The 60,948-nt window shown below is 40.7% G+C and overlaps 3 protein-coding genes across 3 annotated transcripts in view; 2 read left to right on the top strand and 1 right to left on the bottom strand.

Annotated features, from left to right (window-relative positions):
* Positions 1 to 5,874: 5,874 nt before the first annotated feature.
* Positions 5,875 to 19,309, bottom strand: RNF112 (ring finger protein 112). The gene is made up of 12 exons (XM_063301054.1): positions 19,007 to 19,309; positions 16,827 to 17,042; positions 16,089 to 16,226; positions 14,568 to 14,672; positions 14,420 to 14,470; positions 12,817 to 12,873; positions 11,120 to 11,206; positions 10,834 to 10,960; positions 9,773 to 9,903; positions 7,883 to 7,936; positions 7,152 to 7,226; positions 5,875 to 6,472 (listed from the first exon to the last, which is right to left on the bottom strand). Exons 1-12 carry the CDS (start codon positions 19,280 to 19,282, stop codon positions 5,939 to 5,941), a joined length of 1,851 nt encoding a protein of 616 aa, XP_063157124.1. The 5' UTR covers positions 19,283 to 19,309; the 3' UTR covers positions 5,875 to 5,938.
* A 19,753-nt stretch (positions 19,310 to 39,062) lies between these two features.
* Positions 39,063 to 48,285, top strand: LOC134495546 (serine protease 27-like). The gene is made up of 4 exons (XM_063301056.1): positions 39,063 to 39,118; positions 39,713 to 39,984; positions 41,943 to 42,109; positions 47,991 to 48,285. The coding sequence occupies exons 2-4, from the start codon at positions 39,858 to 39,860 to the stop codon at positions 48,228 to 48,230; spliced, it is 534 nt and encodes a 177-aa protein (XP_063157126.1). The 5' UTR covers positions 39,063 to 39,118; positions 39,713 to 39,857; the 3' UTR covers positions 48,231 to 48,285.
* Positions 48,286 to 54,976: 6,691 nt separating this feature from the next.
* LOC134496746 (vomeronasal type-2 receptor 26-like) overlaps positions 54,977 to 60,948 on the top strand; it is a 7,673-nt gene continuing 1,701 nt past the window's right edge. Inside the window, exons 1-4 of the mRNA XM_063302456.1 lie at positions 54,977 to 55,076; positions 56,751 to 57,379; positions 58,204 to 58,428; positions 58,966 to 59,092. Of these exons, the coding sequence (XP_063158526.1) occupies positions 54,977 to 55,076; positions 56,751 to 57,379; positions 58,204 to 58,428; positions 58,966 to 59,092 (1,081 nt within the window). The remainder of the gene's footprint in view (positions 55,077 to 56,750; positions 57,380 to 58,203; positions 58,429 to 58,965; positions 59,093 to 60,948) is intronic.

Raw genomic sequence — 60,948 nt, 5'->3', positions numbered from 1 at the left:
AGATCCAGTCACTCCCCAAGAGATCAAGATGCTGCAACAGAGAGACAAGAGAAACTCCATCCCCATTGCTTTCCTCCCACTGCATGCCCACTGGATGCATGGGAGCCACAAACCTACTCTCTGCATGGTAGCTTCCAATGCCATGTGTCAGCTGAGGGATCTGACATAACCCTCCCAAACCCTCCCAAAAATGACCTAGAAACAAAATTGTACATATGGCAGAGAAGGTAAAGGGCTGATTTTCCCAATGAAAACAGCTCCTAGGGAAGATCCAGTCACTCCCCAAGAGATCAAGATGCTGCAACAGAGAGACAAGAGAAACTCCATCCCCATTGCTTTCCTCCCACTGCATGCCCACTGGATGCATGGGAGCCACAAACCTACTCTCTGCATGGTAGCTTCCAATGCCATGTGTCAGCTGAGGGATCTGACATAACCCTCCCAAACCTATCTGCAACTCTACAACCTTCAGTTGTCATGGGAAGTACACCTGGCTTGTCTGTTGGTGGTGGTAAAACAGGTAGACTGATGATTGATGCATACCTGTGAAGAACTAGTATCCTTCCCAGGCAAGGAAATCCCCATTCTGCCATTCAGTCCCCCTGTGAAGCTTTTAAGCAGGATCAGCCCTAACACTGGGGAGATCCTAGGGAAAATAGAATTATAGAATCATAGGGTTGTGTGGGACCTTGGAGGTCTTCATCCATGCCCCCACTCAGGGCAGGAATCCTCACACCTTTCCAAACAGATACCTGCCCTACCTTTCTTTGAAAGCCTCTAGTGACAGATCATCCATGGCTCCACAATGCGCTCATTCTTCATCAGAGTTCCTCTTCCTCTGATTGGCAGAGGGGGAACAATTGTTAATGATTCTTTCTACTTCCTTCTACTTCTGCTAAAGTATCCAGTGATCACACTGCATTTGGATGGTGATACTGGATTGACATCAGAGGCAGTGGGACCAAATGTCTTGGTGCTTCTCATTTGGTGTGGATGAATATGAGATGCTTTTAATACACCAGCTGAACACAGGTACAGGGAAAAAATGTCATCCTGAACAGAGATTCTTGTTCTTATAAGAAAGGAGCTAGGGGTCACCTTCTTGGATGACCAGGAGCATGAAGGTACCTCAATTAAACTGTGCTGAAACAAACTTTCTCATAGGTTAGTTTGCTTCTGGCATCCAAGTCAGCTGAGGGGAACTTTCTTTAAAGCAACAGTACACAGTAAAGGGAGGAAGGGGCAGAAATTGGATTGCCTCTCCTCTGTGGGAAAAATAAAGTCCCTCTACTCCACACCCACATAATCCTGTTTTATGGATATTCTGGGTAATATATGGATTCCTGTTCCATTACATTTGGGGCCTCTCTTCTTTATTAAAAGTGTATTATTTAAGGATGGTAGTCCTTTCCTAGGGATTAAAATAGATGCCATTGTAGACAGAAATAACATATTCACAAGCGGCAGTGAGTAAATTCAGTGGTATTCCCATCCATGAAATGAAAGAAGAGAAATGCAAGTACCAGGAGGAGAAGAACAGGCAGAGAAATGGAAGAGGCATTTGCTACGAGCAGGAATTCAAGAACAAAGGGCCTCTTTGACCAAGTGGCAAGAAGGGGAATGGGAAGATTGGGAGGAAGCCAAAGAGCAAAATGCAGCTGCAGGGAGAAGAAAGGGAAACTTTGGTGCTGCATACCTGATCACCATCAAAACTGAAGGCACAGCCCACAACCTGCACTACATATCCAAATATCTGTGGGACCTGTGAGATTAACCTTGGGGAATTAGGAGACTTGGGTTCACTGGGCTCTTTGTCAATCTACTCAGGGTTCCTTCTGAGAAAGCTGTTTGATTTCAGAAAGGAGTCAATACCCTTCTCTTCAGCCACATTGAGTTGTATTAATGGGGATTTTTTTCGTTACTGTTTTCATTTTGTTATGCTATTGGCTTCCTTCAGTGCCTGATAGTTAGAAGGGCAAGGTAGAAATGGTATTATTACTATTACTATTTTGATTTTTGTAGGTTCTGTTAAGTATCAACAAGTACAAATAGGATCTTAGGATTTTCGTTCTTTTTTCTTCTTCATTTTGAAAGTGTCCTAAGGTATTTTGGAGGATTTGGAGAACAGATCACCAAATTCACACAGGTGGACTGCAACATCTGATGGCTTTCAGCTGAACATCAGAACTTAAGTCTTGTGAAAAGATTATCCTTTTAAAATTCTATTAACATGTTTGTCTGTCTGTTTTATAATCCACCACAATCCCAATGGATTCTGGGCAGTGAATAACAACAACAACAACAATAATAATGGGAAACCATAGAGAAAAATAACCTGCTAATAAAATCCAATACTTTCTGCAGAGATGATAGAGTTAATGAATTAAATGACTATATTATAAAGTTTAAATTTGGAGTTCTGAGGGAGAGGGCAGCTTGCCGCAAACTGCAAGCCCCTTCTTGATTATGAAGAAAATTGGGAAGAGAGGATTCTATTCCCAGCAGTAAAACTTCTTGGACCATTTTTTCACCCTTATTTTAACAATGTCCCTGAATAAATAGTGAGGTAAATGATTGGACAGCCAAGAAAACAAACAAACTGATCATCAAACAAATCAACCCAGAGTTCTTACTCAAGACACAGATGACCAGGCTTAAATTATCCTACTTCAGACACATTATGCGAAGACATGGATTTCTGGAGAAGACTCTAATGCTGGGAAAAGTGGAAGGAATGAGAAAAAGAGGAAGACCAGTGGCAGGGTAGATGGATTTTATTACAGTGGTGAAAGGTGCATCATTAGAAGATCTGAAGGATGTGGTTAGGGACAGTTCATAATGGATAAAATCTATGTGGTCACTAAAAATCAACACCAATTGGTTTATAACCAATCAAAATCAATCAAATTATTGGAATCTAAACCCATGGTTCAATTCAAGATGTATCTATCCAAAAGCAAGCCCTTCTATGTTGAATAGAACTTGCTCCTAGATAAGCCCTGTGTGCTAGAGTAAGTTGAAAACAACCCAGATGAGATAACTCATATAAAGAGGGAGACAGTAGCAGGCTTGAAGGAAGTCCAATCTGTGAAAAAAATGCAAAATAATTTTAGCATACCATTACAATCAATCAATCAAATCAGGGGAAACACCCCAATGGCAACTGAGCATGCTCAACAGAACCAGAATGTTGTCAGTGAGATGGAGTGATTGAATTGGGAGTTCTCTGCACAAAATACAGCATATAAGGTCTTGCTTCTGAACCATTCCCTTTTTTTCCTTTATTCTTAGCATAACAAGCACAGAAAGACATCTGTTTTCCTGAAAGGTCAAGTTATCCAGTCAGAAACCAAGCAAATAGAATTCAGATGATGCAGAAAAACCAAGCTACAATTCTCCTTTCCAGTGTCTATCTTCAAAGCAGATTAGAATGTAGCAAATTATTTTATGACCTACCTGTTTGAGATTAACTCTCTCTCTGCTGGCAATAATACTGCTTCTGCTAAAATGACAGTGTGCCTAACTTACAATGTAGTTGCCACTAAATTCCTTGAAGAATTCATCAAGGGGCCATCATTAAAATTTAGCTGGCAGCTAGCAAACTCTGGATCAGCTTTCCTTTGTCTTTGGATCCTCTTGTCTCTCTGGATATTTTCTCAGAGTGGACAGCTCCCATACTGTATTGTCCTCCATGCATATTGACCCTTCTGCTGATTCCTCTTTAGTAATCTTCAATCTCCTTGATATCTGCATCTCTTCAGCAGCCTGAAAACTAATTCCCATTTTGCTGTCTTCTTTCTTCCCCTCTCCATTTTCTCCAACATTTTCCTGCCATCTTCTTAGCTTGTTTCAATTTTCCCCACCTCCATAAGAGTGTGTGTGAAAACCTTAACTGGTCCATTATTTTTTCCAGACTCTGGCTATCACCCACCAGTACAAGCTTGTATACCTGGGAGGTTACATGACAGAGTAGCAGGCAGTGTTTACTCTGAAAAGGTGAAATTCTAGTCTGCAACATTTTGTTGCAAGCTGCAGTTTGGGGGATAGATTTGCAACATCAATAAATTAAAATCAGACCTCTTGGAAATCAACAGGCATAGAGTACGTATGACAACCTTTCAGGAAGCCCAGGTTCAAATTCAGTCATTCACAAAGATCAGCAACTATGCTATGTTATGCCTCGTTATTCAGAGGCAAATCCTGTTTTGAGGAACTTACTTGTGAAGGTTGTGTTGGGTTTGGCAGGAGATTAAAAAAAGTTGCAGTTAAATATATCTGGGCAGCACCAAGCTGAGAAAGACTGATTGGATATGGATACTGCCATTTTCTTTTCTTTTTTCATAAAACTTTATTAAATTTCAACAAGAGATAAAATATAAAAATGGGAAAAAAGAATAGAAAAGATAGAAAGAGAGCAAAATTATTAAGAAAATAATTAAGAATAGCTTCCAACTTTCTTTGGTACAGATACAAATTTGATACATTAACCTTTATTCTAAAATTAACAGCACACAGTATTTCTGTAATCATAAACATCGATACTGTCATTTTCTGAGGGGGTATCAGCCACCTTCTTGGCCTAGCCTACCTTGTCAGGTTGTTTTTGAGGATAAAATAGATGGGAGAAACTCTTACTGCCTTGACTTCCTTCAAAAGTCAGATTTAGTTATTTCAACAATTGTTTTAGTTATCATTTTGCAATAGGTTTTCCTTTGGATATCATTATTATTATGTTTTAGTTCATCAGGGAATAACATAATACAAAGAACAAACAAAAAGAATCCAGTATTTGACTGGTGTTCTTTGGAAATTCAAGTTCCAGCCAGGAACCTAGGAATTATCCTTGTAATGTCATAAGCTGCGCTATCTCATATGCTCAGCAAGGTGCTTTTTTGTAAATCTGCAGCTGATATAGCCAAAGTATTTAGGTTCTTGTAAAAAAAAGCTTAATCTCTTTGTTATCCATCAATATCAACATCAGCAGCAGCAGCGAGAGAGATTTCTGGTTCTTCTCCAATCAGTGGTACAATCTGTTACAGTAGTACAACTTAAATACATGGAACCACAAAGAACAGCATAAAGTTCCCACAGCCCATCATTTTCTCTCTCCCCCAAATATCCTCCAGAAATGCCTCTAAAGCTCTCTGAAAATTGGGAAGGAGCAGTCCTTATATCATAGGGGAGATATTTGCAAAAAAGGTTGCCAAGAAGGCTCAGGAATGGGTTGCATGAAGATGGTATTCTCTCAGAACAGGGACCCTTAACATGGCTTCTGTCCCTGATCTCACTGGACCAGCAGAGTTGACTTGGTCTCAGCCGTGTATTGCTTTAAAGGTGACCAGAACCTTGAATTGCACCTTTAAGCTTAACAGCTAATGCGGCTCCATAGGAAAGATGTCAGACGGGCAGGTGTCACAATCTTTCTGCAAAGGGTGAAGGAATTACCTCTTATGATATATCTGAGATGAAAACAAAGCCCACTATATATTGCTTATATTTGCACCCAAAGCAGCCTATTGCAGAATGGGTATCAGCAAGTAGCTCCATGTCTACAGCTAATGCTAAGGATAGATTCCCATTCTCCTTCATGCTGTATCTCAGGATAGATGCTAAAGGAGAAACATATACTGTAAAAGGACTGGGGCCAAAAAAAAAAAAAAGGGAGAGGGAGACACACAGAGGAAATAATTATTCTTTTAATTACTACTAGACAAAGCATGTTGCCTTTGTCTTTTATTGTCACTAGCAAGTCCAAATCTTTGTGTTGGAACTATGTTATTTTATTGCTATCCCAGAACGGTCACATAATGAATGACCAATTCTTCGTAGCTCTTGGGACAAAGGGGTGCACATAAGACTCCTGAGATTTATGTCTTTATGGCAGGTGCACGTTCTTTGCAGAAGGAGGTGTGGGGTACAACTCTTAAGATGCACCTCATCAGCTAATAAGATGCCTCTCATCTGAGAGATTCTCCTCCTCTTCTTCTTCAGTCTCCTTATCATCTTCAGCCACATTCTTGGCTTCTTTGATCTTAGCATTCCCTATGTGGTTCCCCACACCAGCTCCCAGTCCTCCCCCAACAAGTGCAAATGTGCCTGCCCCAGCCATGGTCCCAATCGCAAAAGTAGCAGCAGTACCAGTGCTCAGTATGATGGCTTCTGCTGCCAGCAAGGCAGCTGCCACCCCAGCTCCAATAACCCCACCAGCGAACCCCACAGCACCCACCCCGATGGCTGCCCCAGCTTTGAGAGCATGGAATTTGTAACGGCGGGTGTAAAGCTCCAGGAAATCTTTGGTTTCATGTTGGAGGTGCTTCTCCAGACATGAGACAGAATGGGTCCGACATGGCTTATCACCCTGAAGGAAGTCATTGCACTCTTGGAGTAGCTCCTGTTGCTTCTTCTGAAAGCGCTTGGTCATTGAGGCTGGTGTCACTTGTAGGCCTGCCAACAGTGGGCGTGAAAGTCGATCCTAAGGTTGAAGAAGAGTGGTAGGTTACTGAAACAGGTGGGGAAAAGGGAGATGTCAATCAACTCACTATTCAGAATAACGCCACTTCTTACTATTACAGTATTAATCATATATTTAATTTGCCCTTCTGGGACAACAGACTCCAACCACCCCCATTTTACATTCACAATAGCCTTTTGAGGACAGTTAAGGTGAAAGAAAGAAAGAAACCCGTATCTGTGTGATAAGCTTTGGAGCTGCCTAGAGATTTTAACCTGTCTCCTGGGTCTTAACAGTTTATCTACTAAATTTCACAAAACCCAAGGAGCTTTATTCTTGATCTAACCAACATTTTTCAATTGTGCAGCACATTTCACCCAGCCTTAAGTCGATCCTCAGACAATAGCAATCGAAAATCACTTGATTTGCTTTTTCTGTATTTAAAAACCCACCACCACCACTACTTGGACTTTACAAGCTCAGCCCTCTGATTTCTATTACACCTTGATCCTAGCCTACCATTCTCTGAACTAAATGCCAACCCTGTCCCCTTCCCTACATGTGAGCTTACAGTAGGCAAACCATAGAAATCTGTTCCACCTCTATCACATTCTAAGTATTTGCTTCTTCAAAATCCTCATTTTTTGCCTTTTTCAAAATTAAAACTGGAATAAAACGTGGGCTCCTCCTCTTGTACTACCTGCTCTTTGATGAACTCTGTAAATTTCTTCTGTAATACTTCCTGGGTGTTCAGGTTGTGGAAGGTGATAGCCATCTGAGGAGAAGGAAAAGGGTAGTAGATGTGGCTACAGAATATATGAATCTTTCCTTGAGTTCCCTCAAATCCCAGAAGAGACAGGGAAAGTAATAAAGAGAGATGTGGATGAGTTGGATGTGTGCACCAGGTCTACGCATGTCAGCCATTTGGCTTCATATCTGCACCCCTTTGGTGGAAATGGTTACAACAGCAGAATCCACCATGATCAGAAACTGGATTTCCTGCCATGGACTTCCCAAGCCATATCTAACAGGTTATTTATGACAGTCTCATTTCATCTTCCACCCCTACAAAGTTCAACACATAGATATTCTTCATCCAAACATTAACTAGGCCCAGTCCAATTAATTTCAGCAAGACTCCTTTGCTGTTCTTCTTCGTGCCCCATTATGTTTGTCAGGTCCCATTAATTCCTTTCTGAGAACCCACCAGGAAATATTAGAATTAGATCGACTAAGATTAAAACAAAAACATACAGAAAAGGGTAAGAGCAAACCATTTCTACATAGCTGCCCAGAAAACAACGTGGATGTGTCCATGGAGTCAGCATATCTGGAGCTTAATTTGAAGGGCATTTTCTTTTTTAAAAAATGCAAACTAGCTGTAAGTGTCTTTCAGGGAAGGGTACAAAAGGAAAATGGAGAAATTGGTACCTGTGTGGGTGAGGAAAAACCAAACTGGTATTTCTTCATGAGATCTGACAAATCCTGAAATAATTTTTTAAAAAAGGAGGGTTTAGTACATGAAAATAGGATTAACAAAAGGCTGCCACAGATGTCTATTCAGTATATTCAAATATACTTCCAAATTTGTAGACAATCAACCTATAACCCACCTGCACAGAGACCTACACTAACTGAACAGAACACAAACACAGACATGCACACTGTATTCCCCAGTATGTATCATATTCCTTTCACATAGAACTTTGGTCTAAATAATGCCTTTTCCAAGATGGCTAGAACTTCAAAGTTAATGATTAACACAACAACTGCAATAAAATATCAAAAGCATAATGGCATTGAAAAGCAATAAACAGATCAAAGTCTCAGACTAAGAAACAGGATTGGAACATCGCAGAACACTGTATAAACACAGGTAGAATGTTGTCTGTACAGTAACTGCTGTAAAGAAGATCGGAAGCTGCTTCTTTATGTTTTTCTGTACTGTTCTTTGCACTTTTTCTAAATTTTCCTTTATACATTTTCATGTTCATCTTTCGCTTATGTAAAAATCTTTAATAAAAGTTATATAAGTTTTATTGTGATGAAAGGTCCCCTGTGCAAGCACTGAGTCATGTCTGACCCTTAGGAGGGACGCTGCTTTTGTGACATTTTCTTGGCAGACTATAGAAAATGGAACACACATGGTAGCTGCTGAAAGATCCACAGATATGCCCAGGTCAGACATGGAGGCAGGGTGTCACCATGCACTAGGCCTCATTAGGCTTGTGTTAGTTTTGGGCATGCTATGAGGGATCTGAGGCACCTATCAGTTGCAACAGGGTACCAAGTCAAGACTAAGAGTATCATATGATTCCTCCCAACCTTGTTCCCTTTTTCTGGGTGTGGCAGCAACAGGGCTGAAACCAGTCAGCACTACAATTGAATGTGGGACTAACACTCCCATTAGATTCATATCTACCAGCTGGGTTCTGTAGCCTTAGCCAGGGAAAGCAAGCTTAATGGGCTCAAGGGGTATCTCAACAGCCATTTGTCTGGATGCTTAAACTGGATTCCTGCACTGAGCAGGGAGTTCAAACTCAATGGCATTTCAACTCTGGGTTTCTGTGAAATGATTTTTTGAACAGAAAGTGCTGGACTTCTCCTGTTCTGAAGTTCCCGTCCATCTACACATATAATTTTAGTACAAACTGCAGATTCCAGTTTGTACTAAACTTTTCCATATAACCATTCTTCACCTATACAGATTAGGGCATCCCACAAAAGACTGTGCTTGCAGAAGCCCATGGAAGAGCAGGCTGTGTGAGAGAATTGCAGGCCCCTGTGCTCCTTCCTGTTTTAGCTTTTCCCCAGCATCATCATGGCAGAGTTGCCAATAAAACAGCAACCTTGATACAGGTGTGGGAGGGAGAAGAGAGGATGTGTGTTTTTGCAGCTCTGCAGCCATCAGCAGCAAAAAGATAGAAGGCATTTTAACTTCAGAGGGAGTGGATGGTCCAGAGAAAAACGTACAGGAGCACAACAATGAAAAGCACAACTTGGAAAGGTGCAAGAGCCCCACCTCCTGGCTGCTAAAAGTCACAACAGAGAAGAAAACGGAGAAATCCCTGAGATAATAGACTCTGTAAGAAGAAAACATCAATGTACAGTAGATAGCAATAGGGAACTATGTTGTAGAACATGCTGGCTAGGAAATTCTGGGAGTTGAAGTCCACACTTCTTAAAGTTCCTGAGGTTGAGAAACACTGTTTTAAAACTGAGGAGATTGAACTCTCTTTTGGATATAGCAGAAACTTCTGTATGCCAGGTACAAATTCAAAAGTGTAGGTTGCCCACATCACTTGATTCCATAATTCTCACCTTTATCTTGACAGCAAGTTGTGTCCCGGTGAGAGGCATGCTGTCCCGATTTCCCTTCATACGCATTCCAGCTGAATTGGCAATATCACTCACATAATCCTTCAAGCATTCCCTAAAATCCTCATCCATGTCTGGAAGAAATAATTCAGACTGTTCTGGCCAAGGCAAGGCACTTTTTACCTTTTCTGGAGACAACAGTTGAAAATATCTGCGTGCAACCCAATTTATCCCACTGCAACAGTATGTTGGATTAGGCCTTAAAAGGGGACTATCCTATCTGATAAACCTTTGCTGCACTTTATATGTGCGTCTGTGAGTTGTGTGGCGTGGGAGAAATGAAGTTCTGTTATTTTAGAATGTTATTTAACATCTCCAAGACTCAAGCTTTCTGTGCTTTTAGTAATCTTGTAGGTTTTGGGGGAAATGAATGCAGTAGGGGATTACTAGCAGTAGTGACTAGTGCTAAGGAAGGATGAGGAGCTTTTTACGAAAAAGGCATGCTTTGCTCTCAACCATAAGGATAAAATAGGACAATGAGAAGGTTTTGGTGAATTTTGGTCACCAAAATTATTCATAGAGTTAGAATTTATTTCATAAACAAAACTCTGGGAGGGTGGATAGTCTGGTTGGCTTCCCTGCAGAGTCATTCTACATTGACCTCTTGGATTCAGAGCAACTATTGAGCCATGAGAAGAAAAAACCCTTCCCTTCCACCATTTACCCCCCTCCCCACCCCCAACTCAGCAATCCCAAATGGCTGCAAAAAGAGTGTAACAGCAACAGGCTGTGGTTTCATAATCAGTGGAAGGGACTTTTTAATCTTCCATGGGTTGTTCCCCCCACCTCAGCTCCAATTAAGGAAACAAAGATTCCCAGGCAATAGAATTAATTGGTCTAATCATTTTTACACTCCATCTCTGATCAGAGAGGATTTGTAGTACTCATGCTCCTCCTTGTGATAGAATGAAGTAATTGTGTCTATTCTTTCTTAAAGTTCAGGCAGAGTATAGACTTGTGGGAAGAACATGAAGAAGGTATGATGGAAAGAGAGAGGTTCTTGCCTGCTATGGTGCCTTCAGTTCCCATCACCAACTCCTTGCCAGGGAATGGCATCAGGTAACAACGACTGTTGGTGCTTTTGAGTGTCTGCAGGGCTCGTGGATGCCGGTTGGGTTGGCCCTCCAGCTTCTGAGGTTAAACGGACAAACAGAGAGGACAAGATGGAACCATTGTAAAAGCACCCATGCACCCACTCTGTCTCTCTGCTTGAGTGGGAAGATGGACTCCTACACAATCTCTTCATTCTCAACTCAGGATATCTTTTCATGATTTCTACAAGAGGTTTACCTGGATGATGTCATGGAGGTAATTCTGTCCCCCCTGGAATCCATAGGTAGGGGGGAAGAGCCAGTCACGCACCAAGAGATCAAGATGCTGCAACAAAGAAGCAAGATAAGCTCCAGGGCTCTGCCTTTGCCTTTTGTCCTCCCCATTCTGATCCCACTCCAAGCCCACTGGATGCATGGAAGCAACATGCCTGCTCTCTGCATGGTCACTTCCAGTGCCATGTGTCAGTCAAGGGAGTTGAGCCACCTTCCCCAAGCCCTCCCAAAGATGAGCTAGAAACTAAATTGTACATATGGCAGCAAAAGTACGGGGCCAATTCTCCCATTACAAAGAGCCACAGGAAGTGTCTGCAACTTCACCACCTTCCCCTGCCAAGGGATACACCTTGTGTCCATCAATGCTGCTAAAACAGGGAGACAGATGAATAATTCATACCAATGCAGAACTAGTATCCTTCCCTGTTATAAGGAATAATAAGGAATCATTATTCAGGCTTACAAGCCCTGGCCACAATATTTCTTAAAGGCTTTCTTCTTTATCAGATCCCTTTTTTCTCTGTAAGGCCCCTCAGCTTACTTGCCCTTCCTTTTGTCCCCAGTCTGTGCAACTGAGCGGGAGCAAAACTATTTCATCTCTTCACTTGTAGGCCCAAGGAGGGCAGGAGAATGATAAGAAGAAGGAAGAGAATCATCAGTGAGCCTTCCCAGAGGTATAGCCCTGACAGTACCTCTCTCTGAGGCCAGTCCTACTTTTAAAGATTGGGTTTTTTTAATCATTTACCAAAGCATATCATAGTTACAGTGAAAATAAGACAATCCCTCCCCTGAAACTAACATTGCTCATTAGGTTCCTGTTTCTTTCTAGCTCCCCGCCATCCTCTTACCCACAGTGGGTATGGCTGATGATAATGTGTTGCCACCGAAGGGAATTGTACCAACATTTTGGGTGCTTTTTTCTTCTTCTCATTTTGGGTAGATATGACTTTGGGGCTTTTAACGGTTTATATTAAAAAAATTATCATCCTGAAAAGAGTTTCTTATTGCTGTAAAATGGAGCATGAAGCCACTTGGACCTTGGCAGGTTGTCTTCCCTGCATTTGATGGAAAAGAATGTGAAGGTACCCCACTTAACCTCACTTTGCTGTAGGAACTTTCTCACAGCCTGAGTTGCTTCCGGCATCCAAACCAGGCAGAAATAAACTTTCTTAAACCAACATCACAAAGGAAGGGAAGGAAGGGGAAAGACCTGGATTGCCTTGTCTGCTTGGGAAAAATAAAAGTCACCCTACTCAACCAGCCCTTATAATATGAATAAGGTGGGAGAGACATGTATTCCTGCGCCATCCAATTTTGGACTTTTTAAAAAAAAATAAAATAAAAGCATTATTTGGAGATTGTTGCCCTTTCCTGGAGATGAAAAATGGATGCATTATAGGGACAAATAATGCATTTACAAATAGCAGTGGGTGAAAAAGTCCATTGGTATTCACAATGAAAGAAAAGGGAAGAGAGATGCGAGTACCAGGCAGAAGAAAACAGAGATGGAAGAGGCGTTTGCTGTGAACAGGAATTCAGGAACAAAGGGCCTCTTTGACCAAGTGGCAGGGCAACAGTCCTGAGGGAATGGTGACAGTGGAAGAGAAAAAAGCACACAACATGAACGTGGAAAGAAAGAAGGGAAAGGATGATGCTCCTTACCTGAACAGGCTTCAACTTATACTGATGGCCCACCGTCTCCGCAACGTACAAAAACATCTGTGGGACAAAAGAAGCAGGTGACTTTGTGAAACTAGGAGATTTAGTTTCACTGAGCTTATTGTCTGTTCATACAGTGGCAGAGATAAGCTAAAACTTGATTTAGGAAGGAAGCAAAGACATAGTTTAGAGAGTTATTGGTTTAGAGAGTTATTGTTATTTTTACTATTGGCTGCCTTGAGTATCTGATGACTCGAAAGATAAAGATAAAAATAAAAATGATATTTTAGAAATGATATTATTATTGTAAAACAAAAATAAAACCTACTTAAATTTACAAACTAGTCTTAAGATTGTGTCACATTTGTATCCTGCCTTCTTCCAGAGAATTCAGGACAGTGGACTTAAATACACTACTGTATTTAAGCTTGGTGTGTGTGTGTGTCTCCCCCTCCTCTCTTTAAACTACTTAGCTTGTTACTTTTAATACAAAGACCATGCAAACTTGTGGCACTGGATCCATATTTAATTTTTGCACTGCAAGAACAGGAGGGATATTAGTTTTCTACCTAATGTTTTTAACGTTGTTGAGAGACAGTCAATCGACTTATTCAGATCAGTTAAAGAATCAGCACTTGCATTTGTGCAGCATGCCAAATTTAATTACTTGTAATCTTGGAGTGTTTCTTATGGCATAGTGAATTGCATGAATCAAGCACCAGAGGTCAGTTTATAATCTAATGGATGTGCAAATTCAGACAATGGGTAATTTGGTATCTAAGCTCAACATGTTGTGGGGATCCAGCCTTTGATCAAAGGTTGGATTCATGGCTGAGTCAACCATGTAAATTTAAACTCAAATCTGGAATATCCAGTCCAAAACTCTCCTTACTGGTTTTCACTGAACCATCTATTTTGATGTCTTCATTGTGGACTGTAGGGAATGGAAGAGACACGAGGTCACATATACACACAGTGTGGCAGCAGTGACAGGGAGCTAATAAGAAGTACTAGATACCCAAGACAACAATTAATCAAGCTGTCTTGAGTTCAGCTAGCCTCGGCAGGTGAATGTGCCTAATAGTCCAACTGAAATAGCTTTTCTTGCAATCTGACTTGCTCACTTGACACTCCTGTTAATGTTTACTCCACAACAGAGCTGTGCAGTAATTTGGAAACAATTTGGAAAAGGTGCTTTGGAGTATAATCGTAACGCCTATTAGAACTCTTAAAACAGCCACATCTTTTCTCAGGACAACTTGGATTTTCTGTAGCTGACAAATATCCTGGAAAAAGATACAGGTGCTTTAAAGAGTTGAAAACAGGTGTTATATTTACCTTTCTTCACCCTCCTCAGCACCTTCTGTAAAGGAATCTGAAGCATTGCATAACCCTATTACTCAAGCAGTCTCTTGCAAGGCACCGATTCTCTACTTGTAGTATGCTGAAACTGATTTGAACGGCTTGGGCTTTAGTTTATGCCTCCTTCTCTTAGCTATATTGAGAGAACTTTCTTTTTATACCACCTCTGCCTGGTAATGTTGCATTGTCTCCCACCTCTCCCTGGGACAAGGAGCTCACTTCTAATAAATAGAGCCCAACTCACTTCCAGGTATTCCAGGTCTGTGTCCTTCAGCATGTGGGACAAATTGAGAATCTAGAAGACAATTGGGAAATACAACAAAAATGTGATAAGTACTTATTACTGTTACAGTCTAGAGGAAAAAAGGGTGTTGTGGTTTCTAGAACTCCACCTGATAGGAGCTAAGCAGCATAGAGAAAGCTGAAAGCTTGACACTATTTTCCTTGCTTCTCTCTATATCCATTGAGCCCTCGGTGTCAATCAAGAACAAGGCTACCTGCAGATGGAAAGGAGAAGAGAAATGAGTGGATGTACTGTATATATACAATATACAGTGTGAATCCATCCTTTTCAGTTAGTTTCTGATTCAATGAATTGTGCATGTGGATTATTCAGTAACCAGCTTAGGAATGTTGTGCGTACATAGCCACAGAATTCATTTCTAAAATGTATTAGGTGCTCTTAGTAGAGATAGTGAACATTTTGGACTCCTGTCCTGGCTGAACTACAACTCCCAGCATTCTTCACCTACCATATGCCATGCTAGAATAATCTGTTGGGAGATGTAGTTCAGTAACAGGTTTCCCATTCCTGTCCTTTAGCGGCACTTGTCAGGAAGAGGCAGGTGAAAACAAAGCAATAAAAATCAATGCAGAATAAAAATAAATAATCAGAATAAAAACCACAGAGATAAAACTACTTTAAAAAGCCCACACCACCACAAGAGGAAATTAGCCATTTTATAATGGAAGAGAGAGGTTTGTGTCCAGCACCTGGCCCATTGATTCATGTGAGTCTGATAAGAGATGCAACCAAATACAAGGCAAGAAAGGAAAGTAGTTAGGAAGTTACAAGGATCACATGAAGAATGGCTGAATGCAGCAGTTACTAGCTGTGGCAGTAAAAGCACGTTTCTATTTTCAAAATCCTCCTCCTTCTCCCCACATTGCGGTAAATCACATTCTGCATAAGTGATGCCTTTTAGATTCTAAATTTCCTGTGCTGAACAGAAAATATTTCTTTAACAAGCCCCAGGATGCTGTGCAGTGTCCTAGTTTGACAGTCTCTACTGTGCTTTTGAATTTTGGTGTTAGAGGAAACTCCTGAGAATACCATGGACAGCCATGAAAACAAATGGATCATCAAACAAATCAACCCAGTGTTCTCACCCAAGGCACAAATGACCAGGCCCAAATTATCCTATTTTGGACACATTATATGAAGCACTAGCTCTCTGGAGAAGGCTGGGAAAAGTGGAAGGAAAGAGAAGAGGACAACCAGCAGCAAGGTGGATGGACACAATTACAACAGTGATAGGTGCACAATTGGAAGACTTGAAGGACCAGGTAGGGACAGATCATTGTGGAGAAAATCTGTCTATTTGGTTGCTAGAAGTCAACACTGACTTGATGGCATGGCATCGGTCAAGCAATCATGCAGACAAGTTTACTAGATCAACCTCCAGCTTGGCTAAGCAACATTTCTTATGGCAAGCTCTGTTTTCTATCATACTATCAAGCTTGTGGTTAGTAGCAATAAAATATTGTTCAGTTTTGGGACTGTTGTGATGTGTTGGGGTGGGAAATAAATCACATTCAGAAAATTCTTGAAAAGCCTGGCACAGGGGCCACAAAGCAGGAGACGAAAGGCAAAAGAGGAAATTACTTCTTGGATTGAGCTCTCAAACTTTTACCTTTCCATTGTTACTACGAACCAAAAACGGCTGATTCCATATCCATATCCCTTTGGTGATTCTGTTAATTCCTGGATGCCATTCAAAACCTGTCAGTGGCTCATCTTCTTGGCCCATCCAGGAGTTATCTGTAGCAGCCTGCCAACAAGGAAGAAATAAATGAGATAGGAAACATTTGGCTGCTGCAGCAGCATGGTTAGTCAAATAACACATATTTTCCAAAATATCAATTACTTGGCCAAGCAACTTTCTCTATTTCTCTCTTTATTTCTGCAAAGATCATCGACTTGCCTTTTGTTGAAATTTATTTTTATTGTTTCATTGTTTCATTCTTTTTTATTATTTATTCTTTAATTGTTCTTTTATGATTTATCCATGGAATTAATCTCCTGGGAGTCATAGTTTAGAAACCCCTTGAGAGTCATTTGTACTCCACCACTGAGACACTGATGAGATACTGGGCTAGCTTGGATGATGATATTCCTTGATTAAGCTGATACATCTGCATTTTCAGAAAAGGAGTGTATACCTTACACATCTACCCTTCTCATGTTTTTTAAAAAGCTGAACATGTACAAAATGCAATGCATATAAACTCATTTTGCATGCTTGATTTCTTGGATAAAAACTACAAAATGCTATAAGATTTAGGAGAACACTATAAGATCATAGGAGGAGCATCATCCAATCCAAATTGTTTTAAAATACTAAAAAATAGGCAATCGTTCTCATACTTACCAGGTTTTTAAGCCTCCGCAGGAAGAAGTTAAGCAAGAAGGATTTACCCCGTCGTTGTTCCCCAACAATGGAAATCAAGCAGATGGGAGTATCTTTCACCTCTTCCTGCTCTAAGCAGCTACACAGGGCCTCTGCGTTCAAGCAGAGATCCCCATTCTCATCCAAACCCACTAGTTGTACTGGCTGCCCCAATACCAATGAAGTTGTTGGCATCTTCTGAAAAGGAAAGCAACCAGGTCAAAACAAGCCATGTACAACTTCCATGGCTACTCAATCAGAGCCACATCTCAAGACTGAAGAGAAGGAAGATAGAAGAAAACATAGCAGCCAAATTGTGATGGCCATGCCAGATTGACTGGTAGGAAACTTGGTATTTGTGAGCTATTTGGGGGAGGGGACTGGATAACTTTGACTGGGAAATGAAGAAATCAGTTCTCACCTACATATTGTTCTTCAACGGTTCTCTCCCTTCCTAAGGGGTTAGTTCCCATTGGGGAGGAGATGAGAGCTCTGCTCAGAGCTCTCTATTGTGTGGAGTGCCTCAGATCGCTTTGACATCTATGTGAAACCACTGGGAGTGGTCATTCACCAACACAGTCAGGTATCTTCAGTGATATATCTCAACCACACACCAAACAGTGGAAGTGCTGACCCAGTGACTCTGTACAAGGTTATACTCCCTGGCTCAAGGTGGTCCACACTGGGGGTCCACCTTGACTCACAGCTCTTATTCAAGTAGGTGAGAACGGCAGTCAGGTGGACTTTTGAATAGTTACATCTGGTGCACTAATTGCAGTCATTCTTGTATCGGGAGGTCTTGCTCCCATTCACTCATGCTCTAGTTATTTCCTGTTTGGATTTCTATAACATGGTCTACATTTGGCTGCCATTGTAAAGCATTTGGAAGCTAAACCTGATATAAAATGTGGCAGCCCTGGGCCACAATGAATATTTCCTGTTATACTTGGGTGACCACACAGCTCTGGGAACTGAGCTGGCTGCACATTGGCTTCCAGGTGCAATTCAAGATGCTGGTTGTTACCTTTAAGGCCCTGCATGACTCTGGATCTGGTCATCTGCAAGACTGCTTTCTCCTGTATTCACCTGCTCATGCAACTAGAAAAAACAGGGTCAAATCTTCCTTCCTTCCTACCTACCATTTGTCTGCCTTTATGATAGTGTTGAGATTTTTGTTATTATTTTTTGAGTGTGTTTATTTTTATTTATTTTTTTATTTTTTTAAACAATGTTTCCAATTGTTAGCTGCCCAGAGACTTTGGGAAGGAATGACATACAAATATACAGGTAGTCTTCACTTAACAACCATTCATTCAGCAACCATTTGAAATTACGATGGCGTTGAAAAAAATGGCCTTATGACCTGCGCCCGGAATTACAACTGTTGAGGCACCTGGCTGCCTTTGCCGAGTCCTTTTCGGACCCAGCTTCTCGACTGTTTCTTCCACATGGCTCCCTTCAGAATGCTATCTCCTCAGCTTATGCTACCTTCTCAGTGCCGCTGATAGTGTAAGGTGGTAAGATAGCGTTCTGAAAGGAGCCACGTGGAAGAAACGATCGAGAAGCTGCTTCCAAAAAGAACTCAGCGAAGGCAGCCAGGCATTTTTGCTTCACCCATGGCAGCTGAGTGAAAAAGGCAAATGTAGGTGTGGGGAACTGGGAGAGGAGGCAGCTGAAGGAATGCAGGCTGGGGAGGGTGGAGCTTGCTACTGGTAGCCTTATGCCCACGCAGGTGGAATGGGACGGGAAGGGACACCTTGCACTGCGTGGGTGGGCTTCCCGCCCCCAAGGCAGGTTGCAGGGCTTCCAAAAGGGCAGAGATGGGGGGAGATAGGCAGTGGGGAATTGAAGGCAGTGGTCAGGGCTGGGAGGAACCAAACCCAGAATGGCCTGGATTGGGGTGAGTGCTCAGGCTAACAGTGGGTAAAATTCACTTAATGATGGCGAGGGGAATTGCTAGGATAGCCATTGCTAAGTAATACCATCTCATTTTACAATTGCATGGTTTAGCGATGGAAGTTCTGGGCTCAATTAGTGTTGTTAAGTGAAGACTACCTGTAGTAGGTAAGTAAATAAGTAATTAAGTAAGTAAATAAATAAAAAGCTCCACACGTCATGCAATGCAGTAAAAGCTACCTAGTTCTCCCTAGATGCAATCCCACCTTGTTGACCTCTTCCAGGAGAGGAAGCTGTACAATCTTTTCCACCAAACTCTTCAGCCGTGTGTCTAGCTTCATCCGCTCAGGGTGGCAGAGATGGCGGCATTCAGGGCAACGGTACTGAGAGTGCAAACTATCATTCCAGTGGGTAAACAGACAGTCTTGACAGAAATTATGCCCACAATCAATGGAGACAGGGTTATTGAAGGACTCCAGACAGATGGAACATGTGATGTCTTCCTGAAGGTTCTGGATCATGCCTCCAACGGGTCTTGACATAGGGACTTTTGATGAGGTCGGTCTGCAACGGGCAAAGAAAAAGAATTGGGTCCAACTGTGGGAGGCCAGGACTCTCTCTCTAGCTCTGGCTCTGCTTCATGTGATACTGCTAGGATACTGCTAGGACCAGACTTCTGTGCAGAAATCCAGAAGCCCCATCTTGGAGGATGAGCATTATAATCTGAAATATGGGGCAGGTGGAGGAGTCTGTAGTTAAAATGTTCAAACTATATCATTCTCTGAAGCCCAAGTGTACAGATGTTTCATAGGAATTAAATCTCACTATGTTATTCTCCTGGGTCAGAGGCTGGTAGGATGCCCATCCTTCATCTGGAGAATGTTGGAGGAGGAGGAGGAGGAGGAGGAGGGACAGAACAAAACGGCAGAAGCCACAGAAAGAGAAGGGAATGTCATATGATGAAAATGGACAACCCCATCTGCTCGGTATCTGGACCCTACACCACCATCACTTATTTCTCTCTTCTACTACTGGCATCTTGTCTCCTAAGAACAACTTCCAAGGAATGTTGCCCTCACAGAAAAAAGTGGGCTGCCTCTATCCTGGCCTGTGATCTCTGTTTGCCTTGAGGGTGTGAAAATGAGAAGACTGCATTCCTCACTCCAAGCCTAGTACATAGTGCTTTTGCTTATTTTTATAATTTTGCACAGGTATTTGTCATTTCCCCTTGTGGCAACTTCCTTTATGTTGGGAAGGCCAACTTTGCAACATTAGCTTCTATGGCTCAAATGGGGAAGTACAAAAAGGGTGATATGACAGCCTTCTATTATTTCTTCTTGAGGGGGTGAGTTATCAAGAATAATCAAACAACATGCTTAGTGTTTGGTCAAGGGAAATGTGAACTGATAATCAGGATTAATTAATAAATGATAAGTGGAAACAGATAACACTAATTTCAGGTGTCTGGTTTCTTTTTCAGTTGATTTGGATTCTTAAAGCTGTCATTTCTTCACTCTAGAAAGGACTTACATATTATTTAAAGTATTCAGAATATAGCAATTTCGCACTGAATTCTAGATTGATCACAAGAACAATTACAAATATAGAAATACTAAGCAAACAGAAGAAAAATACAAAAGCTGCAATGAACTCTGAAACTATTGGAAGTGTTTTGTTAAAAATAAATAAATAGCAAGAACATTTTACATTGAAGGCTCTTCTAAACAGGAAAGCCTTCCCCAGTTTTTGGAAAATTTGGAAAGATTGGCCTCTGTTGGAATCCTTAGTGTACTTTTTTTCAGTGTACAAATTAATTAGATGAGAAAAAAAGGCAAAATTGGCTAAAAGAAAGGGGAAAAAAAACTGCAAACATTCATGTAGAGTCAATGCTTGGGCCAGACTTGCAAGCTAAGGCAAGATGGAAAATAATGACAATAAAATGGGGAGAATACTTCATGGCCAAGGCCTCATGTTTAAGACTGCATTTAATTACTGTCTTAAGTGTGGAAATACATTGCAGTATTTTGAGGAGGTCTTAAGCTGTAATGAGATTTCTTCCAAGGATGCTGGGATGGACAAATAAACAACGTATAATCAATCACCTACCTATGAGAATACAAATGTTCCTGGTATGTTCCACCAAACTGGGTGTGACATACACCCATCTTTCATCTAGTGAATTAAAATATACTGTAACTAAACACACTTAAGACACTGGCACCTTAAAGGTAATCAGCTGATTACTGCATAAGCTTTTGTGGAACATAGTCTACTTCATCAAATGCTGAACTGAGTGATACACCTGATACTCCTCAAGGGACTTGGATCCTTGTTGCTTTTGCTACAAAAAAACAAGCGCATGCCCTGGTATAATTTCAAATCAATGTTCCTAGTGTCCTGACTAATTCAACCAACTGTGAGATACTCTAATTTTGCTAAAATAATCTTAATGTGAGGACTTAGTGCTTCACAAGGAGAGGATCAAGCCTTATTCTTCCAGTTCCGTCTTGAACGCTGACTGATTCAAGGTGAACCGAGCCATCTGAGAAAGCATTGTCTCGAAAAAGACAGCAACAGCACTTAGGATGTTATCACCTTGAAGGGAAAGGGACCACGACCAGGGTATGATAATTGTAACAATGCATCACAGCAGCTCTGCTTCTTATACTGTACACATCACAAGATGGAGCTCAATGATCGAAAGCTGGTATTTTGGCCAGAAACAGGCAGACTTCTGGCTTGGAAGATCTACTTCGTTTTTCACTAGAGCCAGTGGCACAGATACTATTGAGGGCCTTGGGGAAGATGCCCTCTTCCAACCACCATCCAGCACTTCTTCAATCCCTCCCCCAGCACTTTAGAACCACCTTTCCATTTTTTTTCTCTCTTTTTCTCAGCACAACTTCCCTTCTATTATTTCTTCCTCTCTTACCATACTTGATCCCTCTTTCTCGATACATGTATAATAGTTTGGAGCACTTTGTTTAACCAGAAGGCCTTTAGGAGATAAAGGATGAAAAGGAGGCAGGAAAGGACTTTTGTTAATTCTGTTGATTAAGCAAACAAAGCAGAAAAAGTCCTAGCTGATGTTGAAACAGGAATGCCTTTCTTCACCATATCCTCCTCCTCCTCCTCTACAGTATATACTTTCTACCAGATAGTTCTGACTGAATTTGGTATTTTTGACTGTTGGCTCCTTCCCAAGGATCTAAATTAGTTAACAATAGCCTCATAATATATGCACTGTTTCAAGTAATGCAACTTTTTGTAATTGAGTTGAAATTCTATCCATTCGTATTGTATTCAAGTGGTTTTCCAGATCTTTTGTTAGGGCATCAAGGACACCAACCACTATTGGCAACATTATTATTTTGGTTTTCCATGTGCATTCAGTCTCTATTTGAATGTCTTCATATTTCCCTGTTTTTTTTTCTAGCTCTTTCTCATCAACCTTCTGTCTCCAGCTACTGCAATGTAATTTCATGTGTTCTTCGCAACTACAGTCATGCCCATCTTATTACGGGTGACCTGTTTATCAGTTTGCATTTGGAAAGTCTCACAGGTTCTTAATTTTTTGCTACTCAACCCCTTTTTTTTAAATACTGTGATTCTTTGTTGCTGGTAAGTTATAATTTTTACCAATATTCCAATGAATCAAGCTTCTGATGGTGGTGAAAATGATGATGATGATTACTACACAGAGGTTAGATCTAGCTATTCCATCAGTTTTTTCATCATCACTTTTTTGGGAGGAAGAATAAAAAGCCAACTCACATTTTAGCACTATTTCTGTTTCCCATTCTGTGGTGACCAGGATGCTGAGGGATTCCAATAAGGAAATCTCCTTCTTCCTAGGATAGAGAAGATCACACTGCTAACAGAGGGTCATCTCCTTTATTTTTTTCCTATCTTGTGGGAGCAAGGGTCTGGGAAGTGGAGATGGGGCAGAGAAGGAGGAAAAAATAAAAGGGGCCATGAAAGACCAGCCCTTCAACTTTATTTGGGATGGAAGAAATAAAATGAACTATTTGTGCAAAAGAAGGTTATGAATGCAAAAATTAACGGCCCCAGTCCAGCTATTATACAGTACATGAACAGCCAATCCTATTCAAATCTGTTCAGAGCAAAGGTTCCTGTTTTTCTTTCTTTCTTTTTGTATTCTTAATCATGATTTTCAACTAAATGTATGATAAGCAAACCATTAAGCAATGAGAATAAAAAGAAGAGAAACAACACCAAAGCTGGGGATGATGGGGACTGTAGTCCAGGATATTAGGAATCAACTAGGTTGGGAAAAGCCAATGTACAGAATAGTAATAGGTCTAAACTTAAAAGAAGCTGTGTAACAATGAGATGGGGAAAAAAAATATATATAAGGGACCTTGTAAGAAATTCCAGGTGGTTTTATTATGTGGGTAGATTAGGAGTAAAGGCAGCATACAGGACCTTGGAATTTTCCAGGATTTTTTTTTTTTAATTCTTTGGAGAGCATCCACATTTCCACCCCACCCTCCTATCCCCCAGGGAAGGTTTGAAACATAAGCTGTCAGGCTCAGCTTTGCACGCCTGCCATGAAACTGAAACAACTGCTACATGTATCAGCCAAGCCAAGAACAAACCTGTGTCAGCTTTTCGCAGCTATGCAGACAGAGAGAATCATCAATCACATTCCTTCACAAGCCCCTGGAGCCCAAGATGGGCTGCTAAGGACTGTAATTAAATCTAAGGAATGGGAGGGGGAGATCAGGAGTGAAAAAGAGCTTGTTTGTAAGAAAGGGAGGAGGGAGTACATCAGAGGGAATGATTCAATTTGAATGCTTTGGTGCCAAAACGTTATTCAGAGCTTTGCAACTGTCCTGTGTAATCGGATTTTAATAAATGAATTCTTTAAGCTTTCTAATGGACTATCCGGAGAATTGTTTAAGTTAAGATCCTGGTACTGAGGCTGTCACATAAGCTCACTGAAAAAATTCACGGTTCTGGTCATGTGTAACAATTTGTTCTGGAAACTCAATCCATTTAATAGGGGGAAAGGAACACGAAGTGCTCTGTAAAGTTATCAGGTATGCTTATTTATTTTTTTCACCGATAAAGGTAAAAACTTCCTGGAGTCAGGCTTGACTTCTGGTGACTATATGGGCACATCCATGTAGCTTTGAAGGGAATAATACAAGAGTAGCTTGCCATTTAAGCGCCAGTTTGGTGTAGTGGTTAAGAAACCAGGAGACTGTGAGTTCTAGTCCTGCCTTAGGCACAAAGCCAGCTGGGTGACCCTGGGCCAGTCACTCTCAGCCCTAGGAAGGAGGCAATGGCAAACCACTTCTGAAAAACCTTGCCAAGAAAACTGCAGGGACTTGTCCAGGCAGTCTCCGAGAATCAAACACAATTGAAAGGACTAAAAAAAAGTTAGCCATTGCCTTCTGCAAGTTATTGTTGTTCTTGTAGTTGTTCAATTCTCCAGCCTAACTTTTAGACTTAGGGTTTTCTTGTGGTCTCCTATCTGAAAACAAACCCTGCTTAAGTTCTCCAGATCATTCAAGATGGGTTAGGTGTTGCCACCTAGCTGGGTATAGCCATAGAGCCCTGGTTCTGATTCCTAGTCAGTCACAAAGCCCAGGAACTAAGCCTGTTCACTTTGAAGAAATCCAATTGTGTTTAGAGTGTTATACTGGATTAGGTGGACTGTAGATAATAGAGGTTATAGTCCAGAATATCTGGAGGATACCAAGAATACCAAGATACCAACCCAAGATACCAAGGATATTAAGGAATTCTGGTGGAATTCATTAATTTGGTCATTAATAAAACAAAATAAGCCTGCAAGAGTGATTTAGGATTATGAGCATTATTTCTACATGCAAAGGGAAGGAAGTTTGTCTCAGGTTATTATATGGCTTTTACCATTTGCTTAAAGTGAATTGTCATTTTTCATCCCTGCTGTTCATCTACTTCACAACAGAGAACCAAAAGTATCTGGTCTTGGGTCTGCCTGTGAGAAGTACTAAGTTTTTACAGCACGAAGTCTTTTTTTTTAAAGAAAGTCCCCCAAATATTTTATTTATATATATATATATATATATGCCTGCCTGCCTGCCTGCCTGCCTGCCTGCCTGCCTGCAACCTTTAACATTAGCTTTTCAAGTTCAATCTTTCTAAGTCTTACTTGAACTCAAACACTAGTTACAAGTTGAGCAAGCTAAGGAGCAAATTTTAAAATATACTGTATATTGCCTTTCCTTTTAGAACACCACAGCTTTCATTACCATGCAAATTAAAAAAGGGAGGAGTAAGAAAATTGATTCTTCCACTCCTCTAAACATTTGCCCTGTTCCCTCCTGCTAAAGCATTTTGTAACAAATTTCCTCTTCCATTTCTGTGACATCACTGACCTACTGTTTCAAGGCTGGCTCTACTCAACAATACCTATAGTTTCTGGTTCTGTCTCTGAATGTTTCAATGTTAGGTACATTTTTTAAAATTGCATTGAATTTAAGTGTGATTGGCAAGGGTGGAGACATAAGAAAAGCCAGCCAGCCAGTTTGCTGGAAATCATGAGACTCTGACATGTTCCTCTTTGCATTTTTATTTTGAAGTCCCTATGGCAGCATGTGACATCAAATCATATCACTTTATTTTGGTCAATGAACTGATCAAAGTCATCACATTATTGAGAGTTGAGGTGTCATGTTCGCCGTTTCAATGTCTTTGATGCATCGTAACGTTTCGCATGTCATTAATTGGATGCGTGTTTCATCTTTCTCGGGAGGATGGGAACGGTTATCTTTTGGCTTTGCTTTGGAATGTATTTGTATTATCTACTACGCTCAAGGTTACTTTCCCAGGCTAGCAACTCTGACGTTTGCTAGCACCTGTGCCGGGCGGGGCTGTTACGAGGGAGGCGGGATACGTTTGCACCAAGGGTTTAAAGTTTGTATTTGGCGCGCTTTTGCTCATTCTCAGCTTTCTCTGTATTTGTCTTTAGTACTCTAATAAATCAGATTTCATTTAGCAGCCTCTTGTGAGTCTGAGTATTTGGGGCTAGGGCAATCATTACATAAAGCTGAGAATCTAAGTTCCTAACTCCGCTGGCCCCTGTCCAGGAAAGACAAGCGTCTAACCCTGTGAGGGAGAGAGCCCGCGATGACTGAACCCGACATCATGATGATGGAGGAAGGGGAACCGGACTCGACCGTGAGGCAGTCCGGCCGACCGTCCCAAGGTGGGGAGCTGTCAGCCATCCGAGAGGAGGCGAGCTCCGAGTCGGAGAGTGAAGCCGGGGGGCTGAAAACGGCCCCAGAGACCACCGTAAATTCTCCGGGCGAGCTGCTCACCTGGGATGAGACCCAAGGAGATGCCACGGCAGCGGGGGGTCCCTCCTGGAGGCAGAGATACCCATTATCCCCCAACGTGGTGCAGGTGCAGCCAACGGAGGGCTCACCCACTCCGGATCGGATCCGAGTGTTGGAGTCCAAAATGGATTCGTTGGAGGCTATATTGAAACAGCTGAGCTTGGATGTGACCTCGTTGCGAGAGGTCCGGGAAGAATCAAGCCAAAGGCATTCAACCCCCTCTTCCCAGGGGCTGTCCCCGGAACGGCGACGGGTGGTGCGGAGGCGCGAAGGGGACCAGTCGGTCCAGATGGAAATCGCAGCATCGCCAGGGCGATCGCCCCGGGGCCCCGTGCCGCCCCGAGCCAGGGAAACACAAGCCGCGGCAGCACCGGTGGTGGGGCGCAGCGCGGCGGGAGGCAGCATGCGAGACTTCCCTGTCAAGTTTGATGGGGACCCGACCAAACTCTCGTTCTTCCTGACGAACGCGAAAGCCTATATGGAAGAATGGGGGGCGTTTTTCCAATCGGAAAAGGCAAGGATCATCACCATTGCCACCAAACTGAAGGGGAGGGCGGCAGACTGGTATGTCCAGATGTGCCAGTCGGAGGCGCCTGAACTGGAAAGTCTCGAGGAGTTCCTCGGGGCGTTGAAGCAACACTTCGAGGACCCCTTAGCAAAGGAGAGAGCAAAGCGAGCCCTGAAGGAACTCAAGCAGGGGTTCAGGTCAGTGGCCGATTATGCTTTGGAGTTTAAAGCGCTAGCTGGGAAGGTGGATGACTGGTCCCAAGCAACCATTATCGAGCTCTTCAAGGATGGCTTGAATACAGAAGTGCTACGCTGGTCCCTGGGGAGGGACGACCCATACACGCTGTATGAGTGGATCCTGCTGGCGGGGAGGGCTGAACATGCCCAGGAGATCTTTGCCCAGCGGAAGACCGCCAAGTCGGGGCGGGAGGTGAAGCCCAGCCGCCCATCGACCACCGGGGGGAAACCGGGACAACGACCCTGGGACGAGGAGCGGGAGAAGCGATACGCAAAAGGCTTGTGTCTGAGATGTGGTAAGGAGGGGCATCGAGTGGCAGCATGCCCGAAGGCGAAGGTAGAGGAACGGCCCGGAAAACCGCCAGCAAAGTCCCCTGCATTGCCGAGGAAACAGAAAGCTGCGGTGGCTGAAACCGAGGGAGACGATGTGATGTTCTTCGAAATTGAGGGGGAGACCGAAATCCCGCAGCCGGCGGGAAACGCCAGCCACCTGCTCTAAAGGGCGCCGCTGGGCAGGTGGTAGAGGACGGGCGCGAGCCTCCATCGCTTACTCAAACCGACTATTCCTTCTGACCGCTGGCATCGTCAACCTCCACCTCCCACCCCCATCATGATTGATGGTCAGCAACACTTCGAAGTTAAAGAAATTCTGGACTCTAGACGCCTTCGCAATACTTTGCAATATTTAGTTCGTTGGAAACATTTCCCTCATCCAGAGTGGGTCGCTGCACCAGATGTAGCTTCCCCTGTTTTGGTGGCCCGCTTCCACTCTGCTTATCCCACGAAACCGGGTCCCTAAGTATATTTTTAGGGAGACGGTATGTCATGTTCGCCGTTTCAATGTCTTTGATGCATCGTAACGTTTCGCATGTCATTAATTGGATGCGTGTTTCATCTTTCTCGGGAGGATGGGAACGGTTATCTTTTGGCTTTGCTTTGGAATGTATTTGTATTATCTACTACGCTCAAGGTTACTTTCCCAGGCTAGCAACTCTGACGTTTGCTAGCACCTGTGCCGGGCGGGGCTGTTACGAGGGAGGCGGGATACGTTTGCACCAAGGGTTTAAAGTTTGTATTTGGCGCGCTTTTGCTCATTCTCAGCTTTCTCTGTATTTGTCTTTAGTACTCTAATAAATCAGATTTCATTTAGCAGCCTCTTGTGAGTCTGAGTATTTGGGGCTAGGGCAAAAGAAGTTGGCAGTACTCAATGACCATCTATGTGAAGAAGCTGTTTGGGCTAAAAAGGATTGGGAATCCATGGTTAAGTACTATATCTGGCTGTTCTTAGTGGATATGCACCTCCAGGTTTCAAAGACTAGGACAAAGAACAGCAGACATTTCTGTCCCTTTGTGACAAAACAGATTATGAGCATTACAATTATTATTAGGAAGAATGATTTTGCTTCCCCCCATGAGAATTTTCTTACATTTTCTTGTTCTTCTCGCAGCCACTTCCATTCGCTAATCCAGTAGTGATACTTTCACAGTGAATAAGACTGCTAAACTAACAAACTTACACTTTTTATTTGAGGCTGTATTTAGGGTAGACCCAGCTAGGCAGAAGCATCTAGCTGACCTTGGTTGATCTCAAAAAGCTAAACTTAGTTGAGCCTGTTTAGTACTTGGATGAGAGACCACCAGGAAATAAGAGAGCCATAAACTAGACTGGGAAGTTGAAAAAGAATCCCCAAAGACAGCTGTAGAGAACTACCTCCACGGGGTTGTCAAGATTAAGACAACACAACACCCACTCCTCTCCAGGCACCAACTCCTTTTCCAGGAACTGGCTGTTTCTTTATTGAAGATGAAAGTGAAACCATTTACATAGGATCTGCCTGCACCTCCCCCTTCCTAGGTATAGTGCTTTAGAGTGCTTAGTGCATGTATATTAAGCTTATAATCTTTCTAACTATCTTTTACAGTAGTTATTAATCTGGTCACCCTAGAATGGAGATGAGTCACTTTCCTACAGACCGCAAATGAGTTTGGGGCTTGCAGCTCAGTCTCTCTAACAGTGCAATCCTATTCCCACTTAGAATTAAACCACTACATATGGCAGCATGTAGGTGACCTTGGATGACCTCCAAAAGTGTTTGATGGACCAATAGCTCAAGAAGCAACATGGAACTCTGTTCTTATATATGATAACAGCAGCAAGTCTCTTATATGCTCAAAGATGGAAGGATGCACACATTCCCTCAATGGAGGACTGGGCGATTAAGTTGATGGAATCAGCACAAATGGCTAAACTGACAGCATCGATAAAACACTGTAACTAGATTCATTTCCATCTGGAAACTGCTCTTAAACTATTTGCTGGTAATGCAACAGAATGAAGTCTTGATTTTAGGTACTGATGATTGAATGGTTTGATTTTAGAGATACAGTGTTACTAAATGTTTAATTAATAGTAAGGTATTAACTTTTAGGTACTTTTATATCTGGGTTGGAAAAGATCAGAAGCCACTGGTCTGATATGCTTCTTTGCTTATTCCTGTACCATTTTAGCTTTTCCTGTTTCTTTTTTAGACTTGTACTCTATCGTTCTTATATTCTGCAGTATGTGCCTTAATTATATCTTGAACAATTAATAAGGAAAAAGAAAAAAAGTTACACAGTGTTGGATATGATTATTAGGGCTCTACATGCCTTAGGAAACTAACTCAGAAGTGTTTCAGACTTCATGCCAACAGGAACGCAGCATCTCCCTGCTATTCATGCAACTCAGGGTAGCTATGAAAGCAGTGGCATCTGGTTGCTTTGTTTTTTAGGATCCTGCAAGTCCCCAAAAAGGCAAATGTGAAGAGCAGAGAGCATTAGGCTTCATATCAGGCATGGCTGAAACTCTCACCTCTCCAGATACCACCAACGCCTTTTCCAGGAACTGGCCATTTTTTAATTGGACGAAAGTGAAACCACTTACACACAATCTGCCTGTACACAAGGCTCCAAGTCCATTCATAGGTCTATGCCTCAGAGTCTGAATGCTAAACCTTTTCCTTCCACCTTTCTAAATCAATGGAGATTTGGCCTGTTGCTTGTTGGCCTTGAATGGCACCTGTCCTGTGCTATGTACCTGTCTTAAGAATACACAATTGTCCTCTTTAGTCTGAGAACCACTAGTTCCTGTCTCACTAGCTCTTTTCCTGACAGAGATCTGCTGTATTTGTATGAGATTCAAAGAACAGTGTGGTCTAGTGGTTAAAGTGCTGGGCTAGAAACCAGGAGACTGTGAGTTCTAGTCCCGCCTTAGGCATGAAAGCCAGCTGGGTGACTTTAGGCCAGTCGCTCTCTCTCAGCCCAACCCACCTCACAGGGGTGTGGTTGTGGGGAAAATAGGAGGAAGAAGGAGTATTAGGTATGTTTGTCGTCTTGAGTTATTTAGAAAAGTAATAAAGGCGGGATCAAAATTAAATAAATAAATAAACTTCCTCCAAGTCATTTTCAAAGCGTGTGCATCCCTAGTAGTCAGTACTTGAATGTGAGACTACCAGGAAATCCAGGACTAGACTGAGAAGCTGGGCAAAAAAATCTAGAAGAAAGCAAACCATTTCCATATTGTTGATGAGAATGCCACTTGGACAGTCCATGGAGTCATGAGGATCTGAACTCAGTTTGAAGGAGTTTTTATCATTTAAAGTTTAATGGAGTTTATACCTAGGAAAGTGAGTATATAGCCATGCTTTTAGCTTCTACAACATAGCTACTATTAATAGCAATTAAATTTCAAAGGAACCCCCCCCCCAAAGGCATTGGATTCTCAGGAGTTGCTTTGTTAATGTCTCTTTTAATATATCAGGGGAATATTATTGGCCATGCTCCTCCCATATTGGCCCAGATGGATGAGACTGCTGGGGATTGTAGTTCAACTATCTGGAGGGACACTCCCCTCTACTAAGTTAGAATTAAGCAAAACCAGAAAACTCCACTATTTTTAATGCTATTTTTCAAATGTGCCACTATTGTAAATGTAAGATTAAAATCCTACAAATAAATACATTGCTGATTCTCCATAGCACCAGGCTTAAATTTATCCAGGCATTCACCCAAAGGAAGTCAACCACACAACTGTATAGTCTTGCGATCTCACTTCAAAGCAGCTTTCTCAAACCTGGTACCCTTGAATCGATTGGACTTCATCTCCCAGAATTCCCAGCCATGTTACTGACTGGGAATTTTGGGATTTGAAGTCCAACAATTTGGAGGTCAGCCTCTTGGGAAAGGCTGCTTTGGAACTGACAAAGTATTGATGAGCTGGCTGGGGAATTCTGGGAGTTGAAGTCCACAAACACTCTGGAAGAAGTTGGCCATGCTATAATACCCAGTGAAATAAACTGGAATAGCAATTTGTCCCACTGATTTTCTCCAGGTCTAATCCATCCTGTCTGGACCTTATACTAATTCTCACACAGGTAAGATTTGAAAGCAGGCTTTGCCCCACTGTGTTTACCTGAAGGTGGAAAGCACCTTACCTGCCATTCCTTAAAACCATGTTCTACTTTTATCATCTTTCCTTATCCTCCTTCAGAACAAAAATGAGAAGGGTAGCTTACAGGAAAAACATAAAAAATACAATAATTCTCCTGGTTAACCCTCCCCCACATTCTCCCCCCTCCCAATTTGCTCTGAAATCTTTCCTTGTTATTGCTATTATTGTTTGGTGAAATAGTAGAGGGAATTACCTGAAAAACACGCCCAGCAGGTACCCCAAATACCCCCCACCCCTCCACTTCTACCAGCTGCCTCTTCTTCCCTGAGCCTTCACTTGCAGAATCGCAAATACTGAGTGGAAGAGTAGAAAACTGAGACATCATTTCCCTATCCCCTCCCAACCTCTCTGACTACTCTCCTTGTCGAAATGAGGCTCAGAAAAGCGATCCGATCTCGAATGCCCCAAATATCTCCAACAGAGATGAGGCAGATCGAGATTCAAGAAGGAAAGCAAAGTGAACGACGCGCGACGTTTCTTCTCCGTCAGTTGAGCGTGACGACACACAGCCTAAGGCGGGTGAGGCAGGCAGAAGGGACAGGAAAAAAAGTCCTTAAAAAGAAGGAGGTCGATCCCCGCTAGCTTACCTGTCCCGGGCCAGGCTCTGCAAGTCAGGTGCAAAGGAGTCAAAATCGAAACTGAAAAAAAGCACGTTGGATGCAGAAGATATAACCACTTCCCCTTTCTGGAGGGAGATGAAGAGGGATGGCGCGGATTGGTCCACCACAGTCCCAGGGCTGGTGACTCGTGGGAGGAGGGTAAGGAGCCGTTTAGGGGAGGAGAAGGATAATCTGATCATACTAAGAAGGCGGACGAGTTTGTGAGGAAGAATTCAGTTCCACCCCGAGGCTGCGTGGTTTTCTTTTTGTGTAGTGCAGGAAGAAGATTCGGTGTAAAGCCATTCCATCCGTTCTCTGCGAACACACATGCACGCATACACACACGTCTACAATGGAATCGAATTCAGTTTTTAAAAATTAATTAATTAATTACTTAAATCTGTTTCTTGATCTCTCTCAAATTCCTGCAAGGGGGGTGTAATTAGTAAATTGAATCAGCAGGTAGTAAGGCTAGAACCTGGAGTTGTAAAATTGACAGACTGAGGTGGAAGAAAGCAGGGAGGCTGGGGGCAGTTTGCCCCACACTATAAGTCCCTTTTTTACCATTAAAAAAAAATAAAGAGAGGGGATTGCATCTCCTTCAGAAAAAAAAGTGCACCATGCAAAACTTTTGACAATCTGGACAGCATTGAAGGAGATGTCAGAGTGATTAACTGAATTATTTAGAGCATCCATGAAGGCCTTGGAAAGTATATTCAAATGCTGTGATGTGTCTATGCTTAAAAGATCAGAATTGTGCAAGCCATGGTATTCCCTGTGACACTCTATGGAAGTGAACGTTGGACTTCAAAGAAGCAGGATAGGAAGGGTATTGACACCTTTGAACAATGGTGCTGGAGAAGACTGTTGAGAATACCATGGACAGCCAAGAAAACAAACCAAACTGATGGATCAAGAAGCAAATCAACCCAGAGTTCTCACTGGAGGCACAAAAGGCCAAGCTCAAATTATCCTACTTCGGACACATCAGGCGAAGACCCTGCTCTCTGGAAAAGGCTCTAATGCTGGGAAAGGAAAGGAAAGGAAAGGAAGAGGTGGAAGGAAAGAGAAGAGGAGGACGACCAGCAGCAAGGTGGATGGGCTCAGTTACAGCAGCAATAAGCGCACCATTGGAAGAGCTGAAGGACCGGGTTAGGGACAGATCATCATGGAGAAAAGCTATCTATGTGGTCGGTAAGAGTCAGTGACTTGATGGCACGTAATCAATCAGTCAGCTGATTTCCAGATGCCATGCCAAGGGTAGCAAACTGATAACTCTCCAGCTGGTTTGGAACTACATATGTCAACTCCCTTCAATCCTGGTGATGGAGGCTGGGCTTACTAGTTGTTGTTTTTCAACCATTTTGGAGGGATATGAGATGCCCCACCCCTGTGTTCAACTTAAGAGTGGTGCTAAATTTGTCCCTGCCACAATGTCTCTGTTGAGTTGAATTTAACTTGATGGACTCATCTGTGTTGGGGGAGATGATAGGTAGATAGACAACATATTTAATATGCATATTAAAAGGGCAATATGCCACTGGATGGCAACAAGAAGGAAAAAAAAAAAAAACACCTCTCTATTTCCTTCTAAGGGTTGTCTGGATTTTTACAGCCTAGATAGGACTGCCCAGCACTGTTCCAGTTTTTCCATAACGTTTATTTTACTTAGGAGCTGGAACTGCAAAGTTATACTGTATATGTTCTTACTTCTACAATTCCAATCTCCCTTCAGGAAGGGGAGGCTTTGATTATACTTAATACTTAATATGCATATTAAAAAGACAAAAAAAAATTGGTAAGACACAACAAGACTCTTAAAGCAGGGCTACCATATCCGCTCTGTGAAAACCAAAGAACTGCTAGGCATCAGTAAAAAAAAATGCAAAAAACGCTATAGCTATGCTGCCATTGTAACCGAAACATGGTTTTCTTCACCTAGCAGTTGCAATTGCTCTTGGTCAACATGCTAAGTTTAATTAAACCCTGAATTTCAGTTTTGTGTATTTTGGTACACACGTGGACTTACGTTGCACAAACTCTGCCTGTTTCATTAGTTGAGAGAGAAACATATTGTGGGAACCCTCCAAAAAGGTTATTTGGGTACCCAGGTTAAATACGTTGTGGGAACTCAAAACTCTTGAAGTAGTTAATATGTTGTCACATGGAATGCAAGCCTGAAGATGCAATTTAGTCTGTAATGTGCATATTAATTTGAAAAGCAAAAGTTGATCTGTGAACCATAAGGAACAGAATCCAAAAGATATTCAAAAATATTTAGGGATTATATTTGTATTAGACCAACAGAAAACTTACACAATAGCTGTTGATTTCTGGGTGTGGAAGGAAATGTAAACATTGTGTTACTGCTGCCACCTGGTGACTACACTCATATTTCTGTGGGCTGTGCTTTTTTTTCTATTTCCATACTGTTGCTGACAAACCTACATGGATGTGTCTGTGAAGTCATCAGAAGCCAAACTTGACTTGAACACTACTTGACTGTATGATTTTATACAGAAAGAAGACAAGAAGTATAGGCTGCATAGCTCTTTCTTTGTATGCTTTATGTTACCTTCTTAGACAGTTCATTGCTCCTCTGGCACAAGGAACTTCACTGTGGCAGAACCAAGCCACAGGGCCTGCTGGTGTATTGCTGGTTCCTCCATCTCAAATATGATGTTATTGGAGGTGTTCCTTTCCAAGAACCGATCTATGACCTTTTCCAGCCCGCTACCCTCCACAGATGTTAGACTACACCCAGAAGCTCCAGTCAGTGGGGTCAGTGAGACACTTTGACTGTCCTAGAAATCTGTCAAGGTATATTAGCAACAAACCTTAAATGCATGCTCTGGGTTCAAACACAGTATACTTTGGGAAAGTTGGCCGCTCTGAAATGAACAGTCACTTGAGACAGTTGCCTTTGTGTTACTCCTTGTAAGCTCTTTGGCAACGCCTGATTGGTCTTTGATTTATCTGGGCTCTTACAGTCCTACCACTTACAGCCACATACTTTGAATAATGCAATCAAAGATGGTCCTCCCTCCTGTGGGAAGGATTCAGGTGTCAGTTCTTTCTCAGTCGTCTTGGAGAAGTTAATCTCAAATCATTTAAACAAGTGCAACAAACTGATGCTAGGAGGAGTTATATAGGGAGTATAAAGGTTATATAAGGAGATCAGGATACAATGCCAGTTATTTAGTATATTATTCTATACTTCCTCTACGTGTTAACTACTCTCCTCCTTTATTGCTTAAGCCTGTCAACATAGACTCATAAACAAAGATGGTGAGATGCGTTGCGATTGAAGGTCTGGCCCTCCTCTTTCTTCTTATGGGTAAGAGAGTATCTCTGCTTTAAGGCACCTGTTTTTTCAATAGAAGGGTGGGTGTATAGAAGACAAACATCCCTCTTCTCTACCTTCATTTACCAGGCACCCGTTTTTTAAAAAAAAAAATTGAAAAATTTAACACAACAGATGTTGAGAGAAATTCTTCTTCTTCTTTTTTTTTACAAAAAGTAAAGGTTAGAATATTTAACCCAGGACAGATTACTAATTTTATTTTACTTGTTTTGATTTTAGAAATTGCTTCTACTGTTAAATGTATGGAATGGGGTAAGACCCTAGAACCGATAGTAGAATGATATAAAAAGTATATTAGGTATTTATCTCCTATTTTACTAGAAGCATATATTTATCCTTTTTCAAAGAAATCCTTATCTTTTAATTTTTAAGGAGAAATTAAGAAAAATTTCTCCTTAAAAATTAAAAGATCAGGGAAAGAATCGATTGTGTGTTCCAATTATACATGCATTTCTTTGATAAATGTGGACATTAAGAGTTTAACAGCTATTTTGGCTGTAGATTCAAGAGTGTTCTTCCAACTGTTGTACATCTAGCTGAGGCTGGCTTTATACAGGATTGTCAGATTTCTGGTAATAGTAGATTTTTAATAGAGGTTCTTTCTTTGACTAAAAAATAACTTCAATTTATTGTTTGGATTCTGAGGAAGGTTTTGTTTTACTTTACTGGACATTTTAGAGGTGTGTTTGGATTTAATATGGGTTTTCCCAAAGTTTGGATTGTTAAGATTGATTAACAATAATAATAAAGTTAATTAATATATTTATATAAATAATAAACAATAAATTTATTAATTTATTAATTAATCTACCTTTACCCTTATACCTTTTTTGATGTAATATTTCCTGTGGTTTACACTACAGATGCCCTCTTTCTTTCTTTTTAATTTAGCTTTCAAACTATAAGTGTTTTCCAGATTAACCCAAATAAATATTAGATAAATATTGGAAATGTCCTATATCAGGGGCAGGCAACCCAATGCCATTCAAATGATCTGGACCACAACTCCAATTATCCAATCAACATTACCAGTGGTTCTGAATTATAGGAGGTAGAGTCAAAAATTATATATCCCACTACCTCCAGCATAAGGAGATACAGTTTGAAACTGGTTTATTTCATTTGCTACTGCCATTTCAAAAATGTCTTTTCCACTGAGTACAATTATTATTTATATTCGCAACCTGAGAATCAGTATAATATGTATGATTACCACCATATATGTAAGAGAGTTGGAGAGTTTAAACTAAACATAGAAAAGTTTAAAGGTGAGAAGGCTTAAGAGTAAATTCAGAAATGCAAAGCAAAAGGGGAAAATTCACATTGTCTGTCTGCCTCTACTGTGTCTGTCCATCCATCCGTCCATTATCTATCTGACTATTGTAATTACAGTGGGTCCAAGATCACACACTGATTTTCATGGTAAAGTATAGGTGTACCATATTTTGGCTGCAAAAAAGTAGAAAATAGATGGTAGCAAAGAGATACAAAGACAGCTAGTTCTTTGTTGTCTTCTAGAATTTTACACAAAATGTGTCAATTTATGTTGTGGTCACATGATGCTAATTGGGCACTCTAATCCTTACAATATATGGACTATCATCTAAAGCTACTTCACCCTTCCACTTCAAAGTTTCTTCTTAAAATCGCTTACAGAGAGGATGTTGCTGTGCTATTAGCATTAGATCTAGGATCACATTCAGCCATGGATCTTGCATATATAAGAAGTGATCATTTGGGCTGCCCTTGAAATGGGACAATATTACATATTTATCCTGCCCCAGAAGTCCTCTTTCATAGTTTGAAGGACAGAAAGGAACTAATTCACCACCTGGGAAACTGTGTTTGTAGCAACTGGTTTTCCCGGAAAATCAGTAGACATATGTTACCAGATTGCTATTTAATATTAAAATCAGTAACCTGATTCTTGTGTTCTTTTAACTCCGTCTCTCACAAAGCATTAAACATAATGTTGGCTTTGGATTGAGAAATCTAGATTCAAATATTTTCACATACATAAGACATATTTACATACAGATCAGAGTGAGGTAGTAAAAGTGTGGCTCCCACACTCTGTTCTGGATCTTTTCTTTCTTCTTGCCATCTCTGTCTCTCTCACATGTATATCCAGACTAAAAGGGGTGGGGGGGAAAGGTGTAATCTAAATTAGTGGCTGGAAATCATTGAGTTCTGGGGGCCACATTTAAAATTTTGACAGAATGTTTTGGGTACTTTTACAAAATAGTTACCAGGATCAGGCCATCTTTTCATAAAATAGATGTGATTAAGGATGTGGGAAATCACAAGCTATCCATTTGCCAGAAGTAAAATTGGTGAAGTTGAGCCATACCTTCAGGTTCTTTTTAACCATTCCTGTTTGTTTATTTGTCCACACCCCTGCCAGGAGCTGGTAGGCATATTTCTCCCAGCAGAGAAAGAAAGCACTAAACTGCTGATACTGTATATACTATTTTCTTTTTCTAAAACAGACTATGAGACCTATGCATTCTCCAAAGGTATTCTTAAAAATAGAGATGATACCATAGCAGGATAATATTTTTTTTTTGCGGTTGCAACTCACTTTTTTCCCCTTCTATTTTTGCAGCTCCTGAGAGCCATAGCAAGTGTGGCTTTTCTTACTTTTGGGGGACTTGGGTGGGCTTTGTAAAAAAATGGTTCTTGAGGCCTCTTGGAGGCTGCAATATGTATGTTGTTATTTTTTTATTATTATTTAATCAGCATTTTGTTACCCAGCTTTGATAGTGGGATCTAGTGGAAAGGAAACCGTACAGGTTGTGGGATGCAGTTTGAGATAGAAACATGTCCATCATACCATTCCCTTTCAACATAAGCAGCATTATGTAAAGCACAGAGAAGGAGTAAGAAGGAAGCAAGGAGAGAGGAAATTAGAGAAGAGAAAACTGAACTATCTTTCTATCCTTGCAAACCATCCTTGTTTCCTCATTGTCCATTTAATCTCTCACATCTTTCTTATCAACTCTATTTTATTTTGGAATTAAAATAATCTTTCAATTTAATTTAAGAAGGAGAGGACAGTAGGGGACAGAGTCAGTGTTAAGGAAAGTGTTGACAATAACTCATTGCTTTTATTTTTCATTTTATTTATTTATTAAAGAAATGTATATGGCCGCCCAACTCACTCACAGTGACTCCGGGCAGCTTACAGAAATAAAACCCCAAATACAAAACCCGCTACACCCCCACCCCCTGGCAACAACAATGCATTCAAACAAACCACTTGATGGGCTTCATATTAACCTGGCATCCCCATGCCTGCTGGCAAATCTCATACAAATCCTCCCAAGCCCTGAAACTCATTGGATGGTATTGAGTCAAGAGTCCCTTCAGATCTGTATCCTTATTTGCTGCAGATAAGCCAGGATTGGTGATATGTGCTGTAGTGAGAATGACCATTTTTGAATGACACGCAGCACATTTTTAAAGTTCCAACTACTATCTCTTATATTATTTAATGAAAAGTTAATCCTAAAAACTGTATCTTTCATGACATCATAGACATTGCTGGTCTAAAAAGTGATCCGATGTCGTATATGCTTGCTGGATTATTTATATGTCCTCTTTTGTTTTGTCTCTGGCTACCCTGTTTGGTCCATTCAGTCTCTTCTGATGCTTCTCTTCTTGTCTTCACAGGCATTACTGAGGCCAAGCCACCTCCAGGTGAATAAGGTCTTCAATGGGTTTCAGCTGCAGGGAGCTGATGGCCCAGACACTTACCTGCCTATCTTGCTCTCCCCACAGCTTGTGGCCAATTGATCTCTTCTGCCCGAATTGTGGGAGGTTCAGAGGCTGAGGTGGGTTCATGGCCATGGCTGGCCAGCATACAAACTTTAGGCTCACATCAGTGTGGGGGAACTCTCATTGCCTCAAGCTGGGTTCTCACAGCAGCACATTGTTTTAGCAGGTGAGAATAGTTGCCAAGCTTCACTCCCTTCATACAAAACCCCACAAGGTTGATCCTCAGATTTCTGAAACTAATTTATAAAGCTCCATTCCCCTTGCAGAGGTATCTGGCATCTTGGAGGTCAGCTTCTACCATTCTTTCACTGAGAAACCATACATTCAAGCTGTTAGGTCCTCATCACAAACACTGTCTTCCCATTCCTCAGGAAGCTGGACTTACAGTTTTCAGTCCCACCCTGTCCAGTATGTCCTATTTTTCTTCCAATAGGTTCTAGCATGTTTCTTTTGAGTTTTCCTATTGAGGCATAAAACCCAATCTCCTCCCAAGATTTCTTTTCCTGCCTCCCCATCCTCACCCCAATTAACATGGCTCATCAACTTTCTCTTAACCACCTAACTTCAATCTCCTCTTCCTTGCTGAGTTTTAAACAGTATATATATTTTCATTTTCATGCTTACATTTCATAACCAATCTCTGTCTACAGTCTCTCAGATCCCTCTCTATTTGTAATTCTTTTGGGAGCCTACAATCTCTCCTATCCGGGACCAGAGTCGGTACTAGTGAATGTGAAGCAAATTATCGTCCACTCCAACTACTCTGGGTTCAGAAAAGGCAATGATATCGCACTGATGGAACTCAAGAACCCTGTGAATTTCACCCAGCGTATCCAGCCTGCCTGTTTCCCAGGACCTTCCATTGTCTTTCCTCCCAGATTGGGTTGTTGGGTTGCAGGCTGGGGAAACATTGAATCACAAGGTGAGGCTATCAGAGATATTTCTATATTATATGTGTTCTATATGTATGGAGTTCCATCTCTGTTGATAGTCCTTGACAGCTTTTTCTAGTAGTGATGGATAGCAGCTAGCAGCAAGCATCTAGAATAGCAGCTGAGTCTAGTGAGTGGAGGTCACTGTTTTAATTTCCAGTAGTGATCGGAAGTGACATTACTTCAAGGACATTGTGAGAAATTAAGGTGGTAGCTACCCTGAGATCTGATTATGTGATTTGGTACTGGTGATTTTTTACAGCCAGTGTGGTTAGAAAAAAATGTCAAATGTCTGATGGAGTGTTAGACTGTTGGCAACTGTCTTTTCATAATCCATACATATCAGTTCCTAACATCAGCTGTAGATAGAATGAATCAGACTAACTTTGTGTTTGCAGATACTCAACTATATATGTCCCAAGGTATTTCTAGAAATTGTCCTTGTTTTCTGTTATCCATCCCAGTTGAATCATTCTGATTATGCTCATGTTTTTCATCATTTAGAGAAGGGTATTTAGTTTTTGTGTTTTTATGCTGCTATGATGGTTTAGTTTTCTTTCCATTGTGTAGATAAACAAAGCTGATCAGAGGAAAGGAATGTTCTTATGATTCAGTTTACCAATCCACTGTCTTGGTAATGCTTACTTTAATAGAGATATACAGGTAAATATCTGAGTGTTGGTAGAACTTCCTGTCCTAACTTAAGCAAAAAAACCATGCTGAGACAAGAAATTAGTCTCTAGTGTTTATTAACTGCTCTAGTAGACAAAAATCCTACCAAACTGAAGGAGTGTGAGAAATCCAGACAGATAAACCCCAAAACTCAAGGTGGGTCTGCTCTGAGTTTCTTTGAAGGACAGTTCAAAGCATCTAAACTACACATGCGTTTTCCCCCCTGGATAGGGGCCTCCTCCTGCTCACCATCTGTACTCATGACACTTCCTAATTCTAGTCTTGTAAGATGAATTCAAAATCTGAACAGCATTGTTTGTTCGTTTGTTTGTTTATTTAGTCCCTGCCCATCTCCTCCCATCGGGGGATTCTGGGTGGTTTAATTTCATTAACATTTCAATGAAAGGAATACTTCTGTTCATGCAGCAATAAAACTACCTCTGATACTCTTAGGGGGATACCTATGTACATGCGCTATAATTCTGATCTTTTCATGGAAAGCTTTTTCCAATGGAAGGACACTCAATCCAGTTGATCTTCAGATTAAACTGTTGATACATAAATGCATGTTTTCACTGTTGAGATAAAAGCTTGACTCTTTAAGGACCTCTTTTGCAGAGGAGACATACTTGCAACTTGGTGTCACTGTTGATTTACGCTGTGAGCTTTCTTCTGAATCAACAGTATAGAATTGTGCTGTCAATTACTGTCACATTTTGTTACTTTGGTTTTGATATCTTTTTATTATTATTCTTAGTTGTGAGCCATTCCTGAGTGGAAAAGTAGTCAAGTAGACTTTTTTTTAAAAAATGTTTACGTTAAATACAAGCCAGAAACAAGTTAAACACAAAATCCTTAGCACCAAAAAAAGGAAAACTACCCTTTTCAGAACTTTACCCTGTCCCCAATTCCTACTAATCAGCTTTGTTGGAATGGAGCAGGACTTTGAAATGGATTCATGAAGCCTGACATTAAGGGAAAAAAAAAAAAAGAAATGGGGAAAAATAGAATTAAGGTATCAAGGATTTTAATAACTGCATGGCCAAATGCAAGAGGAAAAGGGGCCCCTGCCCCTTTAATAATTGTTTAGAACTCCTCTATCTTTAATAATTGTTTAAAGGATGGCAGGGGTATAATAATTGTTTAAATTTCAGCAGCAGTAAATACACTGACAAGCTGTTCAGCTTGATGAAATTCCTTCTTTTACATAGATATGAATGATGGTGTCCCCTTTGATAAAATCTGGAAAAGTAGCTATCCTTTCTCTTTCTCCCAGTCCCACTTCCTGAACCTGAGCTTTTGCAGGAAGTCCTTCTTCCCCTGGTGGACAGGGCTACCTGTGAGGATCTTTACAGTGACCTTAAAGTACCCTGGATGAAGAATGTAATAAAAGATGACATGATATGTGCAGGCTACATGGAAGGAGAGAAGGATGCTTGCCAGGTAATACTGACTCATTTGTGTATGTGTGCCTTTGAGTCAGTGTTGACTCCTGGACACTGCCTGGGCAAGTATATGTAGTTTTCTTGGCTAGATTTTGGAAATGAGTTGCCATTGCCTCCTTTCTAGGGCTCTGAGAGAGTGACTGGCCCAAGGTCACCCAGCTGGCTTTGTGACTAAGGCAGGACTAGAACTCATTGTCATGTTTCCCCTTTCAATGTTCTGTTAACATTGTAACGTTTCACATGTCAAGTCATTTTCCGTGTATACTCGCTTGGTTCGTTCGGGGTTTTTCCATTCCTGCGCTCTCCTTTGTTTTGGGTCTTTGGAATGTATGTTTGGGTTTGCAAGCCTATTCAAGGTTACTTTCCCAGGTGCGTCTAACGGTTCCTAACACCTGGGAGGGGGTGCGTGCTGACGAGTGCTTGGGGCGGGACTGGATTGAAGGCAAGGCTTTTAAGTTTGCATTTGGCGCGCTTTTGCTCATTCTCAGCTTTCTCTGTATTTGCATACTATTCCTTTAATAAATCAGTTATCTTTAAGCCCGAGCTTGTGAGACTGAGTATTTGGGATTAGGCAAACATTACACTCATGGTCTCCTGGTTTCTAGCCCAGTGCCTTAACCACTGCACCAAACTGGCTCTAACATGCTTTTTACCCAATCTTTTTTCCAAGCAGCTTGCAGTTCTCCCAACTATATGTATTGCAGGCAACAATACTTTGATATAGTTTAGGCTGAAAGGTGGTGACTGGTCCAAGATGGGGTGTTTGTGAAATCCCTACCATAGGAATGGGGAATCTCTGACCTTCTAGTATGTATGGGTCATGTTGGCCAAGGAGCTTTGTTTGGTGGGATCCAGAACGAGACCCTTTTTTGCCATGATTTGCCATGGAACCCACCCTCTGGAACATCATTCCACCGGAGGTGAGATTGGCCCCAACCCTTCCGGCCTTCTGAAAGGCCCTCAAAACTTGGATGTGCCATCAGGCTTGGGGATCCCAAGGAAGTATGGAGCCTGCCCGTTAAATGGTTATATTGTATATCATTAGAGTGCAATCTCCTCTGTCATTTTATTATTATATTTTAAATATAGCATTTAATTTTTAAACTGTTTTTAATGGTAGAAGATTATTTTATTTGTGTCGTAAGTATTGTTGCCCAGAATCACATACAAATGAGATGGGCAGATATATAAATTTTAATAAATAATAATAATGAAGATGATGATGTATGCATTGCATTTATGGGACTAAAAATGGCCTAAGAACAAACATTAAGGCAATAACTATGGTAAAAGGATACACCCTAACCATTGTAGGAAAAGAAAGGCAAGTTCATGGCTGGCATCCCTTCCTTTGAGTTTGCAGTCTAACCAGGTGATAGGTTAGGTTGGTAGTGGTGCTGACTCCTCTGGCCTAAACCTTCTGCTCTTCAGTGTTAGGTCAGTGGCTGTTAAAATGTGTATAATCAAGGATTTGATCCTTGATGGATGCAATCACCTAGCATGGATCACAGAGACAGAAAGGGAGAGGAATTAATCTTTCCTGTCTTTGTCCACCAACTTACTCCACAGCACAGATTAGAATTGGGGTGTAAGAAACTGAAGTGGCCATAGATTGTAGGGATTCCCTCTCCTTGACTAGATCTTCCAACCAGGAGTCTGCAAATTTTAAAAGTATATTGCTGTGTTTGAGTGGCCTGGATTGTATAGGGATACTGTTCTTTTAAATCCATTCACTGCTTAATGTGTCTCTTCCTGATCCAGCTGGGGTGATCTTGGTGTGGCATTAGATAATCCCATTTGCTTTTTCTGGGTGAGGGGGGTTAATGTCCACACTGAGGATACCCAGTCAAGAGTGAGTCAGGATTCAAATGTAAACTCATTTGCAATAAAGACAACAAGTACTTCTTTGCTTTTCTCTATTCTGAGGCATCTACTCCACCAAGATATTGGAGGAGGAAGCTAGAACAGTTAGTGACGCACTATGAGGAATTTGCATAATTCTTTGTGGTCAAAGTCAATTATATCCATCTTAACTGGAAGTCTAGTTCTGGAGTGCAACTGACAGAAACCCTGGCAAATGATTGTCTTGCCAGTTTGGATTGTTTTCAGCTTGTCGACTTGAGGGTGTGGACAAAGTTCATGAAGAATTGAAACTCCTATTTGCCTACTTGATCCTTGACTTTCTATTGACTAAACCAGCTCCCATGGTGATTAATGCCTCCTTTCAATAGACATGTTTTCCCTCCTGCCTAATTCATTGACAGGAATTTGGTTTAATCTTTGTAAAAAGAATCACAATTTTCAAAGTTAATATTGGGGAACGCTCATTACTAAATTAATCATAAATTCTAGATGTTTGCTGAATTGAGATACTGAATTTTCCAAGGGGCTGGCTGAGGATTATAGTATTAAACAAAAAAAATTCTGCTATTTTTTGTCCTTTTTTTCATAATATGTACTGAAGAACAAAGTAAACAAAGAAAATGGTATATGTGGGCCCCCTGCATTTTAACATGCCTTTTAATGTGAGCTACTTCCTTTCCTTCTAAGGATCAACACACCATTGGAACCTGGAATGTAAGATCTATGAGCCAGGGCAAATTGGATGTGGTTATTGGTGAGATGTCAAGATTAAAGATAGACATTCTGGGCGTCAGTGAACTGAAATGGACTGGAATGGGCCACTTCACTTCAAATGACCACCACATCTACTACTGTGGACAAGAGGACCACAGAAGAAATGGAGTAGCATTCATAATTAATAGTAAAGTGGCTAAAGCAGTGCTTGGATGCAATCCAAAAAACGACAGAATGATCTCAATTCGAATTCAGGGCAAGCCATCTAACATCACAGTGATCCAAATATACGCCCCAACACAAATGCTGAAGAAGCTGAAGTAGAGCAGTTCTATGAGGATCTGCAGCACCTACTGGACAACACGCCTAAAAGAGATGTTATTTTCATCACGGGAGACTGGAATGCTAAGGTGGGCAGTCAAATGACACCTCGAATTACAGGTAAGTATGGCCTGGGAGAACAAAACGAAGCAGGACATAGGCTGATAGAATTTTGCCAAGACAATTCACTCTGCATAACAAACACTCTCTTCCAACAACCTAAGAGACGGCTTTATACATGGACTTCACCAGATGGACAACACCGAAATCAGATTGATTACATCCTTTGCAGCCAAAGGTGGCGGACATCTGTACAGTCGGTAAAAACAAGGCCTGGAGCTGACTGTAGTTCAGATCACGAACTTCTTCTTGCACAATTTAGGATCAGACTAAAGAGATTAGGGAAGACCCACAGATCAGCTAGATATGAGCTCACTAATATTCCTAAGGAATATGCAGTGGAGGTGAAGAATAGATTTAAGGGACTGGACTTAGTAGATAGGGTCCCGGAAGAACTCTGGACAGAAGTTGGCAGCATCGTTCAGGAGGCGGCAACAAAATACATCCCAAAGAAAGAGAAAACCAAGCAGGCAAAATGGCTGTCTGCTGAGACACTAGAAGTAGCCCAAGAAAGAACGAAAGCAAAAGGCAACAGTGATAGGGGGAAATATGCCCAATTAAATGCAAAATTCCAGAGGTTAGCCAGAAGAGATAAGGAGTTATTTTTAAACAAGCAATGCATGGAAGTGGAAGAAGACAATAGAATAGGAAGGACAAGAGACCTCTTCCAGGAAATTAGAAACATTGGAGGTAAATTCCAGGCAAAAATAGGTATGATCAAAAACAAAGATGGCAAGGACCTAACAGAAGAAGAAGAGATCAAGAAAAGGTGGCAAGAATATACAGAAGACCTGTATAGGAAGGATAGCAGTATCGGGGATAGCTTTGACGGTGTGGTCAGTGAGCTAGAGCCAACTCACTGAAGAGTGAGGTTGAGTGGGCCTTAAGAAGCATTGCTAATAACAAGGCAGCAGGAGACGACGGCATCCCAGCTGAACTGTTCAAAATCTTGCAAGATGATGCTGTAAAGGTAATGCATGCTATATGCCAGCAAATTTGGAAAACACAAGAATGGCCATCAGATTGGAAAAAATCAACTTATATCCCCATACCAAAAAAGGGAAACACTAAAGAATGTTCAAACTATCGAACAGTGGCACTCATTTCACATGCCAGTAAGGTAATGCTCAAGATCCTGCAAGGTAGACTTCAGCAGTTCATGGAGCGAGAATTGCCAGATGTACAAGCTGGGTTTAGAAAAGGCAGAGGAACTAGAGACCAAATTGCCAATATCCGCTGGATAATGGAAAAAGCCAGGGAGTTTCAGAAAAACATCTATTTCTGTTTTATTGACTATTCTAAAGCCTTTGACTCTGTGGACCATAACAAATTGTGGCAAGTTCTTAGCGGTATGGGGATACCAAGTCATCTTGTCTGCCTCCTGAAGAATCTGTATAACGACCAAGTAGCAACAGTAAGAACAGACCACGGAACAACGGACTGGTTTAAGATTGGGAAAGGAGTACGGCAGGGCTGTATACTCTCACCCTACCTATTCAACTTGTATGCAGAACACATCATGCGACAAGCTGGGCTTGAGGAATCCAAGGCTGGAGTTAAAATCTCTGGAAGAAACATTAACAATCTCAGATATGCAGATGATACCACTTTGATGGCTGAAAGTGAAGAGGAACTGAGGAGCCTTATGATGAAGGTGAAAGAAGAAAGTGCAAAAGCTGGCTTGCAGCTAAACCTCAAAAAAACCAAGATGATGGCAACCAGCTTGATTGATAACTGGCAAATAGAGGGAGAAAATGTAGAAGCAGTGAAAGACTTTGTATTCCTAGGTGCGAAGATTACTGCAGATGCTGACTGCAGTCAGGAAATCAGAAGATGCTTAATCCTTGGGAGAAGAGCAATGACAAATCTCGATAAAATAGTTAAGAGCAGAGACATCACACTGACAACAAAGGCCCGCATAGTTAAAGCAATGGTGTTCCCTGTAGTAACATATGGCTGCGAGAGCTGGACCATAAGGAAGGCTGAGCGAAGGAAGATCGATGCTCCTCCAACAACTGTAGTGTTGGAGGAAAATTCTGAGAGTGCCTTGGACTGCAAGAAGATCCAACCAGTCCATCCTCCAGGAAATAAAGCCAGACTGCTCACTTGAGGGAATGATATTAAAGGCAAAACTGAAATACTTTGGCCACATAATGAGAAGACAGGACACCCTGGAGAAGATGCTGATGCTAGGGAGAGTGGAAGGCAAAAGGAAGAGGGGCCGACCAAGGGCAAGTTGGATGGATGATACTCTAGAGGTGACGGACTCGTCCCTGGGGGAGCTGGGGGTGTTGACGACCGACAGGAAGCTCAGGCGTGGGCTGGTCCATGAAGTCACGAAGAGTCGGAAGCAACTAAACGAATAAACAACAACAACTTCCTTTCCATTGCAAAGACATCTGCTAATAAATTTATTGTTGTTGCTGCTGTTAATACTATTATGGTGAGAGGTATTTTATTTCTGTACATCCCTGAGCAGGTTTTACTTCCTTGTCAATGAAAGGATACTTTTGTGAATATTTTCAATATTTGCTTTTGTTAAAAATGTACCAATACAGCAAAGTCAACTTATCATTAGGCAGAAAGAGACAATGCTCCATATGGAATATGCTGGGAGACATGAGTGGTAGTCAGCTGGATATTCCTTCTGAACCCTTCAGTCATTTTCTTGGAATGCAGAGCTCTTGTCCCACCCAAACTATCTTGTTCACAGCCTTTGGGTATGATGGTACGATCATATTTCCAGTGTTGAAGTAAGATTCACCTGTCAGTCATATGTAAGAATCCTTTTGGGAGAAGTCAACAGTAGAAGGTTCCTGTTATATTCTTGGAGAATAATGCTTTATTCTTTTATTTTACAGGGGGACTCGGGGGGACCATTGCTTTGCCCGTGGGATGGAGCTTGGGTCTTGGCTGGTCTGGTGAGCTGGGGAGATATCTGTGCTACCCCCAAACGCCCTGGTGTCTACACCCGGGTTAGTGCCCACAGCAGTTGGATCTTGGGACATGCTCCAGAAGTAGAATTCAGCTTCATTAATACTGCCCATAGCAGTGGATGTTCCTGGTTGCTGATGCTAATATTGCTATGCATCTTTCACTGATTATCAACACTCTGTCTGTGTTATATATTAATAAAAATTGGTTGAACATGTCTGAGTTTGTCTAGATTGCCTTTTCTGGTTTGCTGAAACTGACTTTTGTCAAATCTGTATGGCAAAACTCCCACTATATGGTAACTCTCTTCTTCTGGAATCATGCATATTTTGAAATCATCATCATCATCATCATCATCATCATCTGATTCTTCTTCTTGTTTCTTCCTCCTCCCCTTCCCCTTCCTCATATTCATTTACATAACATTAAAGAATCATAAGATGATAAGAAGCCCTGTGAGCCTTTTTTATACTTCTCCATACTTAACATTTGTTTCGAAGCTGTAACAAGGTGGCTTTACATCAATTTTCCAGGAATGGCAGGTGCCCTGCAGTCCCACACGGGCCTTAGTAAAATAAACTTGAATTTTCATGGAAAGCCAAATCTGTACAGTTTGTCTAGATGTGCTATGCTGTACTTTGCATATGAAAGTACACACAAGATATTTCTGTGGAATTCAGTGTGCAATGCTTTGCTTACATGGCCATTTTGAGCATATGAAACATTTCCTGATCTTGAGCTGTTTTCCCTGTTTTCTTGGAGTCTTTAAAACATTGGGTTGTCATAGGCGTTGAAGGCAGACTAAAGGAATGAAGCAATAATGAAATATAACAACTACAGGGTAAATAACTCTTTGCATTGAAGTTGTTCTGTTGGCAAAAAAGCTGCCACCAATATTTTTGCCCAGCTTCTCTCAGAAGATCACGGGACAGGATTGTAGCTCTGCACTATTCAGCTTTGAGAGAAATCAGTACTACTCTGTGCAGGAAGGAACAAAAATTTCAACTCCTTGTAGATTATGCTTTGTGTGAATGATGGTCCAAAGTTATTCTTCTAAACTTGATTTCTGAACTTGATTTAAAACTCTTCAGTGAATACTTTTTTAGGTGGTTTAAAAATGTCAATTTTTGGCTATTCTCAAGAGAATTTCAGGAAATCAGATGTATTACTCTCTCTTTTTTCACTGGTGAAGTGAATAAAACTCTTGTCTCTCTCCCCCCGCCCCCTGCTGTCCCATGGTCTTCAAAAGGCATTCTCACAAAGCAAAAAGCATGAACGACCAGAATGACCAGGCAAAAATGGGGTTTCCCAATTCTCTTTCTAATCATTTTACTCCCTGTCCTTCCAAAAGGGGAAGAATGGGAAAACCAAAACAAAATGCCCCTGCCCCCACTAGACACCTGTCCCCCATATCAGGGTTGTATTTGGTACAAGAAATTACTAAGAGAATTATTTTGAGCATTTGGAAAAGCACTATTATTCTGTACATTAAGGATGGGATTCAAGAAATGTGTAATCTGTAAATTTTTGAAAAGGCTTTTTTCCCATGAAATATATTTCCCTTTGGCACAGATTTCATGACACTTTACAAGAATAGTTTCTTTGTTTTATTTGAAATTTTCATATGTTGTTTCATACTTGACATACAGTTGATATGCCTAGATGGTTCATATTTTTCCTTTTTTGTTTTGCCTGTTATTAGTTACGTTCTTTTGTTTTTAAATTCTTGCTTATAGTTTGTTTTTTTGTGTGTGTATTTTTTAGTTCTTTTGGTATTTGTTTTAAAAAATGAAATAAAATTAAACAGGTATAATCGGTGCATTTATATATTCAAAGAATATAAGCTGTTGCAGGGATTGGACAGTCACAAAGCATATATTCATACTTACTGAAATTTCATCCCAGGGTCTTCAAAATTCACATTGTCTCCTGTTTTCCAACAAAGTTGAAGAGAAGACTTCTGTTTGTATCTGACAAACATGCTTCTTTCTTCAATTCCTCATGGATTCCTTAACGTTATTATCAGAAGTACTGTAATTAATGTTGCTGCTTGTCAACCCAGACCACTTGAGTAGAGTGGCTGCAGGTGGTAATGTAACTGAACAACAAAATCTATGAAAGGTAGTATATATCTCCTGTAGCATTCCAAGGTTGTAGGCAGGAGTTAGGAACAAGTATGGATCCATCTGTTTTAATCACTGATACTTTAACTTACTAAATGCCAGGCTCTGTAACATGGCAAATTAACGTTGACAGATTCATGCTTTCTATCATTTACAGATATGGCTAAGATATAGCCACAATGACAGATTCTCACATCTGCTGTCTAATAATTTATATTTTCCACTGAAACCTTAAGTCACAAACACTCCTAAAAGGATTGAAAGAATAAATCAGAAAAAAAAAAGCAGGGGGAAAGCAGAGGAGAGGTCTGTGCACAGGATGGTGGCATTGCTATTTCTACTAATTCCTTGCATATTGTGCAAGACTCCCATTGTCAAATGTGGGTTGCATGTTCCTCACTTGCCACCTCTGACCTATCATCAGTCAGGAGACTTCATCATTGGTGTCATTGCTTCTCACAGCTTTATTGTCTCCAGTACATTAGCCTTCACGAAAGAACCACTGCCGACAGAGTTTGATGAGATTAAGTAAGAAACTAAGATTTTTTAACAATCCTATTTCCATTTCTTCTTTTGCCATTGTAAGTATGTTCCCCATGACTCAACCCCAATAAAGGCTTCGGGTTGGCTGCAGCAAATGTTGGAATATAATTCAATCCAAACTAATATAACATATGGAATCTATGGTCAGGGTCTCTTCTGTGTAAGTACTGAATATATTTGAATGGATATCATCATCATCATATATACTGGGACTGGGGTCATAACATTATGGGAAAAGTAACCTTTTCCTGGCAGTTAATTTCAGTTTAACTACCTCTATCAAGAACCCCTATAAGGTATAAGCATTATAAATTTAACTGTGAGAAAAGATTTATTCTGAATGCACTTGATTTTACTGCCTGTTTTAAAAAAGGTACTCCCCCCTTCTCTCTCAGGATGTATTCAAACTTTTATTTCTCTTCCAGTCATTTTAGTAGTATGTTTAATATTTCAAAGGCTGAGAGAATAAATATTAGACATTGAGGTGCATAGCTGCACTGAGGAGACCCAAGTTCTCAGCTATGGAAACTCACTAGGTGACCTTGAGCCAGTCACACTCTCCCACCCCAACCTACTGATAGGGTTGGTGTTGTTAGGAAAAAAGAGGAAGCAAAAGATTTATATATGCTGCCTTGATCTCCTGTACAAATGATGGGAGTAAAAAGAAAATCAGTCAATCAAACAAATAAATCTACCAACATTCCAGTCAAGTTACATATTTGCAGACATAACTTCTAGTGCTATAGCCTAGAGATCTGCATTCACCAAATCATATTAAGAAGTATCTTAATTAATCTTTCAAATAATCTATACGTTAAGAGATTTCTTTATATGAAGTTGCATTCCATTTATAGTATACTATTGATATATGTAGTGAATTTAGTGGGTTTAATCACAGGTAAGTTTGCATGAAGGTTGAGAACTGTGCCCCTAATTTAGAAGCCAATCAAACTATACTCAATTAGAGTTACTATTTCTGGCAACAGGGTTCAAATATGGGGGAAACAGGCCCTGCTGCCCAAGATTTGTATTTCCTTTGGAATGAAGGGCTTTCCAATCAGACAGATCTTGAAAGAATTCACAGACTTAACAGTATGATGTTTTTGATTTTTCATATATTTTCCATCTGCATAATTTGTTTGACAAGCATTTCTATGTCTTTGTCAGAGTTTTCAAAGATTAATGAGTTTTCAGTGCTGAATGCAGTCCTGGATTGTAATGTTTTTCTTCCCTTGACACTAAACCCAATTTAATTTAATTTATTTTTTTTCTATTTTCTATTAACTGAGTATGCATATTCTTAGTGCTGCTGGTCTTGTGACTTAAACTAAATGAAGCAATAGCAATCTGGAAATAGTCAATTTTAGCACTGTCACTCAATATACGTGACTTGCTTTCCTAAGCCATAATTTTTAAAACATCAGAGAGGGTTGAATATCCAATTAATTTCTACACAACTCTGTTATATTTCAATGTATTAATTGTATTAAAAACAAACTATTAGTAAGAAATGATACAAATAAAACACTAATTGAATGCTAGTAGATTCCTGTAATACAAATGCAAAAACATGAAATCAAAGTTGGAATAAAGAAATGAAGTTAGATGATAGATAGATAGATAGATAGATAGATAGATAGATAGATGAACAGACAGACAGATGATAAATGGCAGACAGATGGATGGATGGACAGACAGACAGATATAAAGGCATGACGTAGAACAGTGTTTTTCAAACTTGGCAACTTTAAGTTATGTGGACTTCAACTCCCAGAATTCTCAGCCAGCATGTTGCCAAGTTTGAAAAACAATGAACTAGAAGTTTCTCCTGATTTTAAATCATGCCTTTTGCTTCAGTAATATATTATGAAAAGAAATGGGTGTTGAAATATGAAAGCTAGATTAAAAAAAAACAAATTCTCTTATATATATATAGCTACTAGAGTAAGGCTTGCCTTAAGGATATTGCACGGGAATACTGAAAAAAAAATTACAGTATGATTCTGAAAGCAGGGATGTTGTTCGATACACTTGTCTGTTCCATTGATTCTATAACCCTTTTTGTAGCATTGTGACTAAGAATTACCAGCATATTCTGGCCTTGGTATTTGCAGTAATGGAGATAAATGAAAACTCTCAGATCTTGCCAAATATCTCTTTGGGCTTTCACATCTATGACAGCTATTTCAGTGCACAGTGGACATACTATACTACAATGCTGCTCATATACACAGTGGAGAGTTTTATCCCAAATTACATATGTGGCATCCAAAATAAACTGGCTGCAGTCATTGGGGGATTGGACTCTCAAACCTCCTTTAATATTGCAACCATTCTGGATATCTACAAGATCCCACAGGTAAGATATGTGTTTCATTAATAGAAAAGTGTAGTGCTTCTTTCTTTCTTTCTTTCTTTCTTTCTTTTTCTTTCTTTCTTTCTTTCTTTCTTTCTTTCTTTCTTTCTTTCTCTTTCTCTTTCTTTCTCTCTTTCAAGATACAGTCTGAGGCAGGAATATATACATTTCCAGGCTAGGAAATAAAGCCCTCTGTTCATTTGCAAATGCTGTCCATTAGAATCTTTCCTTTATCCAAGTTGGCCAGAATCTTTCCTTTATCCAAGTTGTTCCAGCTATAGCAGATGTGCTTAAGGCACTTAATAAGCATCAAACCAGTAATAAACAATATTAATAATATTTTTGTTCAAAATCATCAATATATCATTGAAAAGAATGGTTTCTACTACCACTTCAAGTGGGCACAGTGGGAAGGCCACCTGTTTTAAGAACAATAGTTTGCAGCAAGGCTTGTAAGAATGTCAGAAAGGCCTGTCTGGAGAGATGGCAACAGAAAAGAATTGTGAAAGCAGAAGAAAGAGTGTGCATGTGCACGACAGCTTACTAGAGGCTGAGGACAAGGTATAATCCGAGTAGACAGTCTGTAATCCAATTCCACACAATAGCTTGCAAAGTATTGAGGGAGGAGCCAGAGACTTGGTCAGGAACAGCCGAGGTCAAAACAAAGCAGGAGTCAAGAATAGGAATTCACAAAGCCAGATCCCAAAGTTGCTTCCAGCAATGGAAGGCAGTCCCTGCACGGTTTAAGTCCTCTCCCCACTGAGTGTGCACAGCTGAAGCTTTCCCTGCTCACTGGTTGCCAATAATGAGGCACCAGGCTTGCTTGTAGAGTCAGCATCTTGCTGCTTGCTCATGAGGCACTTACTTTGCCAGAGTGCAGGATTCTCAGGGTGGGGAAATTTGCCTTGCTTCTTTGCTCCCGTGTTAGCGAAAGAAGGATCAGGGCTGGCTGAGGAGGGGCATAAGAGGGTATCAGTATTGGATTCAGTGGCTGTTGAATCTGTAGGCGCAGTGCCTGGTAGGACCTGATCTGCCCGCATCTTGGAGCCTGGCTCTGAGGCCATGACATTGTATTGGAGGCCTTTGGTTCAGCCCTCTTTACGCACTTCCAAAACAATGTTTTATTTCCATCAAAGTCACTCTGCATTTTCTCTGTCTCTTTAAACTTAACCTTTCCTTTCTCTCTTTGACTACATCCTTTGCAGCTATTTTCCCCCCTACGTATACTTAATTAATTAAATTTTATCATTGCCCATCTACCTACAAAGGAGGGACTCCTTTGCAATATTTTTTTCTCATTCTGATTTTTTATACAATTTATATAAAATCTCTTCTATACAACTTTTTCCATCCATAGCATTTTAACTACCTGGCCAGAACCACGTATATAAGATGGCCATATAAAGCAAATAAATAAATAAATTCATATTCCATCAGGCCTCCTTTTTCATACTTCCCATTAGCAGGGAACTCTGTAATTCTTACCATTCTGTTCCAGGAATCTGCCACATCCTCTTTCCTTACATTCTCATTCCATTTACTTTGTGAAGAGATTCATCTAAAACCCTTTTAGAAGGTTCACACTTTCCCTTCCTGCAGACTTTCCATTTTCACTCTTATTTCTTTCACTTATTTCCTTTCCCAAAATTCATTCTTAACACTACCAATTTTTTTTAAAGTTTCACATTCAGAACCTCCCTTCAACCTTATATCCTTCAGTTCTTCTTTCCACCTTTCAAAATAAACAATAAAATCAGCCATGCTTTTGGATTTATATTAATTCTTTTACCATGGGTGCATAGGAGTAGACTTATGCATATACCACTTGTTCAAAACATACAGACTTTCTTCTAGGTAGATAGTCACCATTCATTATTTGGTTGTGATCAGCATGGCTGATCCTGTCATTTCCTGGTGCTCAAACCCACAGAAAACTGCTATCCTGTGGTCCCCTCACAAGGAGCAGCCATATGGAGCACTTATTTGGAGAGGTACCAAGGAAATGGTGTACTCACCAGTTCCTTGGTCTTTGCCAGTATTGTCAGCTCTGCTTTTGCTTAAGACACTTAAGACATTATAGTCGCACTTAAGACATCTTAAGTTTGCCATACCTCCCCCAGAAGTCCCACATGTTCATACTATTCTGTCAGATCTCTAGAGACTATCTTCCAATATTCTTGTCCATATCCCATCAAGTCAGAAGTACATGCACTGTACAGATATTTTATTCTTTCCTATTTTCCATTTCTTGTTTTGATCAGAGCCTTTTTCTCCACATTTGATTTCACTATGCAAGGCTGGACCTTTAATTTTTAGTACCCATTAGTCTCCCTCTGGATATGATCTTTTATTGACTTAGTTATTTTGTAAGTACATTTTGCCTTGTATTTGTTTGCCTTACCTTTCCTATTTTCTGTCATTTTCAGGAAGATTTTTTTTTAGCAGAAAGTGAATGAAAAACTCCTCATGTTTTATGAACATACAGTATATCAAGACACCCAGCCTCCTATCACAAGGCATCAATCAGCAAAGGGTATCCACCACACTTAACTGAATCAACACACATCATAACCAAAGCCAGACAAATTCTCTTGGCCTGTGTACCAGAAAAGCCCACAATAATTTCACCCTAGTAGTTACAATGAAAATTTCAGCAATAAAAAAGTAAATTACGAAATGCTTTTTCTGTTTTTTCATGACACTCAAAATCCACAGCCAGGGGCTATGGCCTAACTAGGACATAAAGAGGAACAGTTATGTACTTCATGTGACCAGCAACTGACCATTTGGGCATGTGCTGAATGTGGTCAGCTTAGATGTTTTACTGTCTCCTAAGTGTCCTTGATAGACTCTTTGATAAAGTCTTCTACCAGAGTGTAGATAGAGATATTAGAATAACAGAATACCTTACAGGGTCTCACAGAATCTCTAATAATTGCTGATATGATAGCTGAGCTCCCATTCCACCTGAAACTCTAAACCCAGGTTACCAAAACACAATTGCTGTGTCCCCAGAACATATTATGCCCAGGCTCATAAACCACACCTGTCTGTTTAATGATTGCTTAACATGCTTGTTAAGATAATGGCTGGATTTCCACCAGTGGTGTCCCTGGGTGGGTGAGTGTATCAAAAACGCAAGGGGGCTGACATAGCGTTAGGACAGAAAACCTTCCCCTTTTGTACGTGCACTCTTGCGTGCACATACTAAAGGGACAGGTCTTATATTGTGATGCCACATCCTCCACCTTCCCTTTTCATACACATCACACACATGTACGGTACACCATGTGTTCCCACAACTTGCTGAAATATTCAATTTCTTTTTTAAGCTAGCATGTTATGTGAATCCAGTCAATGAAAAGTTTGAAAACTTGGTTATAGAAAACTTATTACCATTTCTTCCTCCCTCCCATTCCCATACCACTTCTTTCTTTAGCTCATTTATGGCTCTGCTCCAGTGATGAATGATAAAACTCCAGGTTTAGTCTTCTATCAGATGGCCCCAAAGGAAGCCCTCCAGTACAGAGGAATCCTTTCTTTAATTCTGCATTTCAGGTGGACATGGATTGGACTCATTATTCTGGAAGATGAGAATGGAGAAAAAATTGTGCAAACTCTGCTTCTACTGTTTTCTCAGCATGGTGTCTGTTTTGCCTTTGTAGAAAGAATTGCCCAATTACGTGTTGTTGACCCAGAAACATTTCAATATGGGCTGAATCTTTATGACAATATCATGAGTAGCAAAGCCAATATAATGATCGTGTATGGAGAATCTTATACCATTGTATATTTGAGATGGTTGTCAGTTCTGTCAAATCTAGAAGATGTGACAAGGATGCCAAAAGGTAAAGTTTGGATAATGACATCCCAGATGGAGTTCATTGCATTTGCCTATCAAAGGAATTGGGATACAGAAATGCTCCATGGTGCTCTGTCCTTCTCAGTTCACTCTAGTGACTTACCAGGTTATAAGTTATTTGTTGAGAGCAGAAATCCTTCTAGTGCAGCAGCAGATGGGTTTATCAAAGACTTTTGGCAAAATGCCTTCAACTGTATATTTCCAAATTCAACCACGGACAAAGTGGTTGATAATGTTTGCTCTGGAGAGGAGAAACTAGAAAGCCTTCCTGCTCCTTTTTTTGAAATGAACATGACCGGCCATAGCTATAGCATCTACAATGCTGTCTATGCAGTGGCTCATTCTTTACATGCCATGTTTGCATCTAGATTTATTCACAGAGCAGTAGTAGAGAAGATGGATCTGAAACTTCACAACCAGCCATTGTGGCAGGTAATGTGTTTAAGCATATATATCTATATGTTTTTCTTTGTCTCTATTTTTACTGGTAGATCGGTCCAACCTGCTCTCTTCCAATTTTGTAAATTCTGACCACAGCTGAACAGAACTACAAACTTTTCTACTCTAGATATTGTTGTATATTCAGAGTATGTCCACATTGTTCTGCAAGTATAAGAATATTACATCTTCTCTTCACTTGCATGATAATGTATGTGCTGGCAGACAAGGCCATCTGCAGATAAGCCAGCCCTTGAATTTTAACCAAAACACCATGAAAAATGCGCCACCCTCAGAAAAGCCAATCCTCAAAATTTTCATATGTTTTAATTTTCACAATTGGCTTATCCACAGATGGTGCTTTTTTCATGGTATTTTGGTAAAAATTTGAGGGTTGGCTTATATGTGAATATATACAGGATATAAGTGTACTTTTAAAAAAAGCATTACCATATATATTTGTAGATAAGCTGATCCACAGATAAGCCAACCCCAAACCCAATTTTTGTACTATGATTATGAGAATGTGACGATGAACCCCAACTGGTGTTTCATTTAGCAAAAACCAGAATGGAAAATTAATGGATGGATTTGATGTTAACATCTAAGCTTTATCATCAAACAGTTTTTGTTTTACATCCAAGAGTCTGTTAGAATGACTGAAAATCTTTACTTGAGATTTTAAGTGGAATTGAAAGTTAATCTATGTTATAATATTTCTGCCTTTAAATATTTCCCCAGACTGATTCCAACCAGGCTAGTATCTGTACATATTCATTTGTAATCTGCCTACTCTTAGTCTTTTGCTTTCCATTCAGTTTCATCATTTTTTGAGACGAGTCTCATTTAAGAGTGCTGGAGAGAACATTTCCTTTGATGAGAATGGGGAGTTAGTAGCTGGATTGGATGTGATCAATTGGATTTTTTCCTCTAATCAAACTTTTCATAAAGTGATAGTTGGGTGGATGGATCCTCATGCTTCTCCAGAACAAGCCTTCACCATCAGTGGAGATGCCATAACATGGCATAGCTGGTTTAATCAGGTAGGAGTCAATTAGAGACAGCTTGGAAATTAACTTTTAATTGGGTATGTGTGTTATTCCTTCCATGAAATATTAATGTCAGTAATAGTACTCAGTCCTTAGGACATATTTTTAGTTGAAAATAGCAGAACATAGAAAATGGTGTGTTGCATAAGCCTCCAGAAGTTTCTTTCTATTACTATGCCATTAAATATAAATGTTACTTCAAGAATGTTAGGATTCTCATGGATGAAGTGATGAGAAAGCAATTTCACTTGGGTCTCATCCCATTCCCCTGCAGTATTAGAACTGGATCAAGGGAAAATAGCCAGCAGGTTATTCTGAAAAAATCTAAACCTCCTTTGCTTATCAAAGGACAATTATTAGTCCCATGTATGGTATATGGGCTAACCATTTTCAGTATTATCATTGTAAGGTGAATCATTATAGAATGAACCTGCAGAACAGTGTTGAACACACATGGAAAAGCCGTTCAAAGTTTTGCAAATAATTTATCCTAACATAATCATTGTGTTTTTTTCTCCCGTTAATAATTAGGTCCTGCCCCTTTCAGTATGCAGTGAGAGTTGCTATCCTGGTACCAGCAAGAAAGTAAAGGAGGGGAAACTGTTTTGTTGCTATGATTGCATCCTGTGTCCTGAAGGGAAGATTTCAGAGGAGCAGGGTAAAAAATATGTTGTATGTATTGATCAGATAAGTTTATTGTAAACAAGACCTACATAAATATAAAACTATCCTTATGTCATCATTGCTTCTTTTAGCGTGGGAAAATATGATAAAGAAGAATAATATACTGTATTTACATGGGAAATTATTTGCCAATGGTGTTGGTATACAGCTCATACATTTTTGGAACTTTCAAATTGGAGATGGCTTATCTTTGGGCATTTTTGGCAAACTGGCTAAGAGTTTTCTTTAAGGGGAAAAAAAGACTGCAATAAAACCAACATGCCACAGTTTTCTTGATTCTTGGTCATCCATCAGTGCCATCCTAGTTAGGTGTAAGTCTCTTCAAGCAGAAGTTTTACATATCATGGTTCTCCACTTCTCATGCCCGTCCATCGTCCTTTACCATTCACCACTCCTCCTTTACTCCACCATGAAGGAACAATAAGTCAGTTCTTCAAAAGAGGTTTCATTGGAATCATGAAAGTGTAATACCATGGGAGAAAAGCTGGAGAGAAGGACTATTGGAGAGGAGGAGGAAGAGAAGGAGGAGGAGGTAGAGGAGAGTTAAGTCCCAAGAAGATGCCAGATGTTGGCAGTGAGGGAGAACATTAGCAGCAGTGGAGCAGCACTGGTAGTATAAGACTCCAGAAGACATTTGGTTACACACTCACAGAGCAAAACCCAAATAACTATTGTACAGAAGGCAACAGGAAAGAAGGCTGGAGTGCTGATGGCCAGTTAAGGAAATCCAGAATACTGGTGAGAGTGTTAAAAGACATCCAGACCTTTGACAACTGCACAGTAAGGCCCAGAATGCTGGCAACTGTGTATAGATAGCCAGAGCCCTGCAGACATCCCACAGAAGCCCAGAAACTGGCAGCAACTGGAGAAGGGCATAAAAGTTTAATACAAGTCAGAGCAGCAGTCCAAGCAGTAGCAAAGAGGGGACTGTCTGAACCCCCAACATTACACCCAAACATTGGGTGCAGGCAGCAGGTCAAAATCTTACAATGCCATTCCTGAGAGCAGGAAGACTCTACTTGCAAGTGACTTTGGTCAGAGTCGACTGAAGAGGGAAGGAGTATAACACTGTGAACTTAAGAAAAAGTAGAAAAGATTTAGCTAAGGTAGAATCCAGTGTAAGATATAAACATTGGATAAAGTAGTATAAGATAGAAGGGGTCTTAAACTATAAGACAAGAAATAGTGTCATGTTCACCATTTCAATGTTCCTAGTACATTGTAACGTTTCGCATGTCATTTCCCTGATACGTGTTTGATCTCGGGAGGGAGGAGGATTCCACTTCGGGGAGTTGTTATCTGTTGGCTGCTGGTTTGGAATGTGTTTGGGTTATCTCATGTGTTCAAGGTTGCTTTCCCAGGATCAGTGGAAAATGGTTACCAGCACCTGGGAGGGGGGTGGTTGCTGCAGTTGGGCGAGGGGAGGGATTACGTTTCGAGCCGAGAGTTTTAAGTTTGTATTTGGCGCGCTTTTACTCATTCTCAGCTTTCTCTGTATTTGCATACTAATCCTTCAATAAATCAGATTTCATAAGGTTATACTTGTGAGCCTGGTTCAATTAGGTTAGGCAATCATTACAAATAGAGCTATAGACAAAATTAGGCATAGGTAGTGAGTAAAATAAAAGATAGACAAGGCAAAACCTAAATACAAAAGAGGCTGAACAAAAGAATTTGGAACCTCCTATTTTTTTCAACAACCTTATTCTGGTAAAGCTTTTGTAATTATGTCTCATCTCCTGCCTGTGTCTGTTGCCATCCTCAAATCAAAACTATAGTGGTATTACTGAGATTAGTATTACAAACATATGTATTTATTTATTTATTTGC

Source organism: Candoia aspera, chromosome 4 (assembly GCF_035149785.1).
Source record: "Candoia aspera isolate rCanAsp1 chromosome 4, rCanAsp1.hap2, whole genome shotgun sequence".
Lineage (NCBI taxonomy): Eukaryota > Metazoa > Chordata > Lepidosauria > Squamata > Boidae > Candoia > Candoia aspera.
This window is presented reverse-complemented; position numbering and strand designations above follow the sequence as displayed.

Coding starts and splice junctions, on each gene's coding strand:
- RNF112 (XM_063301054.1), bottom strand. CDS start 19,282: ATGTCAAGACCCGTTGGAGGCATGATCCAGAACCTTCAGGAAGACATC. Junction 11,207..12,816: donor ATAAGTTGAAGCCTGTTCAG/GTAAGGAGCATC, acceptor TCTTTGTTGCAG/CATCTTGATCTCTTGGTGCG. Junction 6,473..7,151: donor CAGAGTTCATCAAAGAGCAG/GTAGTACAAGAG, acceptor CTTCAACCTTAG/GATCGACTTTCACGCCCACT.
- LOC134495546 (XM_063301056.1), top strand. CDS start 39,858: ATGGAACTCAAGAACCCTGTGAATTTCACCCAGCGTATCCAGCCTGCC. Junction 39,985..41,942: donor GGGAAACATTGAATCACAAG/GTGAGGCTATCA, acceptor TCTTTCTCCCAG/TCCCACTTCCTGAACCTGAG. Junction 42,110..47,990: donor GAGAGAAGGATGCTTGCCAG/GTAATACTGACT, acceptor TTTATTTTACAG/GGGGACTCGGGGGGACCATT.